Consider the following 72,089-nt stretch of genomic DNA (forward strand, 5'->3'; position numbering starts at 1 on the left):
TTCACCAGAGAGTGAACAAAAATAATTTTTAAAAAACTAATAAAAGACCTACAAGTTTAGGACAAATTGTACATAAGCCAGGCTACCTGAGTAGTAAGATAGACAATTGGAGTGCCAGTCACGATAGTGGTTTTATAGGCAAACTTGTCTGTTCAGTAAATTTCAGGGCATTCTGCGTCTAGGTAGAAAAGTTAGCAGTTGTTTGGAATACTGAGCATTGGGAGACACAATTTTTTTTTTCTACATATGGAGCATAAGGGAATGCTTACCCTTACGCATTTACGAGAGTATTGAAATTCCCAGTCCAGAGGCAGATGGCGCCTCTCTCAGTCAAGTATTTTCGTTCCGCGCTATCCGCTATGTGGTTACAACCTGGATAGTTCTTCTTGCAGTGCCCTCTAGGGAAATGGCAACAAAGTATTACAATGTGTCATACCTAACTGACAAGGCATCTAATGGGTCGTCATATGTCTGCGATAGTGAAAAGGATTAGACATAATTTACGTACAGGGCATAATAGGATGCTTACCCTTTCTTTTTTGAATGGTAGTAATTTCACTGCTTCAAATGCGTGTAAGTTCTTCTAGGGCAAGGATTAGGTTCCGCGCAATGCACTGTAACCGCCAATACGATTAAAGCCCAATGCCGCGAAGGTGTCTCTGGGGAAGTAACAGCAAAATTTCAATATATGCGCCTATTGTCACCACCATTTTGTTATGTCTAGCATTACACTGACTAAGCACAACCTTTACGTGCTTTTACTTTAAGATACTACTGTTTTTTATATAATGTGGGGTTGTGTAGCTCGTCGCAAAGGACAGCAAAAGAGCTTACAATCCTTTATAGGCATAACGATGTCTTTTGCAGACTAGTTAATCCATGCTATAAGTATGTGCTAGAAGTGTGTCTTAACAGATGGCAGATTATGCGAGGGCTGTATTCCTTTCGGAACACTCCGATGTTCTTACAAACATACTGGACATAGCTCGAAATACGTGCTGAAAATATAAACTAACGAGTACGATGCGCTTTGCTTTGGTACCTAGTATACCCTGATGCTTAGTGCGGGACGATGCGGCCAGTTTACAGGGCTTACCTGGTTGTAGCGGAGTGTCGGTCTAACTCGAACATCACCATGGGAAGGTTCAGCGAGACTCGTAATTTTAGCGCGGATTTTATATCTTATTCTGAACGATGATTGGCCTAAAGGATGGTCACAAGCGATCCCACGTGATCTAGGTACTAGGTACCAAAGCAAAGCGCATCGTACTCGTTAGTTTATATTTTCAGCACGTATTTCGAGCTATGTCCAGTATGTTTGTAAGAACATCGGAGTGTTCCGAAAGGAATACAGCCCTCGCATAATCTGCCATCTGTTAAGACACACTTCTAGCACATACTTATAGCATGGATTAACTAGTCTGCAAAAGACATCGTTATGCCTATAAAGGATTGTAAGCTCTTTTGCTGTCCTTTGCGATGAGCTACACAACCCCACATTATATAAAAAACAGTAGTACCTTAAAGTAAAAGCACGTAAAGGTTGTGCTTAGTCAGTGTAATGCTAGACATAACAAAATGGTGGTGACAATAGGCGCATATATTGAAATTTTGCTGTTACTTCTCCAGAGACACCTTCGCGGCATTGAGCTTTAATCGTATTGGCGGTTACAGTGCATTGCGCGGAACCTAATCCTTGCCCTAGAAGAACTTACACGCATTTGAAGCAGTGAAATTACTACCATTCAAAAAAGAAAGGGTAAGCATCCTATTATGCCCTGTACGTAAATTATGTCTAATCCTTTTCACTATCGCAGACATATGACGACCCATTAGATGCCTTGTCAGTTAGGTATGACACATTGTAATACTTTGTTGCCATTTCCCTAGAGGGCACTGCAAGAAGAACTATCCAGGTTGTAACCACATAGCGGATAGCGCGGAACGAAAATACTTGACTGAGAGAGGCGCCATCTGCCTCTGGACTGGGAATTTCAATACTCTCGTAAATGCGTAAGGGTAAGCATTCCCTTATGCTCCATATGTAGAAAAAAAAATTTGTGTCTCCCAATGCTCAGTATTCCAAACAACTGCTAACTTTTCTACCTAGACGCAGAATGCCCTGAAATTTACTGAACAGACAAGTTTGCCTATAAAACCACTATCGTGACTGGCACTCCAATTGTCTATCTTACTACTCAGGTAGCCTGGCTTATGTACAATTTGTCCTAAACTTGTAGGTCTTTTATTAGTTTTTTTAATATTATTTTTGTTCACTCTCTGGTGAAGGCGTACACTTTTGTAATCACTCTTAATGTTTGAACTACTTTCATACGTTGTGGCAACATGTTGGGTTTAAAATATGCTTGGATGATCCCAGATGTATTAACGGTGGATCTATCTAAGTGGTATGAAGTCGTAACGTAATGTTCTAAAAAAATGTTTCCTGCCTCATTCTAAAATTAACACATCTAATCCTCTACAGATAACCCCGTCTCATTTTATGGCTGTAAGCCCCTTCAGTTGGTGGCCCTGAAGAAGGTGTTTCCTCACCGAAACGCGCGTAGGCCTATCCTATCCATCTAGAGGAAAAGTCCCAAGAGACCCAGCACGATCAGAAAAAACTGTGCTTACTGCTGTCTCTTTTCCTCAAATTCTCTTTTTGGGGACCTTGCTAAACCTCTAAAGGCTTGTCACTATTTTAAGAGTATGAGTATGACTGATGTATGTTTGAGAGTATGAATTGTTTTGTGCTATATTAGTTACGGGGTTATGTACACTCAAATGTAAATGTTTTTGTTTTGTATATCACGAAATGAATATGTATGTATAGTGTCTATAAAATAATGGATAATGTTTTATAAATAGATCTCACTTAAATTGGAAAAAAGTGGAAAAAAATAAAAATGGTTACTAAATAATATCATTGTTTTGTTTAATTGTTCTCTTAATGTTGGCAGGTGAGAACTTGTTCAAGTCTCTGTTAAAATAATATAGGTCCTGAAAGAGTTTTCCCAGACTTTCTTTGGAAATGGGAAAGGAGCCTGGGGAGGGACCTCACATATGTAGAATAGAGAAGAGTCTTGGAATCCCCCAAGAAGATATCTTGCAACACACGACTGACGTACGTTCAGTTTAATTATGTACATATGACTTACTTGACACCACATAGGATCTTTGTTGCCTTTGTGGGTAAACCACGACGATGCCCCTTGGAAGACGTAGACTTCCTACATGTGACTTGGGAGTGTGGGATCACACAGATATTTTGGCGTGAAGTCCTCTCCCAGCTCAATAACACATTGGGGCGAGTGCTAAATCCCACTGCAGAAATTTGCTTGCTTGGGCTCTTCCCTAGACCTCCTAAAAGGTGGGCAATATGTTCATTGATCTGGCACTTGTACTGGCTAGAAGGCTCATAGCAATCACGTGGAAGGCTGCCATGGAGCCACAGGTTACCGTGTGGCGGAGGGAAGTGACCAACTGGGCTGAAGCAGAAGAGAGAGTGCTGCGTAGAGAGGAATTGAGGGGAGTGCGCCAGCTCCCCATAGCGGAACAAAGGAGAGATGTTTTGCATGGTTGGGAACATCCGAGCACCCCAGATAGCACTGAGGGCAGTGCTTTAAATGGGAAATTAGAAGTGCCGGTACTCACTAATTAGACTGGGTAGGTATTTAGGGGCGTGTCTGTGAGCCAGGAATTTAATAATAGGCCCATACCTAAGCATTAAAGCAAATGCTCTGATTGTCATGTAAAGCGCTTAAATGCCCATGGGCCAAATTCACGCAAAATCAAACTGACTCCTTACATAAGAGACATGGCACGCATCAGCTTCTATGTCATACGTGCAGAGACGAATTTTGGGCAGTTTGATATTGCGCGAATTTGGGCCATGGGCATTTACGATTTACATACAATCAGAACATCTGCATTAAAGCTTACTTTTTTAAGACCCCTAGTTAAGGAAGTTGTCCAGAACCACAGGATGATGAGCGGACGTCGGGATTCGACCCTCGTTCCACTCTCGGCACCTCTGACCATATCCTCATTCTTGTTGCGATGCCAATGAGAACCAGAGCCGCAACTAGAGTCAAATTTCAAGGGGGGGGGGCTAATTCTTTCAGCAATAAGCAGCAGAGATGCAGGGGCTATAAGAAGGGGTGAGAAACAACAAAGCTTTGTTAAAAAGCCATTGGTCTTTTAAAGACCTGTGAAGTACTCGGGTGCAGCTGTGTGCGCGCCGGTAAGCTGTCTCATCCCGGGCTGTCACACGACGGGCGAGGTGGGGTGGGATGTCTGAAGCCCTTTGTTTCCAATGGGCTTGCTTGACTGAGGAGAACCTAACACTGCAGGAGCACCCCAGCGCAGAAATACACAGGCTGTTGCCAGCCAGAGCAGCACCTCAACAGGCACCATCTGTTGCACGTACCCGTACTTCAGGGCCTGAGCCCTGCTGCTTTATGGAGTACCGGTACTCTCCTTGCCCGAAAATAAGTTCCGGTACTCAGAGGGAGAAAACTGAGAAGTGCCAGTACTCAGTACCGGTGAGTACCGGCCCATTTAAAGCACTGACTGAGAGAGAAGGGGATTCACCCCTCACAGCTTAACATCAAGTAGTGAATTGGTCATGCCGGAGAGCTATGGGTGATACGACCGGGGGTTCCAGTGGCCCTCCCCCCTCTGTAAACTGGGGAATGAAAATGGGTGTTGGCTGGGACTATGACCGAGGCGTGATTGGACGCATGCAGAAGCCCTGCGGTGGATGGGTTCTTGGTTTTCCTCCCTATCCCTCCCTTGCCCCCCCCCTCTTGCTTGTATCACTTGAGTTCCTCTGTGTTCTTCCCCCCCCCCTCCCCCTCCCCCATCTCGGCTGGTTATAGGACACTTACGTAGTCTTATTCAGGGACAGAGCCGCACTGGACCCTGGCAGGCAGATTGAAACTTTGCTTTTCGTTTTCACCCCTTTTTTGATAAGATTTATGTATATATAATGTTAAGATGGCACAGCGCCACCAACATAGGCATGAAACCCCCAGTGGCGAATACAATCATAACGTTTCCTGCAGCTATACGGGACTGGGGACAGTTATTGTAAAGTCTCTGCAATGATTGGACAATACAATGTTAATTGGTGGGAACGCCGCTTGTAATATCCCCATCTGAAGATGCCTCCGAGACATTGAGGGTTTCATGAATGTTCTGGATTCTGTGATACTCCCCATGTAAAAAACGATATGTGTGTTAGGAATGAGCAATAACTGTATGCCAACAACTGTTTAACAAAATGCCAATAAAACAAATGTATTTTTTTTTAAACTACATTATGGCTGATTGTATTGGAACTTCCTCACTCCATTTGTTGATTCAAGTTTTTTAGATTACTTTAGTCTTTGGTTTGAAGTTCATTTGAAATTGCACTCAAGTTTTGTGCTAAGGTTTCTGCCCGCTACATACTTATTTTGTTGTGAGGTAATCAGACAGTATGTTCAGAAAAGTTACCAGGGTCAGCTGGCCCTAATGGTCTATACCGTTGATAGATAACCCACACAGTTCTGAGTGCGGGATGGTTTTTTTTTTCCATTAACAATGCTTGCATACACTTCGCCCTCCACAAGACTGCCAAGCGTGATGCTTCCTCAAATGCAAGAGCTACTCGAGTCAACCTTGTCTAAGCTTAGCAAGATTCACCTAAGAAAAGCTTACAGGCGCATCCGCCGTCTTACCGGAAGAGATTGATCCGATTTAAGATGCTCAATTGACCACACCCGCTGATATAACTGAAGATATCCACTGGCAGAGGTCTCAAACAGGAAACTAGGAAAAATCTCCTCTCTTTGATGATTTCCTCCAAATAACAAGCGCATTGTCAAGGGTGGCCCCAGCCAAGATGGCCGCCACCCGAGGAAGCTGGGACATGATGCCCCTCATTAAACTTTGGGGGTGCCTAAAAGGCAAACAATCTGTAAAAACTAGCACAGCTCAGGATCAGTCAGGAATCAGCACTCCCACAGTCATGGGGCTGTAAGCGCAGTGGCAAGTCTATCCTAAAAATGACGCCAACAGCGGAGCCATAACTTCACCCTGGCATGCAACCAGTTCATCTTACCTCAGCATCATTTTGGGCATAAAGAGTTGGCCCTAGAGATGCAATAAGTCACCAGAGCTGTGAAAATACCTATGTGACCTGATAGAGAAAAGATTCAGAAAAACTTGCAGTGTTGGCTGACAATTAGATAACATGTTTAACAAAGGGCTGGAGTAGCATTGCTCTAAACCAGGGGTCTCCAACCTTTCCAATTGTAGGAACTACTTCTAATCATTGATAACCATGCTCAGCTACAGTATAAAATGAGGCTTTAATAGTGCTACACAAAGGCCAAGTAACAAACACTGTACATGGAGTACCCCAGTCCTGTGAGCCTACCCGAAAGCTGTATCAGAAAAAGTTTACAGTTGGAGTTCCAAAGGATCACGTTTGTCCTTTGTTTTTTTGTGTGGATTACTCTATGAGCTAAGACCTGAAAATCTTCCATTATCTGGCTTATTGCCCTGTGGCCCATTAGTTAATGTGAACAAACAAGCATAATCAGGAAGTTCTTTTCCAACGTATAAGTTGCATTCCTAACTAGGCCTATTTCCAAAGAATCCTTTTTGAGGCACAATCAAACGTTATAGCTCTCTACAAATAAACCTACCACTGGATTCTGCCCATCCCAAATGCTTACAAGGCATGCCTGTCAGTTATGAATGCACATAGATTAATGTATCTATATTTTGTTATTGATATAGAGTAAACCTGGGTAGAAAGCAAGAGAGTGGATAGAAAGAAAACAAGTAAAGGAGGCACAGAAAAAAGTAAACAGAGACAGCGTAAAACAATACGATCAAGGAGAAAGAAAAAAGAATTTAGGAAAAAAAGACAAGTGAGAAAAAAAAGGTTGAGAAATGAAACAGAGACAAAGAAGAAATTAAGAATCAAACACATGGAAAGGAGAGAATGGGAGAAAGAACAGGCAGGAGAGAACAAGAAAAAAGAGCAAGACAACTGAACAATTTGGAAAGGAGCAAAAGAAAGACGAAAAGAAAGGAAAATAGAAAAGAAAAGAAAAATAAATTAAAGAAAGCAGAGAAGGTAACTAGATAACTAAAGGGAAAGAAGACCGAGATACAAAAGAGAAATTAAGAGGGGAATTAAAAGAAATAAATTAGATTAAAAAAAGAGTAAGAAAGAAACAGGATAGAAAAAGAGATCAATTGGAAGAAGAAATAATAAAATTAATGTCTCCGAAAAAGCAAGAAAAAGTGAAGGATAGGGAAGAAAAAAGTAAACTTGAAGACAATACAGAATGAAAGCAAAATGTAGAGAAAGAAAGAAGGAGCTAGAAGAACACGAGAAAAGGAGAAAATCTCTATCTACTGTTTTGAGATGACAACCCTTGCATTTTGTCATGAGCAGTTGCCTTCGAGCATCCAGGTCGGTGATTTGAAAGACCAGCCTTCACATCCTTCTCGGATCTTTTCCCCCCTTTTGAACAACATGAATGAGCTGCCCCTGTGCATGCATACGTGGGTAGGCCTTATCTAAAGGGGTTATAGCTACGAATTTAGGTGCAGGTTCGTCAATAGACGGTAGCTTTGTTCAGCTATTTGTCTTCACCGAGCCTCCTTTCCCCGTGTTTGCTAGGCACTCCTTTGCAATGTCCAAAGCCCCCACTGACAAGAAAAATGGGACAAAATGTGTTAAGATGGGACAGAATAAGCAAAGGGAGAGGAAGACAGCAAATGTGTCCGTGAGCATTAGTGAAGAATAAAATACAATGACACAGATACTACCTATGCTTCAAAGTGATAGCTGGGAATAGTAACTTGAGACACAAGGTGGCAGCAGATAGCAACAACTGGAAGGCAAGTAAATAGCTGATCAACCAGTAAACCAATCTCCATAAACATTTTCAAGAAATAGCAATTTAGGATACATATTGTTTACAGGCTCTAGCCCTTATTATTAGTGGATCTGTGTTTTCTGACCCTGCGCAATCCCCTGTGTGCACAGTGGTTGGAATTCCTAGTTGTGCGGTACTTACCACGCCCAGTAATTATTGGGTGCGACTTTTCATTTAACATCGGCAGGTCAAGTCTGCTACAATCGAACAGGAAAAAACACAGGTCGATATTCACTCTAATATGCAGATTTTGGTGTGGAAGGCACCAACATCCACGTCATTCTAGAAAGAAAAACACAGATTAGGTGCTGTTTATAGCACTCAATAAATTCGGAAACTCAGAGCGTCCGAGTTTATCAAGTACCATAAATGCCACCTATTCCTCCGACCCACTCATAATCAGGGGTTAAGAGTTTTATACTGTAACATCTGAACATAAGACTGGGCAGAGAGAATGCCTTGAATGGCGCCTTAACTAGCACGCACCAGTTCAGCACAGTGTTTATTTTCCTCTTCTCTCGGAGACGTTGATCCGACTTGGTGACGGGTCTAAGTGGATGTGGGCAGCTCAAAATGGACAATTATTTCTGCTCAAAAGGATTTCCGAACTGAGGGTGATCGGCGATTTTTCAGCAACAGACTCAAACGCTGTAGGGTGCCACCGAATCAGCACTGCGCCGGCATTCAAACTGAGTGCGAAATCACCGAAATGCCAGAGCGGGGCACCAGGCAATGCTAGAACAGGAGCAGGGGGGGGGGGGGGGGGGGGGATGCTGCACAACCGCGCCCCTGCTGCAAGCCACACCTTGTGCTTGCATGTCCCAGTGCTTAATTTGTGCTGGTGGTTTCCGGTGCTCGGCACCGGCAATTAATTGTCAGCACCGGCTCTAGTGACAGCCCACCACATGGTAGTGTTGTCTTTTTTTATTTTGAGATGATCCCAGCAACCCTGTTTACAAAGTCAATATACACTGGAAGCGAATCAGGGCCGGCTTTAGCGCTGATGGCGCCCTGTGCAACAATCACATTTGGTGCCCCCACATCCAATGAGAACCTCTTCGGATTCTCTTCCTACCATCTGCAAAAATGCCCCTTATCTCTCCCATCATAAGATATTGCTAAACACAGCGCCCCCTGAGGTCACATCACCCCCCTCCACAGGTCAGCGCCCAGTGCGACCGCACCAGCCGCACTGCCCTAAAGCCGGCCCTGAAGCGAATCATACCAGCCTCTCAAGCCATTATTATAGCTTTGTGTGGCCGGAAATCGTCTTAAATGTAAAACATGTATGATGTCGATGTTTAGGTGTTATGTTGGTGCTGTCAGGGTATGGGTGGTGCAGGCAGCAGTAACTTTGCAAGAAGGGCCCTGGCACTTAATTTTTTTACAAATTAAGAACTGGCATGTCCGCAGCCAACCTTTCCACTCTCTAAAATGCCTGCTTCTGCAGCGGCAGCCTCCGCAATTGATAGACAAGAATCCCAAGTTGTTACTGATCTGGTGATGTGCCAAGAACAGCTGGCCCTGTATTCGGAGCTGCTGCCCAGGGCTTCCAGGCCGCGGAATATCTGGGCCCCATTGACCTGCTATTTGCTTGAGCATCCGCCAGAGGTTTCGAGCCCTGGAGGCGGGAGGGATGTTGCTGGGGGGGGGGGGGGGGAACGGGCCCTGTGCCGGTGAGTTAATACGCACGTGAAACTGGAATATGGGTGCGGGGTGGAGGTGCCTTCCTACCCACTGCTGACGAGCGTTGGAACTGCCTAGGAGCTGTGGAGATGGGGAAAGGCGATAGACTGTTTCCATGTAAAGGATAAGATCCGGGGAGGGCTGTGGAAGACATGGGTGTCCTGGTCAGCGATGGAGGTTGGTTTGTAAGCTCCCTTCAGTAAAGAGATACGGAGGAATGGAATGGGGTGTGCTTCCACAAGTGTAAATGTAAATGTAAATGCCAGTACAGTTTGTATACTCTGCAATATGATGGACATTGTAACTGTTAGTACAAAATTAATAAAAAGAGTTAAAAAATAAGAATCCCAAGTTGTTGAGTTGGTTTCTCTTATTACAAGGCCTAGATTTCACTGCAGACCCCAAAACTGGGATGCAGCATGGGATTGCAGATGGACTTTCCTGCCAGTTTTGCCGATCTGACCACCTGACTTTTCCAACAGTGAAGTAAGGTTCTGGGTAGTCAGATTTGGGAAGGGAGGGGCATCTCTTGGGATGGGAATGTCACATGCATGGTAAACAGGGCCGGACTGGCCGTAGCGGGCATCAGGCATTTCCCCGGTGGGCCTCTAGTGTGGGGGCCATTTTGTTTCAGGGCCGTTTTTGCAGCATAGCTGCTAAATCGGCCCCTGTAACAAAATCGTCCAAAACCGGCCCTGGCAAACAACTCAGCTGCACCCCCAACCCCCCGGGGGCCAGCCGAGCACTTTGCCAGGGCCGATTTTGGATCCCAGTCTGGCCCTGAGGGTAAACAGGCATGTACCCCTACCCGAATGAGCCAGCCGTATGAGACATTGGCGTCCTAATTTTCGTTGACCCTGCCAACACACTAATCTAGCATGTGCGCTGTGGCTTAGGCCTGTCCATGATAATGCCAAGGTCCACAACCTGATTTGTGACATAGAGAGGGGCATCAAGCTTGCCCCCCCTTGGCCAACATGGGACTACTGTTCTTGTCCTGGGTTGATCACTGAAAGCTGTGGTTGCAGCATTCCAGGTTTTGTGAATTATTAGTCTTGACCACGCTGTGCCTGGGAGGAGTATGATCTACTGACCCCACTCATCCCTCAGGCATTGTGCTGACATTTTGTGTGCATGCAGGAAAAATGTATGAAGGGTGAAGATGTAGCACAGATAAGGCAATCTAGATTCTGTGTATGGTGAGTGTGTGGGTGCTGGGACCAGTGGGGTCCATTTTGGAAAACCCCTAGTTTAGCATATCACAAGATGGAGGGTCGATAAAGCATACACCGATAGTGGACGTATATTGACTGTATTCCTATGACTGGAGGGTGAATACCCAAACACTCAACTGAGGAAGGATGGAGACAGGGCTATTCTTATAAATTCAATGAGGTAACGACCACATTGCAAAAAGTTGTGTCTGCATTTCTGCCAGTAAATTACATTTGGAATGGAAACACCCCAAATTGATTCTGGGACCTCAGGCAGTGGATCAAAATCTCTATGGAAAATGAGTATAAATGTGCAACCCAAACTCCCACTTTGTTCCACTTCCCAATTCTTCTTGCCCAAGGAAAGGGAGTGCTTGAGTATTCAAAGAGCTGCTTAAAAGCAGGGCGGGTGTCTGTATAACAGCCGATCCACCAGAGGTGAGGGTACTTCACCTGTAGTCTGTGTTGCATGCTGAAAAACCTGAGGGTCTGCCTAGTACCTATAAACTTGCCTGGCTGTCTGCCTGCTCAGAGACTGGAGGAGATTGCCTGGCCCTGCAGGATAATGGACTGTTTAAGAAAAGCCCAGCTGTCTTCCTTGAGTGAGATACTACCGGGAAGTAGCAGACTGCGATCAAGAACAATGCTTGAGATGAACTGTGTTATGAGGGATCCACCGGTCTCCCAATACAGTTCCCGTAGCATACAATGCAAATAAATTGAGCCTGAAAGCAACATTGTTCCATCTGGCACCCCTACAGCGTGCTGAATGACTGTTGCTGCCACTCAACAATGGTGAAAATGTTGGAGGAGCTGCGGTCGCCACTGAAGCGAATGCCCTGTTATCATCCCAGAGGCTGCATTTGCCGAAGATAAGCATCTGTCTCAAACTAGTCTGAAGACTGCAACTGCTGCAGAGAAGCACTTGTCTGATCCCAGCCCGACCCTGTGGGAAACTGGGTGTCTGTTGCAGTAACCCCCACTTTTGCTGGTTTGTGATGCAACTTTGACTGAGATGTTCAGGGTCCCTGCTAACCAGGTTCCCAGTACCAGTGTTCTTTCCCTAAAAAATATACCACAGTTGGCACAACTTCAGCCCCCACCTTGTAAGTCCCTAGTAAATGGTACACCTGGTACCTTGGGTACTGAAGAGGGTCCACTGGGGCTGCAGCCTGAATTGTGCCACCCCAGAGACCCCTCATCAAGGCAATGCAAACTGCCACTGCAGGCTGAGCGTCTTGGTACAAGAGAAAACCGAAAAGTCGACAAGGCACACAGCCCTGTGTGCCATGCCCTCACACACTGCATGAGGTATAGGCAAGTCACTCCTACTGCAGGCCTTACAGCCCTAAGGCATGGTGCACTATATCCCATGTGTAGACATATCTGCATGAGCAGATATGACCCTGCAATATCTGAGCCATTCTTAGATACTGTAAGTGCACAGGGAAGCCATAAAGAGTACAGGGGCCGGATACTTGTCATTATGAGTTTCCTAGCTCCACGATGGCTGCTCTGTAACCTAAGATGTTTGATACCAAACATCTTGTCTTAATAAATCCTCACTGATGTCACTGTGAGATTTATTAATAAACGCACACAGGAGACCCTTTAGAGGGTCCCCTGAAAACCAAGCACTGGTGTGGTCCCTGACTAGTCATAGCCAGCCTGCCACTACCAGACATGTGTCTGACCTCATGGTGTGACAGCCTGCGCTTTCAGAGGCCAGAAACAAAGGCTACTCAGGGTGAAGGTGCTTCACACTTCTTACCGGCCAGAATGGCCTTCCAGAGCGGAGAGCTTCAAAGGCGTTGCTTCCTTTGAAGTTCAGCCCAGGCTTCCCCAGATAGTGGGGGATGCCAACCCCTCCTGGACGGCTCCCCATTTGGCAGGAATACAGGCGGCAAAATTATTTAGATGAGGGGGAGGGTCCACAATCATCCAGCACTACCCCTAGGTCGGGGCAGATGAGGTAATCCCTCTCCTGAAAATCCTCCCGCATGGGATGGTGGAAGAACAACCTATCAGGGTTAGGGTAGAGCCCCATCTCACAGTAAGTGGTCACTTAGAGGGTGTAGGTAGGCACCCTAAAGGTAGGTAGCCCTTTGGCTACCACCTGTTTTCCCCTGTAACGCCCCTAAATTCAGTATTTAGTTGGCACCCTTAGACCTGGAACCCAGATTTGACGGACAAGAAGACCAGGACAAATAGGACTCGATGCCCGAGAACTGGTGCCAGCCCCTGACTGCCGCCTCAAGGACTTCGCAAATTGTGGCGTGATGGGTTGTCCGGGACCTGTGTCAACTTCAAGAGCCCCGGAGATTCTCACGCCTTCGCGAAACCACCAAGAACCTTCCTTGGAGTGAAGGTATCACTCCCCTGCACACTCCAAAACAACAATCCCGCTGAGTCCAATTTGTCGACGCGCTGCCTACGACAACTTTGGCACCACACTCATACCAAAAGAGGTACATCAACTCCAGAGGGTCTGGTCTGTCTCCTTGCCAAGATTGGAGACAGCAGGACCTACCGGAGCCGCACCGTACTAATTAATACCCGGGATACAAGACCCCCAACAGCAAACAGCAAGACAAAGAGTCCATGCCAGACTCCAACGATACCAGATGTAAGCACCCATTGAGGGATGTCTAGACCCCTAAGACCCACATCCTGAGTGGCCCAGCTGTCCCGAAATCGCCTCTCCAAGTTGCCTGCTCCTGACTGTGAGGACTTCTCGATGCACGACGCCTGGCCGAACTATCTGCTCTGCACCCGGCCCTACTGGCCTCGGTAATGACAAACCAGCTGTGCTCCTGTGGTCCTGCAACCCCTCCAACCTCCTCCCTCCACTGGGACCCACCGGACTTCCCTCTAAGTCCTACTATGCAGTGCCTTTCCAGGTGACCCCCTTTGTTGTAGTGCACCAGCTACCCACACCTTCAGCACCCTGCTTCTGGCTGAATCCGGGAGGCTCCCGAACTTCTATTGCTGGAACTTTGAACCTAATGACCTAAAACAAGAAGGTGAACTTCGTGAAAGCATTGACTGATTTAGTATATGCATTTTTCTGCTTTTCCCCATTGACTTCAATGGTGCGTAGTTGTGCACAAAATTGATATATTTTCCGAGCTCTTAAAAATAGTAACTCCTAAAGAACCTACTGTAGATTGAAGCTCTTGGTCTTAAAATATACATAAAACTCGATATTATTTTTATAAATTGGTCTCAGATTTATTCTTGTGTGTGTGTCTCATTTATTGCCTCTTTGATTACAACGAATGCTTAGCACTACTCTCTGATAAGCCTAACTGCTCGGCCACACCACCACAAAAAGAGCATTAATATTATCTTCCTTAACCTCTGTGTACCAGTAAGGGATCCATTTGACTTTCTGCATAGGGTACTTTGTTTTAGTACACTTTATAGAGAGTACACTTCTTACATTGGTGGTTCAGCGGTGCGATAGAAGACTTTGCATTTGCTGGAATCACTTTGTCAATAAGTGACACAAGTAAATCCAAGAATTGTTTTTAGTCCAGTTGTATTTTTCAATTGGTCTATTTTTTCTAACTTTCTAAAATTAACTGCTATTGCCTTGGCTAAGTCCCTGAAACTAAGTGGTTTGAAATATAAGTCTCGGGCCGAGCATGCCTGGCTCCAAGATGGCTGCAGAGTAGTGATGCTCTGTCGGCTCAGCCTATCATCCGGCATAATCCTAATGCCCAAAATCATAAATGATATCGGACTAGTCAGCTAAATATCCGACATACAAAAGAGTGGCCATTGGTGGAGAAAACACGACCGAAATAGGAGCCTTGGAGTCGGAATGGGATCAATGGAAAGGATCGGGCCTGGAGGAGCCCGTACGCCGTGGATGTGCTATGCTGCAAGAAGCGAGGCTGCGTACTTCACCTACTTACCGGAACACAACATCAACCGGGAGTCAATAGCGGAGTGGGCGGTGCCCAGACCTCACCATGTTTCTGCTGGCAGATCGGGGCCCAGGCACTGCGGGAGGGGGCTGATGACTGCAAGGAAGGAACTGTAAGGCCCAATGTGAGTGCTGCTGCGGAAGCAGAACTGGATCATCGGAGAGCAGCAGAGATGGGGAGGACCAGAGCGTGCGTCCTCATAGGTAATGGCGGTTGTGGTGCCATCTCGCATGGCCGAGAGGAGGTTTGGTCACTCAATACCGCCCCCACTGAGGTAGGTACCTGCCCCCAGGGTTCCTCGGGGGTAAAACTTCATCGGCAAGACACAGGCGGGCACGCTGCAGTTGTTAGTGCTCAGAGCATTTAGCACTGGGATCTTCCCGATTATACTGATTGTGGGCCTGGACTGGTCTGTGCAAGGGAGCTGTCTGAAATTTGGATCACTTTGACTGCTGGTGGCACCACTTTCCCGCTCGGAAATCTAGTGTGATATCGGGCTAAAGAGTCTTGGGGCCACCATATTGTATATATGAAGCTTCACATATTAAGATAATCGACTGAGAGGATGTCCCGGTTAATTATAAGTGCTGAGAGTGAGATTCACTCCAAAGACCTCCAAATTAAGTGTCTGGTGCCACTGACGTTCAACAAAGAGTGAGCAACATGGGAAAGACAGATAGATCCCAGGCTAAGCTACAGTTTAAGCCGCGCAAACCCCTAAATCCAGAGAGACCGACACAAATGCTCCGGAGTCTGGATCTGAGACCAATGACCCCTCAACGGATGGGGAACTGAAACAAATACTAGCAGCTATGCAACATAGCTTGACAAAAATAGATGGAAAAATTGACACCCTCTCTTTCCGAATGGACAGAATGACAGAGAGGCTGGACAAGCATACAGAAAGGCTAGACACTGTCGAAAGGAGGGTATCTTATGCTGAAGACATAATAACAATGGAGTCGGCACCCTACAAGCAAAAGCAGAAGATTTAGACGAGTGTTTCAGAGGAAACAACATAAGTATTGTGGGCATTGCGGAGTCGAACAACATAGACAACATGGAACAGTTCGTAGAGCGCATCCCTATCGACATGCTGGGTAGGGACACTTTCACTGAAAGTTGTGAAGTAGAGCACGCTCATCGCTCCCTGGCACCAAGGCCGGTACCGGGAGCTAGCCCAATTATAGCAAGACTCTTGCACTACAGGGATCGGGACGCTGCTCTACACAAGGCGCTAGACTTAAAAACGTTGAGATATGAAGAAACCGAGCTGTCTCCATACCCTGACTTCACACAACAGTTCCAGAAAGCCTGCCATCAGTTTGTTCCAGCTAAAAGAAAGTCATGAGAACTTAAAATGGAATACAGTATGATGTACCCTGCCAAACTACATGTTATGCCTAAGGGAAAGGCACACTTCTTTACCGACCCAAAGCAAGTATTTAATTTAATTAAAATATAATGAAGGAGCAGATAGCAGGAGAAGAAGCTTCCCTAGGACCGTCTCTATCGATGAAGAAGACACAATGGACATAAAAGAGCAGTGAAATGCCAATTGCGGCTTGTAACAAATCGGAGACCCTTCCCCTTTAGCAATGTGAAAACAGACCTGAGAGAATCATTACTTAGAGATAGGCTACAGCTCTTCGCGGCCCACAGTCCTTCATCCAAAATGGACACTCACTTAACTATGTGACTGGAGAACTGGAGGGGGATCCCCCACACTGAGCACTGGATATGAAATGCCGGTAAGACTATTCCAAATTGTACTTGGGCGGACCCCCCTGGAACTCTTGGCTGGTGGATCTGAGGTGATGTGGTATGTGCCCCCTTATTATTAGACTGAACCTGGCCCATTCCCAGCACTCCTAGCAGTGAAGGGATCAGGTCTCTGATGGCGGCCTACAATGATTACCTTACTGTAAGACTGGGCATATGTTTAGACTTATTTCATAAGAACGTGGCTGGATCAGTGGAGAAGTATTTTATTTGATTTATTTTAATAGTTCTTTATAGCTCAAACATGACCATTGAGGGTATCAGAGCACTTTACAGAATTACACTGTGCAGTGATAAAAGCAGGTATATTACATTCAATACAGATTCATTAACAGTCAAATGACATAGAGATTTCATTATTAATAACATATTGTCAGAGTTCAGGCTAGGACAGATACCATCCAGTGTTATGAAGCAGGGGGGTAAGCTCAGTACTGCGCAGAAGAGTGCGTTAGGTAGCCAGAGATAATTAATCCTGAGAGGGAACAAGGGAGATAAGAGTCATGTGATCTAGGGAAGAAAGTTGTATATTAGGAAATCTTTGGCTTCTTTCTTAAATGATATGACCAAGGGATTCATTCTGATTTCAGGAGGTTATGAGTTCCAGATTCGTGGAGCAATCCCAGAGAATGCACGGTTGTAGGTTTTCTTCTTGTGTAATCTCTGAGTTTTCAGAAGAAGGATGTTGGAGCTTCTGGATGCTCTGGAGCCGCCAGAGAGTTCATGTTTCTGGGCAAGATAGTTAGGGGTGTTTTGGTGAGGGCTTTAGGCGTCATGAAGGCAATTTTACTTGGATTATTGCTTTGTAGGGGAGCCAGTTGAGGGATTCGAGATCCGGGGTGATGTGCTGTATCTTTTTGAGCCAGTGATGAGTCTAGTGGCAGAGTTGAGCAAGGCCCTTAGAGGAGCAAGTTTGGATCTGGGTAGTCAAGATAGGGTTGTACTACCATAATCTAACCAGGAAATCACTAAGGCTTGTTCAGCATGTTTGATATCGTTTGGGGGGATGGAAAGGTTTTAATTTTCTTGAAATACTCATTTGGTGATTTGCTGCTTTGGTGGTTGATGTGTTTGTGCATGTTGAGATTCCTGTTAAGAGTAAAGCCCAGTGATTTTGCAGAGTCAAGGATTTGTGGAGTGCAGTTGAGGGCTGTAGGTTGTTTCAGCCACTCTTCATTGACCAGAGCCTGATTGGCGGAGGCGATTAGGAGAAGCTCAGATTTATGAGTATTTAATTCGAGGTGATTAGTTGTTAGCCAGTTTTGAGGTTCCATTAGTGTTGAGGGAGCTGATGTCATCTGGGGAGGTGACTTTTAGGTATAGTTGGGTATCGTCAGCGTACAGAACTTCTGTTAGGGGCTTCATGAATAGGTTGAAGAGGGTGGGTGATATTGATGATCCCAGTAGGACCCCTATTGTGATCAGTATGGACGAGGATAGAGATAGCTTAAGCTTGACTCTTTGAGATCTGTTAAGGAAGTAGGAGGAGAATTAGTTAAGGATTAGACCTGTAAGGCCCATGCGGAGTTCCAATAAGTCTAGGAGATTTGCGTGATTAACCGTACCAAAAGGGATAGGACGTTTTTCCACGGCTAGCTGTAGACCATTTCTCATGGTTTCTGCCATCTGCAGAAAGAAGGAGGCAAATTCCTCACAGTTTGGAAGCGAATTGGTTCCCACCAGTGACTGATTGGGACAAATGTAGTGATTTGTAAGATCAAGGACATCTGAGAGCTCTTCAAGGGAAGTCAAGATATTGTGGTTGAGAGAAGGCAGAGCATACCTTTCGATGTTGTGCATGTTCCTTTTCCAGATTTTGGGCTTGGATCGTTGTGCGGAGATGTTTATCAGGACTTCCGAGATGAGGAATGTGATGCAATGGTGGTCAGTCCAATCGCAGGGTAGGATAGATTCCATCTGAATTGAGTTGGGCTTTGCAATGATAAGATATAAGGTAGATCCTTTTTTGTGAGTGGGTTTGTCACAGAATTGAGTCAGGTTAAGGTCTGCAAGAAACGTTTTGAAACTGTTGATTGCTGGATCATTCGGGTCAATCCAATGTAGATTGAAGTCTCCAAGGAAGATCTGAGTGCAATTCTGATCAGCGTTTGTTCCAATGGTTTCCATGATTTGTTCAATAAAATTTAGGTTATCACCTGGAGGGTGGTATATCATGTGTCGTTTGCAAAGGGATTTGTTGTTGCTTGAGATATCAAGGCAAAGGTATTCACAGGTATATAAGATAGGAAATTGTGCGTGTCTGACAGATAGGTTGATGTTGTGTATGCAAGCGACGCCTCCACCTGGCATATGGGGCCTATCTAGCCTGGTTAGGGGAACTAGAATGTCCATGACAGGAGCAGAGGAGCCATTTGGACAGGTTTTTGTTAGGATTAGGAAGTCAAGAGCATGTGCAAGGATCAGGTCAGCAATATATCCAACATGTTTTGAGGCAGATCTGCAGTTGATTGGCATGCATTTCAATTGGGTTTTGTGGGTGGCAGGGTTAGAGTGTGTGAGGTTAATTCATCTGAGGTTATGCTTGTTGACAGCTCTATGGTTGAGTCTAGGAGCTCTGAGGGGGTTAGTTGTGAGAACCTGGATAGTTTCCTGACTATCCGAGTTCTGAGGGTGAGAGGAATTGTATGGTAGGAGTAGGGTTTAGAGAATATTGTAGGATAAAGGAGCTTTACAAATTTGAAGTCCTCAGACCACTCTATATCTTCAAGTTTGTTGAATGAATCTTTAATGTCCCCTATATATGATGGTAGATTTTGTGCAAAAGGTTTGAGATAAATGTCAATGTATTCTGACTCTTGAGCTTCTGTGAAACATCAACGGATTAAGCATTGAGTAAAATGAATTGAATATAAGAGTTAGAGTAAAAGGCTAAAGGAAATATACGAAGAAAAAAATATTAAGAGTAAAGTTAAGAAATATTTGAAATTGATTCATTGTACCCAAAACTTATGGTGTGGCAGTGCAGCCCGATGGTATCTGACAGTAGATTCCAATTGTGGTGATATAATTCTACAGCGCAAAGAAACGGAGCGTGAAGCGGGTTATTGCACGCCGTTAAAAGCACTATTGCAAAAGAAATGGTAAAAGAAAGGATTACAAACATGGATAATGAGGAGTGCATCTCTTTCCCTGAACTGTATCAGTATGATTCCTCCGTTTCAACCGAGATTGCACCCACGACTACACTGAGTATAATAAGAAGACATTAGGAAAATGAAGGAAGTATGCAATTACTGGAACGTTGTAGACGGCGAAAAAGGCAGAAGTCGGGTTCTCCTCCATATCGGATTATCAGCCTAAAAGCAATCTCTTATTTACACATATGAGTAATTTCTGTAAAAGAACAAACTGTTTTTTAGATATACAAGACAGGTACGGACTTGTTGAAAAGAAAGCGACCGCAGGTCTAACAAAGTGAGCATTACACACACAAATGGACTTTAATGATGGATTCTGGGAGTTGTAGGAATCAATATTCTGAATTGCGTGTAGACCTGGGTTACCGTTTGTGTTTAGTACCATAGCGCACAGGTGCAGTAAATCATTGTATGACGTATACTGGGGGTGTGAATATAAAAGAGAATGCTTTTGTAGAATCAAGGTTTAACTCGTATCAGCAGCGTTTCTATATGCTGAAAGGAAAGAAGGAAGGATCAGTTTTACACAAAACGGGGTGACTATCAAACCAGGTTAAGCGTCAACACAGTATATTATATACATGCTCGTGATATAAATTGATATACAGCACAACATATAGAGGGGGAGAATTGTGTGGTTACGTAACATGAAATTAATACGTTCAGCAAGCTTTAAATGATTGTAAAACATTGTGTAAATGGCTCGAATCTGTGGTTTAGGTTTGTAACTAATTAGACCTGTTCTGCAAAACGTAAATGAACGATTTGGTCATGAAAGCTAAACAATTTAATTTTTGTATATTATAGATGCCCCTGAAGAAGGGAATGAATTTCCCGAAATGCATTGGGTTATTATAATAAAGTCATGGTTTGTGGAACCCACTTTTGACTCTTGAGCTTCTGTGAAACATCAACGGATTAAGCATTGAGTAAAATGAATTGAATATAAGAGTTAGAGTAAAAGGCTAAAGGAAATATACGAAGAAAAAAATATTAAGAGTAAAGTTAAGAAATATTTGAAATTGATTCATTGGACCCAAAACTTATGGTGTGGCAGTGCAGCCCGATGGTATCTGACAGTAGATTCCAATTGTGGTAATGTATTCTGAGACTCATTCTGTTGGTGAACCAGTTCCTGAGATTATTGGCCCACCAGGCAGGAAGGCCCCTTGTTTGTGTATTTTAGGGAGTGAGTACATACATGGCACCCTCAGTAGTGAATTGTACATGTATTTGAATTCGATGTCAGAGATTAAACAGCAGTCACGCCGATAGGCTAGTCTAAGTTCAATCCCCCTTGATATTACCTTAAGTGGGTTATTGGGCAGCTTAATATATATGCCAGTCCATCAGAAAGTTTTCTATTTCCTTTGCTTAGCCTGGGATTTTCATGATTACTATATCACCCCCATTGTCTGCCTCCTTAATGATAACATTGGAGGCATGGGATATTGTACCAAGGGCTTTGCATTCGTCCCTTGTCAAGTTATCGTTGTTGACTCTATCCTTTATAAAGTTTGCCCTCCAATGTGTGTAAATCTTTTGTTACTGCCCTTTTAAAAATGAAGTACTTAGATGCGAGTTACTCACATCACTATTGGTGCTTGAAATTTCTGATTCACTAACTGAAGTAGAAGCAGCTGTAATGTTGTTTTTTTCGCTCCTATTGTCGGGTCGTGTTTGTACATTGTCAAATTGTTTGACAAATGTAAAAACCCTACCATTGCGGTAGTTGCTGTCATCTTTTCTATGTTTTCTCTCCTTCTTGTCCTTAATGTAAAGTTGATGAATGTTGAAACGTCCCTCAAAATCTTATAATTTTTCTCTGTAGCTTCAGGTAAATTTAAACTCTTTACTTCTTCCTCAAGTTTGGCAATGGATTGAAGAAGTGTGTCCCTTTTCCTCTCTGCATGTTTAAAGAGGATATTCATCATACCAATTGAGGTAGAGAAAATGAGATGTTCCCAATTTGATTGAGATCCATGTAGCTTTTAAGAATAGATAGATCCCACCAGCTAGACAATCCATGCTTTTTTACCCATTCAAGTTAAATGAACTTCTGTCTAAGACCTTCCTGTGTAGTACTAGGTGTGGTCACATTGGTTCTACCTGATGTGCTTGTAATAATTTCTCGTAGCAATTTGTCCCTGTCATCATCAAAAAGTGACATGTTGTAAGTGATATTGATATAAAGTATTAACAAAGTTGAATTCCACAACTTCAATAACAAAGGAGTGCTGATAACCACAGCATATGAAATATACAAAGAGGTAGTAATGAAATAAACAATTGCACCTCCCAATAGATACAATTTTGTGGGTAAGTATAGTATGGAAAATAAGTCATATGTTTGGTGCTAAAATAGGAATCCAGGCTCCCTACTACAGAGGGAGTCAGAGGCACTGATCCAATGATCCAGTGCACAAAATCAGATACAAGTAACTACCAAAGCACTTGTAGAGAAGTCCAGTGAGACATGTATCAAGTCCATAAGTGTAAGGATGCCAGTAGATTGAGTCCAAGTTGCTTTATTGTGTTAACATGGAGTATTCAGCACAAAGTGAACGTCAATACACAGCCACAGCCGACACGTGTTTTGTCACACAAGGGACTTCTTCATGGCTGTATACAACACAACGTCAGATACATAACTATACATATAAATATAAATATGACAGGGACAAGAAAGAACTACGTTGAGTGTAAATAGTAAGGAAGGTGTATCCCGAAAGCAATCTCTAAGTAGAGTGCAAAGAAAAGAGGAGACACCCAAGAGGGATATGGTGAAAATAAACAAGATAAGATTGTGCTTCTTTGTTGGACAAAACATGACCATGTAGAAAAGTAGTGACAGTTCAAGTCAAGTCAAAATAACTTTATTTCGGTTGCGAGAACCATAAAAATATTAACAACATCACTAGATAAAATACAATACATCAAAAAACCACACAAAAATCTAAAACTAATCATAAAATTCCAGCTATATCATGTCATTCTTTTCATAAAAAGTCAGTTTAGGAGCAAACTGTTATCCTAATGGTCTTCATACAATTTTACTCATAGCGAGGTGAAAAGTAAACTTAATCATATCATAAACAACCTATTAGCAAGGGTAAGGATAAGGAAATGAAGACATGTAGCAAAAGATCCTAGTTAAAGAGCTTGAGCGTGTGATGTCAAGATGATTTGTTATTCCAATGTAGTCTCTGGCACAGAGGGCATTCCACAGCTGGGAATATCATATGTTCCTAAAAAAATATAAGAAATGGTTATAGACACCATATGAGAGAAAAATAAGTATGGCAAAACTAAAGTAGTAGTATAAGAACCCGCCATAATAGCTATCCAGTTGGTGAATGTGTTATGTGTAATCACTGGAAACAGTAAGGCCGGAGGTAACCTGAATGAATGTAAAGACTGGAATTAAAAAGTTGAGTGAAACAGTCATAAACTATTATTGCAAATAAAGTGAGGCAACCAAAAGATTTTGTGAACTACCTGAGCACAGTCAATAACGAAAACAATTCTAACATCTAAGTCACCTTGATTAACAAAAAGGCCTGGACCACAGATCTCCTGTGACGTCAACTAAGTAAATACTAAAATAGGTAGCAAAAACTTATCTTCAGGATAAATTAACCCAAAACAGTAAAAACTCCTTATATGACTAAGTAGTGTCTACTAATACCCACCTAAAAAATGACTATGATGTGATACAAGTGACACACCAGGAAATTGGAATGCATCACGAAAAGTAAGTAAATATTATCTAGTATAGGTCAAACACATCAACTAAGTGTAAATGCAGAAGAATAAAAGGTTAGACAAAGTTGTAGTTAGTTTACCAAGATAGCACATAACATGTTAACCCATATTTATAGTGAATTAGACATATGTGCATATCATTAGTACCAGATATGCTTAACATAAGTAGCCACAAACTGAGGGTCACATCTGGTAGGACCATAGTAAAGTGGGCCTTAAGTTCAAGAAAAAGCTGAATTTCAAAAACAGGAAGTGTAGTGAAACTTGGTAATATCTTTTCAAGGTAGGATACCAATACGCTCCTATAACACAAAAACCACGCTGTTAGAGATAGGTAGTTATTTCTCGTCTATGCAGAGGATAATGTCCATTTAAGGAAAAATTTGAGAACAAGCTAATACTTTCATACAAAGGTTCGAGAGTATTCAAAAAGGGATCTTTTAAAAGAGCACATAATATGTAATATGGTAAAGTTGCCGTTAAGAAAGAGGGTTGTGGAACACGAGTCCAATGTGTTTCCATAAATACAAATGTCTAAACTAGCAGCACAACGTAGACTGACAGACCAAACCACACATGACTCAAACAGCACGTTACCTTGTCAGAACGGAGACTTGGTAAGCTCCTGAAACCAAAATGCAAAATACATCGTTATGGACCAATTGTAAACTTATTGTCTCAGAAGTAAAAAGTGAGAGTACAATTTGTGAAATGAGCATCCTACCTGAGTTAGCGTAAACCGCCCGGCATGTATGGAGTTCAAAGTGATGGAACTGGAATGGATCCAAATGCCGGTCTAAATACTCCCCAAGTATGCAGATGGAAAGAGGACTGATACGAGTCCTCAGTGCCATTCATATGAAAATGGTGTAGCCATCTTTCAGGGATCCAAAATGTTTAAAAAGCCAAAGAGACATACGGCGAGACTTTGATTGGAAATGACTGATGCAAAACATCAATAACAATCGTTTGCAAATAATGCACCTTTTTTTAGAAGACCTGGCATGTTGAAAAGTAATGGGAAGATTAAACATCTGTTTTGAAACGATTAATGTCGAACTGCCAGAAATTCACTTGTAAGCGTATCATGCTGAGCAAATCCAATTCAGCGAGACAAAGTGTATTGATGAAACCCTCTAGGTGTGCCTTCAATCCAGAGGTAAACACAGAGCTAACATTTATGGCCATCTTGGATTTTTTGTTCATAACGGTGCTCCAATGCCAATATGGTACCCGAATATTATGGGCAGGCTAGCCTGGACAAACAAAATAAAGAAAGATTTGAGGAACCGTGTGATTTCTGTGCGGTCTAATACACATACACGATGTCTACAAGAAAAATGTAAGTATGGCAAACTAGTTTAATCCTTATTGAACACTAAAGTATCATCTGGAGAAAATAAGGAGTGTCAAAATATGAAAAAAAGGGAGATAAGATCAAATAATATGTGCCTCATATTTATACACATCATACCTTTCAAGACATAACCCAAACTAAAGACAGATAGTGAAAACATTGCAGACAAGGTCACCACATGGAAATGTGGCCACGAGTAGTGTGTACAGAAAAGAATGTTGACATACAGCAAGGCTGAGAAACATAGCCAAATGACATTATTGTGTATCTATATTGCCCAATATGCATCCTTATGCATGGGGTATGTTGTATTACATCCAAAGGTTGTTATTTGAACACATATAAGGCACAACAATTATGTACTACAAACATAGCACACTGTTGTTAATATGAAAGTGCACACAAATTACTAATCAACAAACATAGCACAGTTTTGCTAGTCTGAAATGTAATGACATAACAGTGTTGCACATCCATATTACCCTGTACACATATTTATGTATGCGGTATGTTGTATTATATCTGCAGGGCTTTTTATGTTAGAACACATGTATAAAGCACAAATTACAATACGTTAAAACATCATACAAAATTGGTAGATATAACACAATGTTAGTCGATGCAAAAACAAAAATAAGCTATTCAGTTAGAAATACGTGGAGTTCCACATCCCCATTTAGTCCTGTCTCCACTGCTCATAATTTGAGTATCCATTTTATTTCAGATTTTCTTAGAGCCAGTTTTCTAACCCCACATCTGGGGTCACATTGCATATGAGAAATGCCATGGAATATAATGTTGATTATTTCTGAACCAGAGTGTGCCACATTGTAATGTGCGTCCAGGGGATAGCTAGAATTGTTATTTTTAATTGCCCTGATGTGTTCCTGTGTATTTTCTTTTAACTGTCTGATCATACTGCCTATGTGAATTTGTTTGCATTGGCAGATGATGCAGTAAACAATAAATGTAGTATTTCACTTCATAAATAGTTGTATATAGTATTTCTTGGGACTATTGTATTGAAACTCCATCTTTTTGTCTACGGTAAATTAGAAAATATTACATCTAGTATATTTGAAAAAAAACTTTGTGTTTGACCGGTAACCAGGACAATAATTCAGTGGACATAGTAGCTGGAGTAAAGCTGGGGCATAGCTTGTTCCTCAGGGTAGTACCTCTGCTATGTGTAATTTAAGGTATAGTGGAGATGTATTTGTTCAAAGTAGCATCTTGACCCAATAAATGCCAATGTTTCTTGAGAATTGTATATACACTATGGCTCTGTGAACTGTATTTGATAATCAGAGAAAGGCGTTTATAATTTGTTCTTTATTGAGAACTATTAGTGAGTAGAGAATTTTGTGATTGATGATTTTATTCCTAGCTCTGGACAGTACCTGTTCTTTGTTGAAATCGATACTCCAGTCATTTCACCAAGAAGAATGGCATTTATCTGTGAATTAGGATATGCACTACTTTCATGTAAGATTGAGTTGGAAGCAGTTGCTTTTCTATACAGGCTAGAGGCGATCCTAGTATCTTCTGTAGAAAGACTGACATCTAGGAACTCAATTTGTCTGTGATTGACCTGATGGGTGAATTTAAGGTTATAGGCATTATCATTAAGGTGATTAAGCAAGGTAGTAAGCAACTTGGAACTGCCAGTCCAAATCATGAAGATGTCGTCTAAATTTCTTCCCCAGTAAGGGATGTGTTCAGTACATTTCAGTGGACTATGAGACCACAGGTAATCCCTTACGTAGATGTTAGCATATAAAGGAGAACATTTGGAACTCAAGGCCACCCCTTGGGCTTGTTGATGCCAGTGGCCATTACGAACAAAGACGTTGTTGTCAAGGGTCAACCTGGTGAGGTCTAGGAACATTTGTGTATGTTTGACTAATATGCTGCATCTCTAACAGATAGAGTCCAGGCTAAGGCCTGGTGACCTTTCTCTAGTGGGATGCGCGTGCATGTGTAGAGTGAGTTGACATCAAGTGTGACAAATTTGAAGTCCTCAGACCACGCTATATCTAAAAAATTGTTGAATAAATCTGTAGTGTCCTGCGTATATGACGGTAGATTTGTACAAAAGGTTGGAGATACATATCAATATATTCTGAGATCCGTTCTTTCGGTGAACCAATTCCTGAGATTATTGGCCTACCAGGCGGAAAGGCCCCTTGTTTCTGTATTTAGGTAGTGTGTAAGTACAAGGCGCCATTGGTGTTTAATTGCACATGTATTTGAATTCGATGTCAGTGATTAAATAGAGGTCACGCCAATGGGCTAGTCTAAGTTCTATCCTCCTTGTTATATCCTTAAGTTACTGAGCAACTTGATATATGTCAGCCCATCAGAGAGTTGTCTGTCTATTTCCTTTGTATTGACTGGACTTTGTATGATTACTATATCAACCTCTGTCAGCTTCCCTAATGATAACATTTGAGGTATGGGATAATGTAGCAAGGGCTTTGCATTCTTCAGCTTGTCAAGTTATCGTTGTTGACTCTGTATCCCTTATAGAGTTTACCCTCCAGTGTGTGTAAATCTTTTGTTACTGCCCTGTCAAAAATGTCAATACATTTTTGGGCTGGTAAAGCCAGAACAAAACTAGACTTCAGTTTCAAGCCACTGTTCAATTTCAAATTAATTGCAATATCTAAATCAGACAGCAGGTAATGTACACTCAAAGTCTCACCATACTTATTTGTTTGTTAAACGTCTCATTATAGATGTTGTTAGAAATGGGAATCTCTCGATGGCAGAGCTAGGTACCTTTGTCCAAATAGGGACCCTTGCTTCTAGTCAGGGTAAGGGGGATACACTTCTAAAATAACCCCTGCTCACCCCCTTGGTAGCTTGGCACGAGCAGACAGGCTTATCTCAGAGGCAGTGTATAAAGCATTTGTTAACATATACAGTAATACAGTGAAAACACTACAAATGAACACCACACCAGTTTAGAAAAAAATAGTAATCTTTATCTAAACCAAAACAAGACCAAACAACAAAAATCCACAATACAGTAATAAAGACATAACTTTCAGATGGTAGAAATTGTTCATCAAATTTCTTTATTCGGTTTCATGTTGCATAAAACCATAAAAGCACAATATAAAAACCAGTATAAAAAAGGTGTGATATGATAAGTGCAATCTCAGGAACAAACCTGTACAAATTCATTCATGATTACGATTCGTCATATGTGTACAAGTTGCATCTAAAGTTCCAAACGCCAATTATATTAAGAGAAAACTAATAGAAACAGTGCACGAAAGTCAGTGGCTAGATCCACTACCTATAAGCTATACAAGTACATGAAACCACAAATAGTAATAAGTAGCGAGCCAGCTAATCACAACTCGCCCTAAGTTTGATAGCAGATTTAAAATAACTTAAAATGTAAAATACAGTATTACCCGACAGCATCTGGAGAAATATAAATGCAGGCCGAGCTTGTTTAAAGTTGGCCTGTTTCAGGATAGGAATTAAATACGTTTTTCTCGGGGTGTCATAAAAAGGACAGAACATGGTAAAATGTAGCATTTCCTGTAGAGATGTTCCATCGCAGCCGCAGGGCGGGAAAGATTGCCCTCTGGTTGTGCCCTTTGGATAAGTGAGAAGTAAATACAACAGATCAAACCAAAACGGGTCAGCAGGAATCTATCATAGGAGTTACTAAACCCAAGTAAATACGGCTCAGCCATCTCTGTGGACCTTAATATAACAAAGTGGCGAACGTTTGCCTCCATGAGCTCCCTCTCCTCCCTTAATAAAGTCTGGTGCGTTCTAAACGCCAACTTCAGGAGGGGTATGTCAACCTTTCGGATTCCCTCAGGGTTAGAAAAGAGGTCTCCTCTGCCCAGATTCGTTAAGCTTCCTTTGATGTAATTCAGCCATGGTATCCTTAGTACTTGATCCAGGGCCAGGCAATCTTTAAGGATTTCCTTATTCAATGAGTTCCCCACCTTGACCCATGTTTTTAACCAAAGTGACATCGGGCGAAAGGCTATCTGGTCTGTAATATAGGGCATTCCTAGCTCTTCATGGGCAATAAATAGAAATAGTTCAGTTCAAAGCAAATTGCAGATGCCACACTTTTCATACAAAGTACCTTGGATGCGTCATGCAAACAAACAAAACGGTCCGCAAGGGAAGGTGATGCATTTGTTCCTTACACTCAGGGAAGGTGATAGGTCAGTTCCTTGCTCCAGGGAAGGTGATGCGTCGGTTCCTTACTGCTGCGCAGGGGAGCTGATGCGTCGGTTCCTTAACGGAGAGGAGGTGATGCATCGGTTTCTTACTGCATGGGGAAGTGATGCGTCGGTTTCTTACTGCGTCCCCCATCGATGTGACAGACTTGGCGCCGCGATGCGATGATCTGGGACGATGCATGGATTCTTGCAGCCACACAGCAGGGCTTGCGTCGGAATCGGTGCGGTGATCTCGGACTGCGGAGATCATTGCACTCGATGTTGTGTGCGGCGATTTCTCGAACCGCTGCAGGCGCTGCGACTGTTTTTCGGTGATGCATCAAAAACAGGTACGGATGCATCACGTGTCTCGGTGTTGCACTGATTTTCCAGCTCTCAGCGGAAAACCGTCTCTAGAGGTCCAAAATAACAGCAGGCACCTCTTTGCAGGTCAGAACTCCCAGCAAGGAAGTTCAGGTGAGCTGGTGGTGAAGTCTTTGTGTCCCTGAGACTTCAGAACAGGAGGCAAGCTCGGTTTCAAGCCCTTGAGGATCTTCCTCAAGCAGGGGACACAGCAAACAGCAAAGTCCTTTCTCCTTTCCTTGGCAGCAAGTAGCCACTGCATGCCAACCCCAGACAGCAAACAGCACAGGGGCAGTATTCCTCCTCAGCTTCTCCAACTCTTCTCTTTGAAAAAGGCTCCTCTTGATTCCCAGAAGTGATCTAAAAGTCTGGGTTCTGGCCCCTCTCTTTATACAGTAAAATCCTTTGTTCTCTGGTGGCAGAGAAGCCATGTGCTCAGTCAAAATCAGTTCTGTCCTCTCTGGTGCAGCTTCCTGGCAGGAGGTGGAAACAGCATTGTGGAAGGCAGACCAGGCCCATTTAGGTGAAAGGAATCTCCTCCCCCTACTCTAAATGCAGCCCAGGTCTATTCAGCCCAGCCCTGACTCATCAGACTCTCTGGAGCCACTGCTCCTCCTCAGCCCCTGTCATTCCAGAGCCAGACATACAATACACAAACCTAGCATAGGCGCACTGGATACTTTCTAAAAGTGGTATTTTCAAACACAGAATGTAAACATCATCCTCACTAAAAGATGTAGTTTAACATTCTGAGTGAGAAATTTAAACTTTATTTTCCTACCTTTTTCCCAGGGGTAGTTATGTTTATAAGATGTTATAAGCAAACTCCCCATTCTGTCCATTGGGAACAGGTAGCCTTGCAATAGTGAAAAACAAATTGGCAGTAATTTACTATCAGGACATGCCACACACATTAGGGCATGTCCTACCTTTTACATACATTGCACCCTGCCCACAGGGTCTCCTTGGGCCTACCTTAGGGATGACTAACATGTAAGAAAAGGGATGGTTAGAGCCTGGCAAGTGGGTATACTTGCCAAGTCGACATGGCAGTACTAGACTGCACACAGGCTCTGCAATGGCAGGCCAGAGTGACATCTACAGGCTGCTTATGTGGGTGGCACAATCAGTGTTGCAGCCCACTAACAGCATTTGATTTACACTGCAGGCACAAACAGTGCACTGTTCTAGGGACTGACTAGTAAATCAAATCAACCAATCATGGAAACACCAATCCATAACCACAATTTACAAAGGGAGCACTGGCTCTTTGGCACTGAACAGCAGTGGCAAAGTGCCCAAAGCATCTAGACCAGAAAAATGGAGTCTAACACACAGCAAAAATACAGGAGGCAAAGGTAAAAATGCAGGGGAGACCCACGCCAATGGTGCAAGGTCTAACAGACGTCTATGGGGCGTTTTCAAACTTTTTGATCCCTGAAAGATGGCTACACCATTTTCATACGATTGGTACTTAGTACTCGTACAAGGCCGCTTTCCATCCGCATACTCGGGGGCGGGGGCGGTAGTATTTAGGCCGGCATTAGAATCCATTCCGGTTCAGTCACTTTGGACTCCATACATGCCGGGCGGTTCATGCTAACTCAGGTAGCATGCTCATTTCACAAATGTATGCTCACTTTTTACTTCTGAGAAAGGATAATTTACAATCAGACCATAACGATGTATTTTGCATTTTGTTTTCAGGAGCTTACCAAGTCTCCGTTATGACAAGGTAATATGTGCTGTTTAAATTGTGTGTTATTTGATCTGTCAGCCTACGTTGCGGTTCTGTTTTAGCCATTCATATTTTTGGGACCACATTGGACTCATGCGTTCCACAACTCTCTTTCTCACCCGCAACTTTACCATGTTACATATTGTGTGTTCTTTTAAAAGATCCCTTCTTGAATACTCTCAAGCCTTTTTTTGAATGTATTAGCATGTTCTCTAATTATTCCTTAAATAGACATTATCCTCAGCATAGATGAGAAATAATTACTTATCTCCAACAGCGTAGTTTTCATGTTACAGGAGTGTACTGGTCTCCTACCTTCATAAGAGATTACCAGGTCTCCCTACACTTCGTGTTTTTAATATTTGGTTTTTGTTTGAACTTATTGCCCGATTTACTTTGGCCCCACAAGGTTAGAGCCTCCATTTGTGGCTACTTATGTTAAACATATCTGGTACTTATGATATGCCCACAAATCTTATATAGATCATCACTATAAAAATCAGTTTACATGTTATGTGCTATCTTGGTCAACTAACTATGACTTTGTCTAATCTTTTATTCTTTGCATATACACTTAGGTGATGTGTCTCACCTATACTAGAATATATTTACTTGTTATGTTATGTTATGTTATGTTAAAAAGACTTTTAAAGCGCACGTTCACCAACGGTTTCTTGGCGCTTGAGCAGAGACGAGTTAGAACAATCACAGTGAAGGACAGACAATTAATTGTAGGCCAAGGTAAAGAGCCATGTTTTGAGGGATTTCCTAAATTTAGAGTAAGAGGAGGTAAGGCGCAGTTCGGGAGGGAGGGAATTCCAGAACTGTGGAGCCAAGGTAGAAAATCGTAGACCGCCATGTTTTTTCCTTCTGAAAGGGCAGGGGGTCAAGAGGTTCATATTAGAGGAGCGAAGCTCTCGAGAGGGGACGTATTGCTGGAGTTTGGTGGCGATTAAGACTGGTCCATGAGCTGAAAGGGCTTGATGGATCATACAGCCAAGTTTGAAGAGACAGCGTTGAGAGACAGGGAGCCAGTGGAGGCTTTTAAGTAGCGGTTTGACGTGGTGGGATTTAGGCTGGCCATAGACAAGCCTAGCTGCTTGGTTCTGTACTAATTGTAGGCGGCGGGATTGGTAGGCCGGAATGCCGGAGTACAAGGAGTTAGCGTAATCGATGCGAGATATGACAAAGGCAAGGATCACTTGGATGAGCGCCTCTGTAGAGAGAAATCTGCTAATTTTACGAATTCTTCTTAGATGGTAGAAGCAAGCGGAAACCACAGAATTTATCTGAGCCTTCATGGTAAGCTCACTGCTAATAATGATCCCAAGACTCTTGACGGAGCTAACTGGAGAGAGGGGACAACCTAATGGTTTGGGTCAGAAGTTGGAGTTCCAAGGATTGGCAGAAGCCCCGGTGAGAACTAGCTCAGTTTTATCAGGATTGAGCTGGAGCTGATTTAAGTTCATCCAGTTACTGATAAAATTCATAGTGGATTGAAAGTTTTCCATTGAGGAGGGAGAAGAGTCAATGGTGAAGACTAGCTGGAGGTCATCGGCACAGTTAAAAGTGACGACTTCTCTCTTGCGGAGGGCAAAGATCAGGGGAAAGATGTACAGGTTGAAGAGTAGAGGGGAGAGGGAGGAGCCCTGCGGGACTCCACAGGACAATCTTCTCTTCTCCAAGGTGAAGTTAGCAAGGCGAACTGCTTGATAGCGGTCGTTAAGGAAAGAGGAGATCCACTTCAGAGGGAGCCCCCGGATCCCGGCACTATCAACCCGATCGACCAGTAAATCATGGTCGACGGTGTCGAAAGCCGCAGACAAATCCAGGAGCACAAGGGCCTGTGAGATGTTGTGGTCTGCCCCCTTCCTAAGTTCATCGAGGACTGCCAGGATAATAGACTCGGTTGAGTGTTTGGGTCTGAGCGATATAGGACGGAAGTTGCTGAGTGTTAGGGGGTCAGGGCCGTTTTTTTTTAGGATAGGCACGACTTCTGCACTCTTGAAGAGGTTGGGGACAATGCCCTCCGTGAGGATCTGTTGAGAAGCGATAGGGGGGTTCGGGGAAGTGAAGGAAGGCTTCCCGAGTGATGTAAGGGGGATAGCTGTCCGTAGGGGAGCCGGAGCGAACCTGAGTGAGAAGGGAGAAAAAGATCTCCTGAGTGATAGGTGATATTAGGTCTAGGCAATGGGGATTCTGATAGAGGCAGTCAGAATCTAGAGGTAGGGTAACCTTGGGAATGCTGGCTTTGATGATATTGATTTTATCAGTGAAATAAGAGTTAAGAGAATCGCATAGGAGCTGAGAGGGGATGGGTTTAGCGGTGACGCGGTCAGGTTTGACAAGTTCATCCACGATGGAGAAAATGTCTTTAGCTTTGTTCGTGGAAGCGAGGATTTTTGACGAGAAATATTCAGATTTGGCTAGGAGGATGGCGTTTTTATAGTCTTTCAGAGCCATAGTGAAGGTTTCCTTTTTCAAAGGGCAGTAATCTAGTCTCCACTTCCGTTCAAGTTGGCGTAGGGCTAATTTTTTGTCTCTTTAGGTCAATAGTAAACCAACGTTGAGCGTCGTGGGACCTCATGTTTCTGATCTTCTTCAGTGGGGCTAGCTTGTCCCTAGCCGAGGCTAGCCAGGCATTGATGTTTTCCGCTTGAGTGTGCGGGGAAACAATGCAGTCAGTAAGCATGAGGTTATGGAGCATAGGGGAGGCTAGAGTGGTACACAGTGCTGTGGGGTCGATCCGGCTCCAGTTTCTGACCTTGGCGGTGTCAGAGGAAGGGATTGTGGCAGGGGGGGTAAAAGGAATAGAACAGGAAATAGAGTGGTGGTCGGACCAAGTGCAGGGGAGAATTTGGAGGTCGACTACCCCAAGATTGGATGTCCAAACCTGATCACGGGTGTGTCCTTTTATATGTGTAGCCACCTTGATGTGCTGGGAGTAGTTCATACCAGTTAATAGTTCAGTGAATTCAGCCGAGCATGGGCTTTCCCGCACATCGTGGGGCCAATAGTTAAAGTCGCCGATAATCAACACTCTGGCGTGATTTATGACCAAGTCCGCTATCAAGTTACCAAATGACTGCGAGAAAGTGGGCATACAGAGAGGGGGCCTATAGAAAAGCGCACAGATAAAAGAGTAGTAGTTGGAATCGAACTTAAGAAGAAGACTATCAACGAAGGGTATGGTCGATGCAGTCAAGGAGGTGAATTTGTGTGACTGCGATATTATAGCTGCAACTCCACCCCCTGCTTTTTTCCCCAGCCTGTTGGACTGGAGAATGTAGTAGTTATCAGGGTTAGCTGCCAAGATGTCAGGGCTGGAGTCGTCTGTGAGCCAGGTTTCTGACAGGAGAAGCATGTCAGGTTTGATGGTATCTAAAAGACAGAAGATCTCTAATTCATGTTTGACCATCGAACGTGTGTTAAGGTAGTAGATGGACAATTTCTCCAGTCCTGAGCAAATAGGGGGTGTTGAGGTTTTATAATTAAAGTTGAAGCCAAGATGGGGAGTTGTAGGCTTTTGTGCAGGAGGGTTAGTGGGTAATTTAGTGACAGGGTCCTTATATGCGAGAATCCCCAGTTTGTCTAATGTGTTAGTGGTGCCAGGGTCAATGGCCCATGAACCCTGGAGGGAATATAACTCTGAAGCAGGGTAACAGGTGGTGTGGGCATAGTGTGTGGCCCCTGGCCCCGGCCGGCCGTGGATGGGCGCAGACGGGCTTGCCTTAGGCGCGCCAGCGGCGCGTCCGCTGCGCGACGGGGGAGACACGTGGCAGATATGGGCTGAGAGCGCGGAGCTGATCGCGGCACTCCGCCCCCAACAGCCACAGGAAACAGACTATCTGCCTGCACCCTCTTACCGAGACTTAATTAATTATTTAGCCACTGTGATTCTCAGCACGCATCCGCTGCGCGACCAGGGAGCCTTGTGGCAAATATAGGCTGAGAGCGTGGCACTGAACGCGGCGCTCCGCCCTCAACAGCCACAGGATACAGACTATCTGCCTGCACCCTCCACATCAATCGGGGAGCCCCGTGGTGGACCGAGGTGCAGGCGGCAAGTAAATTCAAGGTAAACACAGTATTTTCAATGATAAAAGCAGTAAAGTGCAAATAAGCAATTTTAAAAGGAAGTACAAGCGGTGTGCAGGTAATTAATGCTGGGCCTCTCACCGAGACTTAATTAATTATTTAGCCGCTGTGATTCTCAGCACGCGTCCGCTGCGCGACTAGGGAGGCTTGTGGCAAATATAGGCTGAGAGCGCGGCGCTGATCGCGGCGCTCCGCCCTCAACAGCCACAGGAAACAGACTATCTGCCTACACCCTCCACATCAATCGGGGAGCCCCGTGGTGGACCGAGGTGCAGGCGGCAAGTAAAATCAAGGTAAACACAGTATTTTCAATGATAAAAGCAGTAAAGTGCAAATAAGCAATTTTAAAAGGAAGTACAAGCGGTGTGCAGGTAATTAATGCTGGGCCTCTCACCGAGACTTAATTAGTTACTTAGCCGCTGTGATTCTCAGCACGCGTCCGCGTACTTTTCGTGATATATTCCAATTTCCTGGTGTGTCACTCAACTTTTTAATTTCAATCTTTACGTTCATCCAGATTACTTCCGGCCTCACTGTTCCCAGTGAATACACATGATACATTCACCAAATAGATAGCTACTATGGTGGTACTTATCCTACCATGCTAGTTTCAACATACTTATTTTTCTCTCATATGGTGTCTATCACCATTTCATATACTTTTTTAGGAACATATGATGTTCCCAGTTGTGGTATGACCTTATATCATCTTGACATCACGCGCTCAGGATCTTTTGCTACATGTCTTCATCTCCCTATCCTTATCCTTACCAATAGGTATGTTTATGTTAATATGTTTACTTTTCACCTCATTATGGTCATGGTGTAACTGTCACTACTTTTCTACATGGTCATGTTTGGTCCAACACAGAAGCACAATCTTTTCTTGTTTATTCTCACCATATCCCACTTGGGTGTCTCCTCTTTTCTTTGTACACGACTTCAGGAACTCTTTAGTGATACATCTTCCCTACTCATTACTCTTTAATTAGTTCTTTATTATTCCTGTCGCATTTATATTTATAGTTATGTATCTGATGTTGTGTTGTATACTTTAAGAAGTCATGCGTGTGACGAAACCCGTGTTGGCTGTGCATTGTATCGACGTTTACTTTCTGCTGAATACTTCATGTTAACACTATAAAGAGAATTGGACTCAATCTACTGGCAGCCTAACATTATTGGACTTAATACATGCCTCATTGGAATTTCCTGTGAAGGCTTTCGCATCTGTTTGTACAAGATGAAACATATTGATGGTACCTCATTCTCCATACAAGTAGCAACATTATGGAATTCCCTCCCAGAGAGATGAACAGCTGAAATGATCTGCTAGGTTTCAAAACTGTGACCATGAGAACAAACACAAATTCCTGCAATGTACGTAATAATTCACTGAGCCTTGATACCCAGCTAGTCCCGCCCCCCCCCCCCCCTCAAGAAATATAGGACCAGAGGAGCTATGTACTGGTGGGAACCGGCTAGGATCAGCAGATTACCATGTATGTGACTGCCTTTCAATAAAATAGACTTAAACCTTAAAGAAAACCAGGCTGTTTTAAAAAGAAATGTTTGCTTATTTTTTCCTTTGAGAGTTTGCAGTCGTAATGTGGGTCACTGCCTACTCACAAATTAATGTTTTTAACATTCACAAAGAGAATGGGGTGTCTAGGGGGCCCCTTCCCTTTTGTGAATGGGTTACCACCCCAACTAGGGTTTGGTAACTTTTCTATAGTTTACCACTGTTGTTTCAGTCCTAAACCATTGATACTTATGGACAGGAATGAATATTTTGAAGGGACTCCTACAACAGACCCCTTCCATATACGCGATTCCTTATTCATCTCTAACCCCATTGATGAGTCGGTAAAGATTTACTGACTTCTAAATGTGTTAGTACATTGCAAACAGCAGTTTTTAAGTTGCAAACTTCAGATCGTAGAGTTTGTGACCTAAAAACTCCACAACCACATGTTCAATGATTTCTCACTCTACTTCATTCTACTTTGGCAATAAACACTGCTACACAATCACAGCAACTCAATAAGTACAATCCACAACTCGTCATGCATGACACCAAGACAGTATTCAGACAGGCCAGACTCACAACTCACATTGAAACAAACATAGTAATGATATAAAGCTAATGTACCCTATCACTCATTTTTTTTCACCCCATTACATTCTTAAGCGCAGTGAAAGATGACATGACAAGCACACTCACCTGGTCATCATGCATCATGACAACAAACCACTTCTCGCAAAGGCAACATTGAATTACAACAGCCTTCAAATCAGTGTAGCATGCTACCTGTTCTCTAATGCACTGTGGTGCCTTGCCAGGGGTATGAAATGCTATTTAAATCCAACTATATTATACAACACATAAATGTCCATATCCCTGTTTATTATTCATGTCAGGCTTTATCAAATAATTAACGGGTAGTGATTATACATAGTATAATATTCTTTTACGATGACCAGAATATTTTCTCTTATCAAGAGAGGGACAAAAGGACATACGCGCTGAGTTTAACTGTATAATCAGCTATCAGAATCTTATATAATGGTTCTTCTTAACCACTATTTTAAATTGAGGCGACAAACCACTGGAGGGCAGTCTTACAGTACATTACAAACAGGGCATTTTTCTAATTTTTACGAAGCAATGGAGGTTTCTTTCGGTCAATGTCCTTGGTAAGTTGCCATTGTGGATATGTATTCGCCCACGAGCCACAAAACAAGTATTTTTTGTGCCAACAGGCATTTTGGGAAAACTTCACTTTCTAGTCCATTTATGAAGCAAACAGCAAGTACTATTCTCTTGCAGCATAGTGCTGGATATGTGTGCAAGTAGCCATTCACTTTCATATTAAGAAACAGATTTGGTCATTAATCATCATGATAACGCAGGAGTTAGAACCTGGGTCACACACTGCAACAAAAATAGACGATTGCCATGGAGATAAAGAGGTGGCTAAGTGCCTGATTATGGTTTGCTTGTTAAATTCTGACCCCTGTTTACACATGGGTCGGAATAGTGTAAGTTTGGTTCTATTAACGCATCTGATAATTTTCGAATGTATTAAATAACTACACATTTGTTAAATTTTGGAGGGCCAAACAAGCTGAAATTTAACAGGGAAAACCATACTGTATTTAAATAATCATGCAGATTTTGGAGCATCAAATTCCTAAATCCACATGTTGCTCACCAGAAACTCATAATAGGAGCTATTTATCGCACCTGATAAATAACAAACCCCGCTGTATTGTTATTGAGCTAGGGGGATAATTAGCACATATACTTGAAATTAGGCCTTAAATGTAGAGGTGGGCAAGCCAACTAGTTAACAGGGAGAGCCAAGCCAAGGGTGTGCCTTAGCTCTAAGAGCCCGTGCACGAGCCGAGCCATTAAAATATTTGATGTGTAAATTATGCAACAAACATTATGTAAAAACGTGTGTTTCTTGTACAGAAGCAGTTCACCTTAGTAATTCAGATTATATCCCTGCATTAAGAGGTATTTATTAAAAGTGATACATTTAGAAACATTTCTGCTGCTTGCCCGGACGACAATGCCGCTAGTGAACTAAGAGCCATGTTGTCAAATATACCCTATATGTTGCCTAGATTATTATACATGGAGCAACATAATAGTCCATACAATCAAACACATGATGTTTTTGAAAAGCGCACATCATGAACTCATATATTTGAAGCTGTTGTATACGAAAAAAAATATATATATGGCTAGGTGAAATAAATGATTTGCATGGGATCACACAATTTGGTCACACAAGAATGCCTAGATAGATCCCAGAATCTGATTTCACATTGTACAATTCAGCCACTAGGTGGGTATCTCTTTCTCTCTCCATTTTTACGTCAAGTGATAATGCTATATAGCTAATCCTTGGCACATGAGGTTAGAACGTAGGTGGCAGGCAGGGGGCCACATCAAAGCACGGCTTTTTTGGGGCCTGAGGTTGCCAGAGGACTTTGTGCTGAACCAGTGATCTGGCTGCAGCCTAGCTTGAGCTTTCAGTGTCTTGCCACATCTAGGTAAATCAGTGCAGTGAAACTGAACTTGTTTGTTCGGAGTTAAAAGTGCAAGCCTCAGATTCAGGGACTGTACTATCACTCAAGTCGTTATTGTAGTGCCAGCCCTCTCATAAAGGTGCAAACTCCCCCTCGAGCATATAGTTCTTGCCATGCCAAGAGGCTTCTGCAGCCTCCATGTCTGCTATGTACAAGTGATATTATCGTTTTATTTTTCATTTTAAATAGCGTATGTTGATGTTTTACAGTGGCATCGCAGGGGGCCCTAATGCAGTCGAGGAAACTGAGGCCACATGCTCTTCCTTCAGTATCGAAAGGCATCAGTATATGCAGTTCAGATAGCCCCTCATATTCCTGGACCCATGCTTTGCAAGTAGGGTACTAGCACGTTTGTGCAAGTCTTCTCACAATTTGAATTGTGCCAGCCATGTGGTGTGTGCTTGAAAAATATTTTTGGGGCTCAGCACAGGTGTATCTGTCCGACCTGTGATAGTGGCGCCTAATGGGGCCCATCCAGAATCCAATGGAAAAGGATCCTTATCCTTGGGGAGATTTTTTGTCCCTTCTCTTGCATCACTTCTATAAAAACATTAAATACTCCAAGATCCAGTGCTGCCAAGTTTCCCAGGTCCATGCATGATGGTTTGCTCTAGTACAGTTTTTTTTTCTTTGAATTCTGGAACTTGTAGTCCTGGTTTTATAATTGAATAAACTAGACTACAAATACCAGAATTCAAAGAAAAAACTGAACTGGAACAGCTCATGATGCATGGACCTGAGAAAATTGGCAGGCCTGCAAACTCTGGACTGGGGCAACCGAAAATCACCATATAGTTAAAGACAGGTAGCGCTCTTGTATTCCAAAGGGAGACTTTTCGCCAACAGGGTCTTTGAGCATCTCCATACATGGGTTCCCTGTCCGAAATGCTCAGAACCGTAGCCATGCTTCCAGTCTCCAGCGACGTCATCACTGCTGTCATGTGCTTGCATCAAACACGGCAGAAACAACGGGCTCTTGGTTGGACAAAACTCGTCCTGATGTCAAAGTGCTAAGTTTTGCCCCCCAAGTGGCACAGACGCCTTGATCCCAGGTAAAAACGCCATGGCCCTATTCACACCAATGTATTTTCTGATAACTATGGACTATGCAGAAAGGGAAGCTCTCTGCGGAATAACCGGATACATCCAAAGGCCGGAGCTGCGTCAGGTTCTTTCAGTTCCTTCATCTGCTGAACAGCACCTCGTGAATGCGTGGGAGTGTCTCTTAATGCGTTACTGAATTTGACCTTCAACTCGGGCACCTGCTTTATAATAAAGCAGGTGCCCGAGTTGAAGCTCAAATTCAGTAACGCATTAGATCAGCACAAAATCTCCGCGATCACGTGAAATTTCGCGTGATCGTGGAGATTTTTTGCCGTTTTGCAATATTTTGCGAAAGGCACTTTCGCAAATTTCGCCCAGCCTTACTGCAGACTTCGTGGGACACGCCGAATCCAGCTCCTGGTCGTCGTCGATGCCTCCTGGACCTCGTGTCTGAAGAGTCAAGACACCCGTGGATCACCTGAAATCACCCGACGACTGTGGGCATCCATCTTCCTTGCCCCGGGTCACTGCCAAGTGAATTTGAACACTGTCCCCTCTGCTTTCAGGTCTTCCTTCTTCTGAATCCAGGCTTGGATTCCACTGGACACTTCTCCTGTCTTCACAAGCAGCAAGTCTCCTTTGGCTCCCATTGAAAATGACGCCGCGACCCGACACCAAAAGACACCTATGCACCCGGCTTCCCTGGATGAGGTAACTCCAGCACTACGGTGCTCCTGTGGGTGTTGGCTCTAGAACTACTTACCCTGTAAGTGACTTGCTTGTAGACTCTCCCGAAGTATCCTAAAACTCTAAATTTCCAATCGCGACTTGCTCCATTGAAGTCAATTGGGATCCGCAGCTGTGTTCTCACACTGCATGCGTCTCCCGTGGGTCCTTTACTTACCTGCCTTGGGTGGATTAGTGAGGCCCCAGCGCTTCTGAAGGCCCTATGCCTTGTCCCTTCTCAAGTCGTTATTCTTAAGTCTCTTTTTTAGTATATGGTCTGGTACGCCCCTAGGGCCCCAGCCATATTTGTGCTTAACTTGTTGTGAAATGTTGATTTGTTCATATGTACCTGACTTCTAATCTCATAAAGAGATTGGTAGAGTGTGTCTAGTAATAAATACATATATATTTTATATATATATATATATATACCTGTGGGGTGTCCTTTCATTTAGTAATTCAAGAGATTATAAGGTAAAACAAGCTGTTTTACATTCCTCTAAAGACTTAGCCTGAAGGCTGCTCTCCACAGCTACCACTAGGATAGCTTTCTTTAAAAGGTTGTCTTAAACCTACTACCATAAGAGTCGAATTGTACTGGTGCAAGATGGCCACTTTAACTAGTGACCAGCATATACCAGGCCAACTTCTCACATATACCCTACAATTTATTGTCCTTTGTATATAAAAGTGTTCTGTGTGTTTTACTCATTGGGCCTGCTCTCTTAAAACATCGAGACTGGAATTTGAATTATCGAGATCCTTTGCTATGGCTTATGCTCCTGTGCTTCATTGGGGCTATTGGATGTATTGGATGCTTCACTCCATTGTTCCATGAAGGGGCACTGGCGGGAATTGCTGAATTAAGAACTTTTTATGAGTAATAGGATTTACAGTTTATTTGTGATGAATCTTAATTATGCTTTGCAAGTCTATGAAATGTCCCATGAGAGTCGTCTGGGTTGATCTTTTGGCCAGGTAAAGCTGGCCCGGAGGGGCCGTGGTTTGAGCGTTCATGGCAGCGGCCGATTAGGAGAGAAGCTCCTGTGCAGTTTGACCAAAGGGCCAGTTATTCCCCCCGCGGTGCCCCGCATCCCTCCCTGTAATATGGTTGAGTAGGGGAAGTAAGGCTGTTCCCCAGATTGCGGCAGGGCCCCCTCTGGAGTCAGCGGGGGCAGTGTGCCCAGCCGGGGCCGACTCTGGGGTAGAACCCAACATGGCGGCGGCTGCCCCAGGCTAGAGTTGAGAAGGAGCTCACCTGGCGCGGACACACGGAGGTCGTGGGTGCCCATTGAGGAGCACATCGGGTGGTGTGGTGGGGGAGCAGGGGCCCCCTCCCCCTGCAGTGGAGGGCTGTGAGGGAGTGGAGCAGAGGTAAGGAGAGGCCTGCAGGGCCCAAGTGATTCACCCTGTGAGGCCGATGGCATGGTAGTTGACATCAGAAGCCTGCCTGTGGTGCAGTGGGGAGTGGTGAGGCCATCCGGAGCCACCCCCGTGATTTAACGTATAGACAGTGTGGACCTGGTAGAGGAGTGGAGAGGCTGCACCAGAGCTGCTGCACTACCTGCAGGAGTGCTGGAGCCAGTGTGTTGTTGGTGGGCTGGAAGTGAGCTGGAGATCGAAGAGCAGCGCTATAGGACTGGATAGCGGCCTGGGGGTACCCCCCTCCTCCCTAGCGGGTGCAGGAACCCAGGGGGGTGCTTGCAGGTGAACAGTGGGCCCCTGTCTTCCCAGAGGTGCAATGGGAGTGACTGGGAGTGTTGCGTTGCTCGTGCCATGAGGTTCAGCCTCACAGAACCTCGAAAACTACAGTGAGGCAGCTGCTCCCTGGGGTAGCAGCCCCATAGAGTTACCAGGGGAGGTGCCTGTGCCAGTACAGGGTCAGACAGACAGAGCTGTGATCAGTGGCTTGGTGAGGTGTGGCCTGGAGATGGTGAGGCCTAAAGCGATGTTGCAGAGTTGCCTTGGGGAACTGGAACAGAGCGCGGGGCTGACACGGGCCCCAGTGGCAACAAGACAGAGCTGGCCTTGCGTGCGCACACAGCAATAATACTGGCTGCACTGCGAGAGACGAAAACTGACCTGGAGGTCAAAATTGACTCCGTAGTGCAGAATGTGGGACTCTTAAGGGCGGAGTACCCTAAGTTGGCTGATAGGGTGTGGGAGATGGAGTCCGCAATCACCCAGTTGATGCCCGCATTGTCTGTTGAGAAAGTGCAATAGGAAAAGACAGTGGTGGCCCTCAAAACTAAGCTGGATGATAAGAAGGGGCAATCGCGCTGCAACAACATGCAGCTGGTGTGGGTCTCAAAGAAGGTGGAGGGTCCCTGCGTGGTTGTCTACAGCGGTGCTGGGGGAAACAATCCAAATGGTTTACTGTGGAACGGGCCCACAGGGTCCCCAGACGTCCTCCACTAACGGGCACGATTGCCACGCTGGCAATCGTGGCCTGGCTTTCGAATTTCCGGGACAGGGACAACATCCTACAGGTGACTCGGACATATGGGTCATGGCAACTGGAGGGAGCGAACGTGAATATCTTCCCTGACTACACGATGATGGTGCAACAACAATACTTTCTGGGGGTCAAGAGGCTCCTGAAAATTCAGTATGTCCTTTTCTTTCCAGGCGTGAGTCCGGATTGTGTACCAAAGAGCATCCTATTTTGTCATGGCAGTGGGAGAGGCATGGGCTTGGCTGGTGGCTAGGGGCCACCCCAGGGCTGAAGTGGGCGAGGGTGCCCAGCCGAGTGGTTGGCAGGAACCCAATATGTGCCATAGTGTGCACGTATGCCTGCCTTTGGCCCCATTGAAGGTCCAGGCAGAACTGTAATGGGTCAAGGTGGTGCAGCATTTAATTAGAGCTAGGTCCTGGAAGTGGTCAATCGGTGAAAGGCTCTGGCGAGGACTCCAATACATCTGAGGGTGGTTCGCTGTCCCGAAGGGTTCGCCGAGTGGGCTGCCACTTCCTGTTGTGATGCCAATGACAGTGGACGAGATTATTTGAGTGGGGGCTGCTATATATGTTCTACCTTAGAGGTCGCTGGGCTTGCCAATATGGAAGGGAGTGGGCGGGTGGGCTCATGGAGGCACAATTTTAAAACCGCAGGTTGATACTAGTCACAAGGTGCCTTTTGCCATTGTAGCGTGCTTTAAGTGTTGAATGTTACAGATACATATGCATTTGGGAAGCAGGTGGTTCCAAGCCTGCAGTCTGAGTGTGTAGGGAAGGTTGTTGGGTGGCAGAGGAACAGCATGTTACCCACAACAAGGGTCACCCCGACCAGGGCCTGGTTATGACGGGGATTATCCTGGTGACAGGTATGGCGAAGCCCCTGGTTCTCGTATGCAGAGGGGTCTCTCTCTAAAAATATTGCCTTGGAATGTCAATGGTCTCGGAAGCAAGTGGATAAGGGGTAAAATGCTTTGGTAATGGGCCAGACATGACTCCGATGTGATGTTGATGCAGGTGATGCACTCGGTGGGGAATAATTGTGGCATCCTAAACAGGGGGCGGTACAGGCTCTTGGCCCTTGCTGGCTTCTCCAGGGGCTCATGTGCACAGGTCACTGCTGCTGCAGGTGTTCTGTACTTGGGTGGTCCCCCAAGTGTGCTTTGTGACAGTAGAAGGTAGCTGGAATTGTATTGGGTTGGCATTAGCCTACTGGTATTTCCTGCCAGGCTTGCAGGGATAAGGGCTGGTGAAGCTCAGGAGTGGGTAACACATGCTTAGGATGCCCTGTTGCTGGTGGGGGGACTCTTAACTTGATAGTCAGGGGAGACTTGGAGTGGCTGACTTGCTGGTGTTCCAGTGTAGTGAAGACACTTTCCTTGGAGATTTCTTAGCCATGACCGGCCTGGCGAACTTGTGGAGGGTTCATAATCCAGAAATGGATTGTGCAAAGGTTGGTCGCACACTGCTCGTCACACCAGCAAGTTGCCCCAAGGAACTGTGGTAAATGTAGTGGCGACGGCGAGTACGCCTATGCCACGATGTATAAAGAACAGTATGTGTTGCGTTAGCCATCCCTGGACACGTGTTTCGAGGTAGTTGCCTCTCGTCAGCAGGGAGCAGGTCAGTGTAAGGGGTGCCGCGTGGACTGCCAAAATGTAATTAAAACAGGTCAAGTACCTCTCATGGCGCGCAGGTGCAGATCCAAGGCTCGTCAGCCCGTTGGCTCAAGGGAGCCGTAATAAATTGTGCAAAGGTTGGTCGCACACTGCTCGTCACACCAGCAAGTTGCCCCAAGGAACTGTGGTAAATGTAGTGGCGACGGCGAGTACGCCTATGCCACGATGTATAAAGAACAGTATGTGTTGCGTTAGCCATCCCTGGACACGTGTTTCGAGGTAGTTGCCTCTCGTCAGCAGGGAGCAGGTCAGTGTAAGGGGTGCCGCGTGGACTGCCAAAATGTAATTAAAACAGGTCAAGTACCTCTCATGGCGCGCAGGTGCAGATCCAAGGCTCGTCAGCCCGTTGGCTCAAGGGAGCCGTAATAAATTGTGCAAAGGTTGGTCGCACACTGCTCGTCACACCAGCAAGTTGCCCCAAGGAACTGTGGTAAATGTAGTGGCGACGGCGAGTACGCCTATGCCACGATGTATAAAGAACAGTATGTGTTGCGTTAGCCATCCCTGGACACGTGTTTCGAGGTAGTTGCCTCTCGTCAGCAGGGAGCAGGTCAGTGTAAGGGGTGCCGCGTGGACTGCCAAAATGTAATTAAAACAGGTCAAGTACCTCTCATGGCGCGCAGGTGCAGATCCAAGGCTCGTCAGCCCGTTGGCTCAAGGGAGCCGTAATAAATTGTGCAAAGGTTGGTCGCACACTGCTCGTCACACCAGCAAGTTGCCCCAAGGAACTGTGGTAAATGTAGTGGCGACGGCGAGTACGCCTATGCCACGATGTATAAAGAACAGTATGTGTTGCGTTAGCCATCCCTGGACACGTGTTTCGAGGTAGTTGCCTCTCGTCAGCAGGGAGCAGGTCAGTGTAAGGGGTGCCACGTGGACTGCCAAAATGTAATTAAAACAGGTCAAGTACCTCTCATGGCGCGCAGGTGCAGATCCAAGGCTCGTCAGCCCGTTGGCTCAAGGGAGCCGTAATAAATTGTGCAAAGGTTGGTCGCACACTGCTCGTCACACCAGCAAGTTGCCCCAAGGAACTGTGGTAAATGTAGTGGCGACGGCGAGTACGCCTATGCCACGATGTATAAAGAACAGTATGTGTTGCGTTAGCCATCCCTGGACACGTGTTTCGAGGTAGTTGCCTCTCGTCAGCAGGGAGCAGGTCAGTGTAAGGGGTGCCGCGTGGACTGCCAAAATGTAATTAAAACAGGTCAAGTACCTCTCATGGCGCGCAGGTGCAGATCCAAGGCTCGTCAGCCCGTTGGCTCAAGGGAGCCGTAATAAATTGTGCAAAGGTTGGTCGCACACTGCTCGTCACACCAGCAAGTTGCCCCAAGGAACTGTGGTAAATGTAGTGGCGACGGCGAGTACGCCTATGCCACGATGTATAAAGAACAGTATGTGTTGCGTTAGCCATCCCTGGACACGTGTTTCGAGGTAGTTGCCTCTCGTCAGCAGGGAGCAGGTCAGTGTAAGGGGTGCCGCGTGGACTGCCAAAATGTAATTAAAACAGGTCAAGTACCTCTCATGGCGCGCAGGTGCAGATCCAAGGCTCGTCAGCCCGTTGGCTCAAGGGAGCCGTAATAAATTGTGCAAAGGTTGGTCGCACACTGCTCGTCACACCAGCAAGTTGCCCCAAGGAACTGTGGTAAATGTAGTGGCGACGGCGAGTACGCCTATGCCACGATGTATAAAGAACAGTATGTGTTGCGTTAGCCATCCCTGGACACGTGTTTCGAGGTAGTTGCCTCTCGTCAGCAGGGAGCAAGTCAGTGTAAGGGGTGCCGCGTGGACTGCCAAAATGTAATTAAAACAGGTCAAGTACCTCTCATGGCGCGCAGGTGCAGATCCAAGGCTCGTCAGCCCGTTGGCTCAAGGGAGCCGTAATAAATTGTGCAAAGGTTGGTCGCACACTGCTCGTCACACCAGCAAGTTGCCCCAAGGAACTGTGGTAAATGTAGTGGCGACGGCGAGTACGCCTATGCCACGATGTATAAAGAACAGTATGTGTTGCGTTAGCCATCCCTGGACACGTGTTTCGAGGTAGTTGCCTCTCGTCAGCAGGGAGCAGGTCAGTGTAAGGGGTGCCGCGTGGACTGCCAAAATGTAATTAAAACAGGTCAAGTACCTCTCATGGCGCGCAGGTGCAGATCCAAGGCTCGTCAGCCCGTTGGCTCAAGGGAGCCGTAATAAATTGTGCAAAGGTTGGTCGCACACTGCTCGTCACACCAGCAAGTTGCCCCAAGGAACTGTGGTAAATGTAGTGGCAACGGCGAGTACGCCTATGCCACGATGTATAAAGAACAGTATGTGTTGCGTTAGCCATCCCTGGACACGTGTTTCGAGGTAGTTGCCTCTCGTCAGCAGGGAGCAGGTCAGTGTAAGGGGTGCCGCGTGGACTGCCAAAATGTAATTAAAACAGGTCAAGTACCTCTCATGGCGCGCAGGTGCAGATCCAAGGCTCGTCAGCCCGTTGGCTCAAGGGAGCCGTAATAAATTGTGCAAAGGTTGGTCGCACACTGCTCGTCACACCAGCAAGTTGCCCCAAGGAACTGTGGTAAATGTAGTGGCGACGGCGAGTACGCCTATGCCACGATGTATAAAGAACAGTATGTGTTGCGTTAGCCATCCCTGGACACGTGTTTCGAGGTAGTTGCCTCTCGTCAGCAGGGAGCAGGTCAGTGTAAGGGGTGCCGCGTGGACTGCCAAAATGTAATTAAAACAGGTCAAGTACCTCTCATGGCGCGCAGGTGCAGATCCAAGGCTCGTCAGCCCGTTGGCTCAAGGGAGCCGTAATAAATTGTGCAAAGGTTGGTCGCACACTGCTCGTCACACCAGCAAGTTGCCCCAAGGAACTGTGGTAAATGTAGTGGCGACGGCGAGTACGCCTATGCCACGATGTATAAAGAACAGTATGTGTTGCGTTAGCCATCCCTGGACACGTGTTTCGAGGTAGTTGCCTCTCGTCAGCAGGGAGCAGGTCAGTGTAAGGGGTGCCGCGTGGACTGCCAAAATGTAATTAAAACAGGTCAAGTACCTCTCATGGCGCGCAGGTGCAGATCCAAGGCTCGTCAGCCCGTTGGCTCAAGGGAGCCGTAATAAATTGTGCAAAGGTTGGTCGCACACTGCTCGTCACACCAGCAAGTTGCCCCAAGGAACTGTGGTAAATGTAGTGGCGACGGCGAGTACGCCTATGCCACGATGTATAAAGAACAGTATGTGTTGCGTTAGCCATCCCTGGACACGTGTTTCGAGGTAGTTGCCTCTCGTCAGCAGGGAGCAGGTCAGTGTAAGGGGTGCCGCGTGGACTGCCAAAATGTAATTAAAACAGGTCAAGTACCTCTCATGGCGCGCAGGTGCAGATCCAAGGCTCGTCAGCCCGTTGGCTCAAGGGAGCCGTAATAAATTGTGCAAAGGTTGGACGCACACTGCTCGTCACACCAGCAAGTTGCCCCAAGGAACTGTGGTAAATGTAGTGGCGACGGCGAGTACGCCTATGCCACGATGTATAAAGAACAGTATGTGTTGCGTTAGCCATCCCTGGACACGTGTTTCGAGGTAGTTGCCTCTCGTCAGCAGGGAGCAGGTCAGTGTAAGGGGTGCCGCGTGGACTGCCAAAATGTAATTAAAACAGGTCAAGTACCTCTCATGGCGCGCAGGTGCAGATCCAAGGCTCGTCAGCCCGTTGGCTCAAGGGAGCCGTAATAAATTGTGCAAAGGTTGGTCGCACACTGCTCGTCACACCAGCAAGTTGCCCCAAGGAACTGTGGTAAATGTAGTGGCGACGGCGAGTACGCCTATGCCACGATGTATAAAGAACAGTATGTGTTGCGTTAGCCATCCCTGGACACGTGTTTCGAGGTAGTTGCCTCTCGTCAGCAGGGAGCAGGTCAGTGTAAGGGGTGCCGCGTGGACTGCCAAAATGTAATTAAAACAGGTCAAGTACCTCTCATGGCGCGCAGGTGCAGATCCAAGGCTCGTCAGCCCGTTGGCTCAAGGGAGCCGTAATAAATTGTGCAAAGGTTGGTCGCACACTGCTCGTCACACCAGCAAGTTGCCCCAAGGAACTGTGGTAAATGTAGTGGCGACGGCGAGTACGCCTATGCCACGATGTATAAAGAACAGTATGTGTTGCGTTAGCCATCCCTGGACACGTGTTTCGAGGTAGTTGCCTCTCGTCAGCAGGGAGCAGGTCAGTGTAAGGGGTGCCGCGTGGACTGCCAAAATGTAATTAAAACAGGTCAAGTACCTCTCATGGCGCGCAGGTGCAGATCCAAGGCTCGTCAGCCCGTTGGCTCAAGGGAGCCGTAATAAATTGTGCAAAGGTTGGTCGCACACTGCTCGTCACACCAGCAAGTTGCCCCAAGAAACTGTGGTAAATGTAGTGGCGACGGCGAGTACGCCTATGCCACGATGTATAAAGAACAGTATGTGTTGCGTTAGCCATCCCTGGACACGTGTTTCGAGGTAGTTGCCTCTCGTCAGCAGGGAGCAGGTCAGTGTAAGGGGTGCCGCGTGGACTGCCAAAATGTAATTAAAACAGGTCAAGTACCTCTCATGGCGCGCAGGTGCAGATCCAAGGCTCGTCAGCCCGTTGGCTCAAGGGAGCCGTAATAAATTGTGCAAAGGTTGGTCGCACACTGCTCGTCACACCAGCAAGTTGCCCCAAGGAACTGTGGTAAATGTAGTGGCGACGGCGAGTACGCCTATGCCACGATGTATAAAGAACAGTATGTGTTGCGTTAGCCATCCCTGGACACGTGTTTCGAGGTAGTTGCCTCTCGTCAGCAGGGAGCAGGTCAGTGTAAGGGGTGCCGCGTGGACTGCCAAAATGTAATTAAAACAGGTCAAGTACCTCTCATGGCGCGCAGGTGCAGATCCAAGGCTCGTCAGCCCGTTGGCTCAAGGGAGCCGTAATAAATTGTGCAAAGGTTGGTCGCACACTGCTCGTCACACCAGCAAGTTGCCCCAAGGAACTGTGGTAAATGTAGTGGCGACGGCGAGTACGCCTATGCCACGATGTATAAAGAACAGTATGTGTTGCGTTAGCCATCCCTGGACACGTGTTTCGAGGTAGTTGCCTCTCGTCAGCAGGGAGCAAGTCAGTGTAAGGGGTGCCGCGTGGACTGCCAAAATGTAATTAAAACAGGTCAAGTACCTCTCATGGCGCGCAGGTGCAGATCCAAGGCTCGTCAGCCCGTTGGCTCAAGGGAGCCGTAATAAATTGTGCAAAGGTTGGTCGCACACTGCTCGTCACACCAGCAAGTTGCCCCAAGGAACTGTGGTAAATGTAGTGGCGACGGCGAGTACGCCTATGCCACGATGTATAAAGAACAGTATGTGTTGCGTTAGCCATCCCTGGACACGTGTTTCGAGGTAGTTGCCTCTCGTCAGCAGGGAGCAGGTCAGTGTAAGGGGTGCCGCGTGGACTGCACAAATGTAATTAAAACAGGTCAAGTACCTCTCATGGCGCGCAGGTGCAGATCCAAGGCTCGTCAGCCCGTTGGCTCAAGGGAGCCGTAATAAATTGTGCAAAGGTTGGTCGCACACTGCTCGTCACACCAGCAAGTTGCCCCAAGGAACTGTGGTAAATGTAGTGGCAACGGCGAGTACGCCTATGCCACGATGTATAAAGAACAGTATGTGTTGCGTTAGCCATCCCTGGACACGTGTTTCGAGGTAGTTGCCTCTCGTCAGCAGGGAGCAGGTCAGTGTAAGGGGTGCCGCGTGGACTGCCAAAATGTAATTAAAACAGGTCAAGTACCTCTCATGGCGCGCAGGTGCAGATCCAAGGCTCGTCAGCCCGTTGGCTCAAGGGAGCCGTAATAAATTGTGCAAAGGTTGGTCGCACACTGCTCGTCACACCAGCAAGTTGCCCCAAGGAACTGTGGTAAATGTAGTGGCGACGGCGAGTACGCCTATGCCACGATGTATAAAGAACAGTATGTGTTGCGTTAGCCATCCCTGGACACGTGTTTCGAGGTAGTTGCCTCTCGTCAGCAGGGAGCAGGTCAGTGTAAGGGGTGCCGCGTGGACTGCCAAAATGTAATTAAAACAGGTCAAGTACCTCTCATGGCGCGCAGGTGCAGATCCAAGGCTCGTCAGCCCGTTGGCTCAAGGGAGCCGTAATAAATTGTGCAAAGGTTGGTCGCACACTGCTCGTCACACCAGCAAGTTGCCCCAAGGAACTGTGGTAAATGTAGTGGCGACGGCGAGTACGCCTATGCCACGATGTATAAAGAACAGTATGTGTTGCGTTAGCCATCCCTGGACACGTGTTTCGAGGTAGTTGCCTCTCGTCAGCAGGGAGCAGGTCAGTGTAAGGGGTGCCGCGTGGACTGCCAAAATGTAATTAAAACAGGTCAAGTACCTCTCATGGCGCGCAGGTGCAGATCCAAGGCTCGTCAGCCCGTTGGCTCAAGGGAGCCGTAATAAATTGTGCAAAGGTTGGTCGCACACTGCTCGTCACACCAGCAAGTTGCCCCAAGGAACTGTGGTAAATGTAGTGGCGACGGCGAGTACGCCTATGCCACGATGTATAAAGAACAGTATGTGTTGCGTTAGCCATCCCTGGACACGTGTTTCGAGGTAGTTGCCTCTCGTCAGCAGGGAGCAGGTCAGTGTAAGGGGTGCCGCGTGGACTGCCAAAATGTAATTAAAACAGGTCAAGTACCTCTCATGGCGCGCAGGTGCAGATCCAAGGCTCGTCAGCCCGTTGGCTCAAGGGAGCCGTAATAAATTGTGCAAAGGTTGGTCGCACACTGCTCGTCACACCAGCAAGTTGCCCCAAGGAACTGTGGTAAATGTAGTGGCGACGGCGAGTACGCCTATGCCACGATGTATAAAGAACAGTATGTGTTGCGTTAGCCATCCCTGGACACGTGTTTCGAGGTAGTTGCCTCTCGTCAGCAGGGAGCAGGTCAGTGTAAGGGGTGCCGCGTGGACTGCCAAAATGTAATTAAAACAGGTCAAGTACCTCTCATGGCGCGCAGGTGCAGATCCAAGGCTCGTCAGCCCGTTGGCTCAAGGGAGCCGTAATAAATTGTGCAAAGGTTGGTCGCACACTGCTCGTCACACCAGCAAGTTGCCCCAAGGAACTGTGGTAAATGTAGTGGCGACGGCGAGTACGCCTATGCCACGATGTATAAAGAACAGTATGTGTTGCGTTAGCCATCCCTGGACACGTGTTTCGAGGTAGTTGCCTCTCGTCAGCAGGGAGCAGGTCAGTGTAAGGGGTGCCGCGTGGACTGCCAAAATGTAATTAAAACAGGTCAAGTACCTCTCATGGCGCGCAGGTGCAGATCCAAGGCTCGTCAGCCCGTTGGCTCAAGGGAGCCGTAACAAATTGTGCAAAGGTTGGTCGCACACTGCTCGTCACACCAGCAAGTTGCCCCAAGGAACTGTGGTAAATGTAGTGGCGACGGCGAGTACGCCTATGCCACGATGTATAAAGAACAGTATGTGTTGCGTTAGCCATCCCTGGACACGTGTTTCGAGGTAGTTGCCTCTCGTCAGCAGGGAGCAGGTCAGTGTAAGGGGTGCCGCGTGGACTGCCAAAATGTAATTAAAACAGGTCAAGTACCTCTCATGGCGCGCAGGTGCAGATCCAAGGCTCGTCAGCCCGTTGGCTCAAGGGAGCCGTAATAAATTGTGCAAAGGTTGGTCGCACACTGCTCGTCACACCAGCAAGTTGCCCCAAGGAACTGTGGTAAATGTAGTGGCGACGGCGAGTACGCCTATGCCACGATGTATAAAGAACAGTATGTGTTGCGTTAGCCATCCCTGGACACGTGTTTCGAGGTAGTTGCCTCTCGTCAGCAGGGAGCAGGTCAGTGTAAGGGGTGCCGCGTGGACTGCCAAAATGTAATTAAAACAGGTCAAGTACCTCTCATGGCGCGCAGGTGCAGATCCAAGGCTCGTCAGCCCGTTGGCTCAAGGGAGCCGTAATAAATTGTGCAAAGGTTGGTCGCACACTGCTCGTCACACCAGCAAGTTGCCCCAAGGAACTGTGGTAAATGTAGTGGCGACGGCGAGTACGCCTATGCCACGATGTATAAAGAACAGTATGTGTTGCGTTAGCCATCCCTGGACACGTGTTTCGAGGTAGTTGCCTCTCGTCAGCAGGGAGCAGGTCAGTGTAAGGGGTGCCGCGTGGACTGCCAAAATGTAATTAAAACAGGTCAAGTACCTCTCATGGCGCGCAGGTGCAGATCCAAGGCTCGTCAGCCCGTTGGCTCAAGGGAGCCGTAATAAATTGTGCAAAGGTTGGTCGCACACTGCTCGTCACACCAGCAAGTTGCCCCAAGGAACTGTGGTAAATGTAGTGGCGACGGCGAGTACGCCTATGCCACGATGTATAAAGAACAGTATGTGTTGCGTTAGCCATCCCTGGACACGTGTTTCGAGGTAGTTGCCTCTCGTCAGCAGGGAGCAGGTCAGTGTAAGGGGTGCCGCGTGGACTGCCAAAATGTAATTAAAACAGGTCAAGTACCTCTCATGGCGCGCAGGTGCAGATCCAAGGCTCGTCAGCCCGTTGGCTCAAGGGAGCCGTAATAAATTGTGCAAAGGTTGGTCGCACACTGCTCGTCACACCAGCAAGTTGCCCCAAGGAACTGTGGTAAATGTAGTGGCGACGGCGAGTACGCCTATGCCACGATGTATAAAGAACAGTATGTGTTGCGTTAGCCATCCCTGGACACGTGTTTCGAGGTAGTTGCCTCTCGTCAGCAGGGAGCAGGTCAGTGTAAGGGGTGCCGCGTGGACTGCCAAAATGTAATTAAAACAGGTCAAGTACCTCTCATGGCGCGCAGGTGCAGATCCAAGGCTCGTCAGCCCGTTGGCTCAAGGGAGCCGTAATAAATTGTGCAAAGGTTGGTCGCACACTGCTCGTCACACCAGCAAGTTGCCCCAAGGAACTGTGGTAAATGTAGTGGCGACGGCGAGTACGCCTATGCCACGATGTATAAAGAACAGTATGTGTTGCGTTAGCCATCCCTGGACATGTGTTTCGAGGTAGTTGCCTCTCGTCAGCAGGGAGCAGGTCAGTGTAAGGGGTGCCGCGTGGACTGCCAAAATGTAATTAAAACAGGTCAAGTACCTCTCATGGCGCGCAGGTGCAGATCCAAGGCTCGTCAGCCCGTTGGCTCAAGGGAGCCGTAATAAATTGTGCAAAGGTTGGTCGCACACTGCTCGTCACACCAGCAAGTTGCCCCAAGGAACTGTGGTAAATGTAGTGGCGACGGCGAGTACGCCTATGCCACGATGTATAAAGAACAGTATGTGTTGCGTTAGCCATCCCTGGACACGTGTTTCGAGGTAGTTGCCTCTCGTCAGCAGGGAGCAGGTCAGTGTAAGGGGTGCCGCGTGGACTGCCAAAATGTAATTAAAACAGGTCAAGTACCTCTCATGGCGCGCAGGTGCAGATCCAAGGCTCGTCAGCCCGTTGGCTCAAGGGAGCCGTAATAAATTGTGCAAAGGTTGGTCGCACACTGCTCGTCACACCAGCAAGTTGCCCCAAGGAACTGTGGTAAATGTAGTGGCGACGGCGAGTACGCCTATGCCACGATGTATAAAGAACAGTATGTGTTGCGTTAGCCATCCCTGGACACGTGTTTCGAGGTAGTTGCCTCTCGTCAGCAGGGAGCAGGTCAGTGTAAGGGGTGCCGCGTGGACTGCCAAAATGTAATTAAAACAGGTCGAAACACGTGTCCAGGGATGGCACACGCCACGCATACTTGCACGCACTCTTGAGCATAGGTGTATCCGCCGACGCTGACCTTCAGGGACCATTTTCATTGGGGGAACACGACTGGTAGGTGTAGCAGTGTGCGACCAATCTGATGTAACTTTATATTCAGGCTCCCTTGAGCCGGTGGAGTCGACGGACTCATGGTTACGCACCTGCGCGCTAAGAGAGGTACTAGACCTGATTATGTTTTTAGCAGCTTACACAGCAACCCCACTCTCATTTTCCTACTCCCTGCTGACGAGAGGCAACTACCTCGAAACACGTGTCCAGGGATGGCACACGCCACGCATACTTGCACGCACTCTTGAGCATAGGTGTATCCGCCGACGCTGACCTTCAGGGACCATTTTCATTGGGGGAACACGACTGGTAGGTGTAGCAGTGTGCGACCAATCTGATGTAACTTCATAATCCAGAAATGGGTCAATACTCCTTTGCTTCTAATTCTGTGCGGTCCATGTCTAGACTGGATTACCTTCTTGTCCTGCATCATATGGTGGGAACCTTTGGAGACACGACGACTTGTCCAGGGGTATATCAGACCATGCCCCCGTGGTGACAATGCTCCAGACTAAATTGCCTGGACCTGAGCAGGGTTGGAGGTTGGACCCCTGAGAGTTGACAGATAACACCATGTGGGCCCTGATTCAACAGGCCACTGACCACTATATTAAGGAGAATATGGGCTCTGTATGCTCCGGCACAATAGTTTGGGAAGCATATAAAGCTGTTCTGCAGGGTGATATACTAGCCCATATCACAGGGAAAAAGCAGGAGGGGGAGAGAGAGGGAGTGCCGAGAGTTTAAGGCAAGGTTGGTGCAGGCCGAGTATGTGCCCTACCCTATCATGAGTGGGCCCAGGGCCTGGAGATATTGTGGGAGCAATATCGAAGCCTAGCCCACCAGGAGACACAGCAAATTTTTAGAACTAAACAGGCTAAGCTACACAAAATAGGGAACAAGGCTGCACAGCTGTTGGCCTGGCTGGCCCGGAAGGAGGAGGGTCAGAGATGTATTCACTGGGTGGGGGGCCCACAGGCATTTGCAGAGCACTTTAGTGGGGTGTATAGTTTGTGAGCGATCCTCCTGTTCCCCACCTTCAAGAAGAAGTCCCTAGAGGGTAGAGTGGGAACTAACGATTGAGGAGATCTCGGAGGCGGTATCCCAGCTTCGGAACTGCAGGGCCCCAGGCCCGTATGGGTTCCTGGCTGAGTTTTTTAAAGGGGTAATTTCCCTCATAGTGGTCCCCATGAGAGCGATATTTGAGGAAGCATCACGGAGTGGCATTCTTCCTAGAGATCTGAGGAAGGCGGAAATCATCAGGAAGGGAAACCAAGGGACAATTGTGCCTCTTACAGGACGACCTCCCTAGTGAACATGGAAACAAAAATCCTGGTTGAGGTGCTGGCTTCGAAGCTCAAGAGAGTGATAGATGTGATAATAGCCCCAGATCAGTTTGGGTTTATGACGTACCAAGCAACCAGGCACAATCTGTGATGCTTGTTTGGATGACCAAAAAGGTAAGCCCCCGATCCTGCTGTCATTGGATGCCAAAAAGTCATTTGACTCTGTGGAGTGAACATACTAAATGGCAGTGTTGCAGAAAATGGGTTTTGGACCCAAGTTCCTGCATTAGGTTGGGTTGCTGTATCGGGATCCAGTGGTCCGGATTTGCGTTAATGAGGCGAGGTCAAGGGAATGTAGGCTGGGGAGGTGCACCAGATGGGGGTGTCCCCTCTCGCCATTCTTGTTCACACTCGCCATTGAGCCTCTGGTGACTGGGATTCGTGGCGATGTGCAGGTCAGGGGCCTGTAGTAGGACCCAGACTGGGAGGACATGATCTCACTTTATGCAGATCATGTTCTCTTCCACTTAGCGGACACAAAACGCTCGGTACCTCGTATTCTGGACATTCTTGAGGGATTTGGTACCTATGCTGGGATACACATCAACTGAAACAAGTCAATAGCTTTCCCACTGACCAAGGGGTACCCACTTAGGGGAGATAATGGGGGGGGGCGAGGTTAGAGTCCACTGCGATGGGAGTGGGCGGAATTTAAATACCTGGGTATTTACATCACCAAGCAGCCAGATGTCTTTTTTCAGTATAACCTGGAGAATATCCTGCTGGACTAGAGGAGGGGGTGTCCCATTAGCAGAATCTCTCCCCATCTCTGAGATGGGCCAGGCGGCCTTCTATAAGATGATTTTCCTCCCGTAGGTTTTGTATGTTTTGCACAATTCATTTTTTTAAGGTCCCGGACAAATTCTTTGAAGAGATTCAGGCGACGATTAGGCAGCTGCTTTGAAACAGGGGCCCACCAAGGATTACCTTGTCTGTAGTGAGGAGGACGCCAGAGGATGATGGGGTGGCCCTCCCAAATCTTACGTTATATTATCGGACAAACCAATTGCACGTCTTCAATGATTGGGTGTACCCAATGCAGTAGCTCTCACCAAAATGGAAGCTCTTGATTTAGTGTGATTTCAGTGTTTACATTGGTATTCATTTACTATTAAAATGTAGTATTCATTTAGTATGCATGAAGACTATGTAGTATGCACACATGCCGAAATTTGCAAATGAGGACATATTAGTTCTACTCAATACCCTGCAAATATGTGATGAACACTTCAATTGATTGCTAAAAGAAGACCAGTAGTATTCCAGAAGAATAGTATTTGAAACTTAGTAGTATTCTGATAGAGTTTATTTGCAGCTCTTGTGCTATTTCAAGAGCAAAATGAAGGCTAGTCTTATTGATTGTGACCACTGTTTGAAGACTAGTGGTATTCTTTGTGGGCAATATCTAATTACTAACGGCAATGATTGTGAAGACTCAAGTAAGACTAGAATTGAAAGTGAATGTTAATTGAACACTAGTCACATTCACTGTGAGTAATAGTAATTTAATTGATCGGATTGCTTGCACAGGGGCTTCTCTTAAGGATGCCTTTTGGGCCTTTCAGACCAAATTTTATTTGTTACATGTTTTAGGAGTCAATGATTATAATCTGCCTGTTACAAACTCATTAGTCATTCATTCAGCAAGCATTTTATAACTGTAGTATGTGTATGATGTGTCTGTTTTCAGAAGGATCAATTATGCAAAATTGAATTAGTCACCAGATAAAAACCTAATTGTTCAAATTCCTCCTGTGTTGATTTTCCACCAGGCTCTATTAATGTTATAACTTGGAAAAACAATTTGCTAAACACATTGTACAAGGTTTTTATGGCATCAACTTGCACAATTTTCTTAAGAAAATGCAGGTGGACACAAGTGTGTGAGATGATATTTTATTGATAGTAAACCACATGATTAATAAAAATGTCTACATCGCACGTTTGAATGAAGTAATAGTCTATCACATTATCAGAATAGATTTTAAAAAATGTGACAAATATTACCAGTCAATCTCATGCATCTGAACCTCTAGATATATTGCTATCTAAATCAACAATGTTTATAAGCACGTTAGTAGTAATAATGTCTGCATCACGCATTTGAATGGAGTAATAGTCTATTAAATTATCAGAATAGTTTAAAAAAATATGGCAAATATTACCAGTCCATCTCATGCATCTGAACCTGTAGATATATTGCTATCTAAATCAACAACGCTTATAAAGGTTGATTTTGTGAAACTTTTCGTCTTGCGTTAGTGCACTTGTTGTTAAAGATTCATTGGTCACTATTTGGGACATTCCAGTTGTGCTCTTTGCAAAGAGCCCAAACAAATTCTGTAAAATAAATACAAAAGTGGGTATATTAAATATATATATTAACAGGTGGGAACAGTCAGGTCTTTTGATTTCTGTCATAAGCATATCTTCAGTCAGTGTCCTCCCAGTTCCATTTATCACCTGCACCCCACTGACTTCAAATACTAAAGCAACACCTTTGTTTTCCCCTCATTCCCCCTCAGTGGTGGGGTTTTCGTGGAGTACACACAGGACTTGCCTTTGGAAAGCATCCTTTTAATACTTTCCATGAATAAAAAAAGAAGAAATACACCAAGGTTATCTAACTACTTCAACATATAAAATACATCCAAACATACCTCTGCAAGCAGAAACTCTCTCGTCATCCAAGCCTCTATCCTTTGAATACTTTCTTTGACCTGTTCATTTGCTGTTTGCCAATTCCTGATCGTTGAATACCATAGATATGACTTGATTTAGTAGAAGTGCTCCAGGATCACTTGAAGATGGTGCTCTTCCAAATAAAGTATAAAGTTGGCCAGCATCTACCAAGATATTGTATCGAAGAGGATTTTTTGGGTCCTTAATGAGTTGTATCAGTCAGCCTTGCCTAGATTCTAAAAATGCACTGTCCATCTCTTCAACGGAGGTTGTTTCTTCCTGCATTGAAAGAATGGAGATGGATATTAGAGCTACAAATACATGAAATTGTCCTTGATAAGAAATTAACAGCAATAACACAAGTCTTCTCAGTAGGGTGCAACAACTCTTGTTTAATGCCCTAAGTAAAGTTTCCAAAAACTATCATGAGATAGAGTGACAGAGAGAAAGAAGGAGAGAACGATAGAGACAGAAATATGTAGCGAGATATAGAGAGATAGAGAAATAAAGTGCTAGAGAGTTAGAAAGACAGAGTTAGAGAGAGAGAGTTAGACATAGAGAGATATGCAACACCACCATGCACATATTAATTTTAAGAAACTGATAGCACGTTTTTTGTATGTGTGAATATGAACCTATACTTATATCAGGGATGACTGTGTAAAGTGTTCCTATATTGCCATTCTGAGTTTCAGGTGACATCATACACCATGAGGCAAAGGCTGAGTGGTTTACAAATATCAGCTATAGTGTTTATAGTCTGTTGCAGCTCCATGGTCTTCTGATCTGCAATGGAGATGTGAACATGCTAATATTTTAAAATAGAATACTTCACTTCACAGTTTGCTTCTGCATATAAATCTGCTAAAGCATTATCCAGGAGGATAAAAAATATGGTTCACTCTAATGGGCGGTGGAATGAAATGGGGATTAGAATGTTTTAAGTGCATGGAGACAACAAAGTAAAAAAATACACTGGATATTACTTTTGAAACATTTGGCGTATATAATTTTGAATTCAGAACAGCAACTTTAAGCATGCAATGCAAATAACTGATCAATTATCAAACAACAAACTCACATTAGTTTCTGAAAGGATATTCAGGAGACCTCTAATAGCCTTTGTCACCACTGGGAGATCTTTTAGGTCAATCCCGAGTATTGTAAAAAAAGCAACTATATGTATATTTAAATGTATATTGCTTTTATTTTATGAATCATTTGATAGTGTAAGTTGGCATATATGCAAAAGAAGACTTTAAGCTTACCAGCTATCAGATCAGCATGATTTATATTTGTTTGCACATTTGGTTTCTTTGTGATCTTTTTTATTGTACATGTTAGGTCTTGCCTCCCTGTGGACAGACTGTTCATAATGGTTGTCAAAATCATCTTCATTAGATTGGCAATTGCAGAGACTTTCCCTTTTATTATCTTCTTCACCCTTGGATATATAAATAGATGTATTGATGGTTGCAATTAGTGATTCTTGCATTTGCTGTGGCCTGTATTCAGAATTAATTTGTTGTGCCAGCACAGATTGAAGTTGGTTCTCTGGATGCACAGATGATTGATAGGATGTATTACTTTGTGATGGTTGGAGGGAATGTGAATTAACCATGGGCTGATCTTTTTGCTTATGATAGGTGGGTTCTGATCTACTATATTGTGTTGTTTCTCCATTGAATCCTGGCACATATCCTGAAGGGGAGACAGATGTCATAGAGGCTGAGGCATTCAATAAATCATTGTTGTTTGACGGTATAGTAGGTGACAACATGGTGCAATGTAATTCTGTCAGATTGTATTCTGCACATTGAGAATCTATATTGAGTAAGTCCCTTGCTTAATCATGTGTACTTCCTGACTGGTGGATGGTTTGTTGAGTGAAGACTGTTAGACGCCAGAGCACAAGTAGTTGTATCTGTGTGTTTCCCAATATTAACTACTGGCTGTCTACTGTAATCTTGTCTTTCTATAGTTGACGTTTGTAGGCCTGGGTTGCTTAAAATTTGATGCTGTTTGTGTTTTCGATTAGTGGTCACATGATTGAATAAAGGCATTTGGGTTGCTGCTGGAATAGAAGTAAAGCTAGTGCACTCTGCTAGTTGCCTATGATTCAGATTTGTTGTTAGAGGGCTAGAAAGTAGTGTTCCTGAAGGTGTAGTGCTGGATGATGGGCAAATAGATTGTCCAGTGTTAAAGTTTTCTGTGATAGAATTTTTAGTTTGGATTGGAGTTTTCGGTGATGGTCCAGGGTAGTTTGTTGCCACAGAAGTATGTACGATATAACTCTCTTGCAATTGAAAGTCATATCCAGAATATTCCTCACACATTCTTTGCAATGTTGGATCTACAATTTTTGTATTTGTATTACTTTTTTGGTTGTATTTTTCTTTATTTATGTCTCAACAACTTTTTTGTTTTTAATGCCATCCTTTTGTTGCTGCTTAATGCTTCTCGTGAATTGCTGCTTTTTCCTTTTGGTCGCAGGTTTTGAATTTTCCATTTCTTATTTATCCATCTTTGATTTCTTCATTTGTAAAGCATTGAAACCATTTTTGGCTTTCTGACTTCCTATAACTGGCATATTTTCTTTAACCTCTTTTAATCGACTGGCAGCTGGAAGGTTTTTCAATTAAGAGAGTTTTTTTGTCTCAATGTTACCCATATTTACCAATTCTTGCCCAAATCCTTTGCTACAGTCATATTGTTGTTTTTGATAAACACATCCATACTCTTTTTCACAGCTGCACATTGTGTCTTGTCTGTAATTAACATAAAAAATACAAACATTTCATTTTTAAAATGTTTTTATTTGCAAACGACTTGCGATACAGAACTTATTTATAGGACCTATTGTTCATTTTACACTGGGTTCTACAAAATCTAACTAGTTTCAATAACAAGTAAATTTAAACAATAATAACTATGGACCTCATTTAGACTTTGGCAAACGAGTACTCCGTCATAAACATGACAGATCTTCTCCACCTTATTGCAAGTGGATCACATCCTAATGCATTTGTAATAAGGTGGATGGGTAATTCATCATGTTTTTGATGGAGTACTCATCCCGAAAACTGTAAATCAGGTCACATATTTGTAAAGTATTGCATTACATTATTAATTTAATTTGTTGTCATTTTCTATTGAGCTGTGGGCGGGCATGTAACACCTCAGAAAGAAGTTTATGGACATAGATGTATGGTTGTCAGAACTGGTTTCACAAACAGACGCCAATAGGCTTATGAGAGAATGTGGTCAGAGTAGAATATCTGCCACTAGTATTTTTGGAGTCAGTGGAATAAGCCAAGGGAATATAGGGATGGAAAATGCAGTATGGAGGCCTGCATGGGGGAACATGAGGAGAAAAGATTTCATTTAATGTAACTTAAATAGCAGATCTTTTAAGCAAAGGAAAAGTTGATTTACCATAAGATGAGATGACTTTTGAAAACAAAGTAGAGCCAAAGTGCAAAAGGGAGCATTGCATCTGTAAAATTCATTCTGACTGTACATCAAAAAGAAAGGTACTGGATATCATCAGGGGCAGACTGGTGTTTCCATGTACAGATTGTGTAATGGCTGAACCGTGGTTCAGCAGTAACTGAGCCTAGCTATTAGTATTGATCTGCATTTCAGCAATATTCAAAAGCAAACTTAACTCACAAGGGGGGTGTCAAACATACATATTGAACACACTTACATGTAACACAGCGTCCTACATGACTAGTGACAGCCGGGCAGTTATACTTTCTGTGTGAAGGCCAGAGAGCGAAGATTAGTCAGATTTCTGAGATAAACAAAACAGAAAAACAGGCTGACCGTGCAGGTCAGTCTGAATGGGCACTCGAAGCATAATACCCTGGAGTGCTACAGGGAGACTATAATGACATACACAAATAACGGAGGGAAGGTGGTGGGGTGGGGTCAGGGGCAGCAAGCTGACCACACAGCTGACCACACAGGGCAAGTTGGAATAATAAATCTTTATAATTAGAAAAAGATTATTATAATATTTTATTGATAAATACATGTAAATAAGTACACATATATATACATAGTGTGACATATAGAAAATGGAGAGGCGCGGCAAGGCAGTGAAGAATATTGAGAAAATAATTAGCAGATTTCACTCAATGTAATCTTTCAAAACATAACACAGCAATGCTTTGCAGTTTGACTGTTTGAAGTTTTTGCCACATATTGGAACCATGTGTATACTTTTAACAAAAGTATAATTTGCAAACTGAAGTTAAAAACACATGCTAGAAATAATTTTCTGAGGTTTTTATTTTAGCACAAAATTGTTCATGGCTTAAGAATCTTTTTATATCATTGGCGTAATGGCAGGAGCAGTAGGGAAAAAAAATGTCTAAAAAAATGAGGTCCATACCACAAACATTTAATATTGGTAAGTGATTTAGAAGGTTTCTATGGGTGTATGTGTGCCTTTGAATGGTACAACTCAGTCCAGCATTGGTGAAACATGAGGACATAGAGTAATCCCACAGACAGATTTGTGTATTGTTGCATTCCTGAAAGCTGGGTGAGACGCAAACTGGAGATGGAAGAGTTAAGCTTAACCTGTACACTTCCAAGGGTGTGCTTTGATTTAGCGACAGGTCACCAGAGAGAGACCTGGGCACATCGTAGGAAGGAGATGAGACTAATAAGAGAATCATAAAAAGCAGGGCTCTCTAGCCCAACCTTTTGATGCACATATCATAGTGCCTGACATCCAGTTATGAACGCTAGTCACTCCCTTTGGCCTGTGAGAGACTCAGTGCCTGCTGAGTATGGCTGTGTGCGACTGACTCACATGGACTTACCTGCAGTTGTTGTGAGGCCCCGTAGATGGGGTACACTCAGGACCTAAAGATGCTTCACCTTACCGGAGGAGATAAAACTGATTTTGGGCCCAAGCGAACTTGATGCTAAATTAGCGCAGTTGCACTTGAACACTATTGATTTTGCATTACAGTCAAAGTGAACTCTTGAGACTAGGACTACCAGTGGGGTAAACCCTAAGTCTGGGCGGTAAACTTTGCTCTGCTCACGGAGTTTGCGGATGTTACGCAGAGCTCGCGGAGTTCAGAAAAAAGTTTTTTCCCTCGCTCACGTTCATCAACGTCAAGTTGGTGAGCACAAGCGAGGGAAATCCACCTCCTGGCGATATTTTTCCTTGTTTGTGATCGTCAACATCAAGTTGGCAAGCGCGAGCGTGAACAATCAACCTCCCGGTGAGATTTCTCAACACAGGCGGTCAGATTTCTTATTGCGAGTGGTCGCGTATGCTCGCGACCGTTCGCGCTGAGAAACCGTCCGTTCGCATTGAGAAACCTGCCGCTCGAGTAAAAATCTACTTGAGCGGCAGAAAGAAATCAGCGTCCGCTAGCGCTGTGCATGGTGCTGTTCGCGATGATTGCACAGTGCGGACAAGCACCTGGCACTGAAAATCACTGTGAATGGCATTTTTCTAAAGAAAGTCCGCCGCTTGCGTAGCTCTGCGTAGTGGATGTTACCAATTGTTAATGGAGATGACCACTATTGCTAAGGGAGGGGTACTGGGACAGGGAATGTCCAAATAAACACTGGAGTCCTAGGGTATTCTGTAACCAGAAAGACAACATTTGGAATGTTGAAACAGAAGGCTTATACCAGTGTTTATAAGCCTGAATGGGAGCTCCTAACATTCAGTAAAAATTTGAACATTAAAATGTTGGGCGCTCCACAGAAGAAAATGAAGTATCTCTGTTTTTCTCTTTTTAATTTAGAACATTCTATCCTCAGTGGGTGGAATGTTCTATTAGCCTTATTATCCTTTTTTCTACGATAAATACTGTGTGTTAAAAGCCCTCTCCCTTATTATAGAACTCTGGTTCAGGACCATTAACAAGCAGCATAACCCCCAGCAACATGCTATACTGTATTTAAGCAATATAAGGGAATTATAATATAAATGTACTAAAAATAGAATAACTATATTTATTAGTCCTGATTAACAAGTTGATTTGATTCGCAGCATTATCTTAAAAATTAAATGATTGCAAAATTGATCTGAGCTCTTAAAGTTACACAACGTTGTTGTTTAAAAAAAAAATTGAGCTTGAAGTTATACAAACGTTGATCTCACCTCTTGTTCGACATATTAATTTTGATCTTCAGCACAGTTTGGAAGATATACTTTTATAAACGTGTTTCATTATTTTATAGGAACCAATGGAAACAACAAAAGTGATTACACCAACTTTAGCTATTCCAAAAAAAAAAATCATACTTTCCAATGCAATTGGTGGTAAACCAGATGTACAGGAGGAATGAAGTCAATCAAAAAAGACAGGTAAAAACATTTTTAATGACACAATCATATCACAACCGTACAAAATAGTTTAACTGTTAATTGTGCATGTTCTAGTGTAATTGCTCCCAGTGATAACACATTGACATGCTCTCTCTCTGCTCCCTAACAGATTTGGCTACTACAGAAAGCTTCCACACAAAGGCATCTACGAAAACCTTTATTCTCCACAGGTTACATGTTAAAGAAAGTGGATTTGACACAAATGATTTGCATCATAACAGCTCTCTCTGTGCTTTCAATGCTTTTTCACCAAATAGACATACATTTTCCTTCACGGCAAGTGTGAGAGTTTAAATGATTACACATCTATGGGAAAGATCAAGGCAGAACTATATTATCACATGCCACCCTGTTCCCTCATCAGATAGCTTTATTCTCTTAACTGACATCTCCATGGATGGTGTGTTCATAAGTGAATGGATTTTCTGAACTGCACAATACTTCTTTTAGAGAAGCTTAATGCACTGATTTCTAATAGACTTCAATGCATGTTTTCTTCTGTTTAATGCACAGGTCCTAAAGAGTTAGAAACTGCAGTAGTCTCACCCTTTACTATGGAACATACTCCAACTTATGATTTTGATGAAGAGGCTTATAAGGAATTACAAACATCTGAGCATCAGACTGAATATGCAGATGAAAGAAAAAATAATTTTGACTCAGAGGATAATAAAATAGGTTTTGAAGCTCAAGACTTTACTGAGAATATTGTAAACAATAAAACTATTTTAAATGAGGGCAAAAATAATATTTCTGAAAATCACGAAATCCAAAAAGACAATTGTGTATTTAAAGGTTTACGACACACTGTGCAAGCTGTCCTACTGCTTATCATTTGCTTTGCGGTTAGATTTAGAATTTCTGAAGAGGCACTAGGGGCACTACTGGACTTAATCTGCTGCATTTTACCAGTGCCTAATAAAATGATTAACTCGTTATTCAAGCTTAAGATGTTTATAAACAAATACATCACTAGTCCTAAGATAAGAAACTACTATTCCTCTTGCTATGAAAGCATCATCAATAATACAAAGATTTGTAGTAACACCCACTGTCTAAAGGATCTTACAGAGCCTGGTGCTGTTGCTATTTTTGTCCAACATTCCATAATTGAACAGTTAAATACTATGTTCAAGAGGAGAGATTTTACGGAGGAAGTGTGAACACACACCCTGTCATACACTACAAACAGAATGGAAACTCAGTAATAGTTGATGTTTTTGATGGAATTGGATAAAAAAACCTGTTTGATAAGGGGATATTAAGTATGAATAAATATTTATTTTGTTCTGAACACTGATGGAGTGAACATTGATGTATGAAACCTGTGTATTTGATGATTAATGAGCTCTCCATAACAAAAACCAAAGCAAAAGAAAACATGCTGGTCTATAGAATTTAGATTGGGCAAAGAAAGCCATATATGTGGACATATCTACATCCTTTAAATGAGGAATTGAGTCAGTTGGAAAATGGAGTTATGTTCACGGATCACACAGGCTCTGATTTTGTATGTCGTGCTGCACTACTTTCATGCACTTGTGATCTACCAGCTCGGTGTTTGGTGACCAACAGTAAGCAGTTCAATGGGAAATGTTGCTGTTGATACTGTTTACAGCCAGGTGTGACTTCAACATCGGGAATGTGGCATTGTCATGTTTTTCCTTACAGAGATGATTATCCTAAAGGACCACAACGAACAACAGAAAATTTGAAGAATTATATAAATAAAACATTAGCTAAAATACAACAGGGTGAACATGATTATTCAGTTCATGGTGTGAAAGGCCCTTTCCGGTTTCTATCCCTTTCCCTTTTCCCATGTATTAAGGGATTTTGTTTAGATTATATGCATGGGGTCTGCGCTGGTGTAATAAAATTAATGCTTACATTATGGTTCGGGATGCAATATGAGAAGTCATGCTTTTCAGCACATTCCTACAGAGACCTTGTTAGCAAGAGATTACAGGCTATAAAGCCCCTACTTAACATATCAAGACCTCCTCATAGCCCTGAAGATGTCCATTTATGGAAATCCTCTGAATACAGAAACTTTTTGCCCTTCTGGAGAATTCCAGTACTAGCTGATGTATTACCCAATCAGTTATTTATACATTTTTGCCTCTCGCAAAAGGAATATATTTACTTGATAAAGAGAGTCTAACATTTTCAGATATCGACCGAGCAGAGACTTGCTTGCTCACCTTTGTCAAATTGCTTGGAGACCTGTATGATCTGAGGTTCATGACCATGAATATTCATCAGTTAGTGCATCTTTCAGACTGTGTATGCCATAATGGCCCACTCTTTTCAAATAACTGTTTTCATTTTGAAGGCCTAAATGGCTACATAGTGTCCCACATCTCTGGAACACAATTGTCGAAATGCAATTCTAAATACTGTGACATTAATTCAGATGACACCATTACTAAAAGCAACCTGTAATATTGATGGCGAGATAGAAAATGCAATCAATAGACTTATGGATCCATCGATACGTGTGGAAAGAATGGAGATAATGGAAGGGTGCTTTCAAATGGGGAAGGGAATACAGAAGTTTTAACAAATGATGAGTTCCTGGCAGCTCAAAAATGAGTATCTGTATGCTTTGAAAGGAAAGTAGCATCATATGATAAAATTAGCTTAAGAAAGGGTTATTGCTATGTGTATGCAGCAAACTACAACAAACTAGTCAGATGGGACCAAGTACAATAACATATTTAGAAAATTCTGAGATGCAGTTTGGAAAAGTGTTGACCTTTACCCAGGTCTAAGACATAAACAGAAAAACTCACAATTTGGCACTATTATATCCGATGCCTTGTATAAACACATATTCCAGTGACTGCAATGTCCAGCCAGTTAATCCAAGTTGGAAGCAGATAATAGCAGGGTATATTTCAGAAATAGTAGGAATTTGCTGCTTTGTTTGTACTGCAAAATACTCATTTGTATGTGAATTCCCAAATCACTATGAGAGAGATTAGTGGATGCTGTTGTATTAGCAGTACCACAACATAATATAGGAGTCACTTCTGCTCAAAGTGGATTTAACTACATTGTCTGGTTTGTAACACAGTATGTGGTCACCCAAATATTTGCAATTGTTTTATTGAAAGTCATTTCAATGTAATTCATTCTAAAAAATAATGCTCTTCATTTAAGTAATCACTATTCCCCATCCTTGCAATTGTATGGTCTTGATTTGGATTGCTCTTGTGATACCCTTCACCAAAATCTACATGCCCAGATCTTTATAGGGTCTATTCCATAGTTACATTTTGGCAGGTTTGAAAACTGATCTGGGGGTTATGTCTTATTCCACCCTGTAATTACTAGGAAATGTTAAATACACATCACTTTTAACTGCAACCATCTCCTCCCCTGTAAACAAGTAATTGTCATGGCACCCGTGTGTTTACTTTTACAAAATGTTTTTATAAGTACATTTTAAATGAGGTGTAAAAGCTTGATTTTACCACCTCTATTCTTAGGAAATTCACACTGTTGGGTGCAATTGTCAAATTCAGATATATTCTTAGTTAAATTATATTTCTGCTAACCATTTAATTTAAAAAGTTTTCATTGACAAATGAAGATGGGATTCTATGCATGTATGCATCTTAGTCATTGTATGTGGGTATGGTCACTGTGTGCTAAACCCATGTATACTTTTACTTTATTGTAAACTTTGGATCTCACTGTTGAAGATAAACCAATTAGTCATATGAACAAATGGTCATAAGTGCTGGAATATCACTGAAAATTAATTCATACTAATATAACATACATCTTTTTAATATTTCAGTAGCAAACACCTAATAAATAATAAGGTTCATATTCCAATCTGCTATGAATCGGTAGCACTTGAATAGAATGTTATTAGTAGTCTGGTTATATTCATTAAAGTCCAGTAGTATTCAAATTGTTATAATCTTTATATGTTCTGCATTGTAAATAAAGACTTAGCAAAAAAGTATTTGCTTAGTATTCTGTTAGTGTTCAAGAAGTATCACTCACATATAAGTAGTCTTCATACACTAGCCTTTCTAAAAAGAATACTACTGAATACTAAAATTGGCATAAAATAGGCTTCAAATGCTATACAAAGACAGGTTAACCACTAAATGTAGTATTCAACGTCGGTAAGGATCCATCCTTATTTGCAGACAGGAGGGCTCTAGATCCAGGGGGTTACCTTGCCTGGCTTTATGGGATGGGCATATAGGCTTCTTTGCCAGACCCAACGGCCCAAGTGCATAGAATCTGTGGGAAGCAATTAGGGCTATGGGATGGAGGGGATGAGTGATGCTGGAGACCGTCTCTGGGATTTGATAATGGTAGCTTGCCTGCAATTGGAGGGCCACAGGAAATGAGATATACTGGGTAATCCAAAATGGGGAACATCTGGGGAGAAGGAAGGATGATCCCATTAAAGGAGCTGCAAGCCCAATATGAATTGATGGAGGGACAGTATCTCCGCTATCAGCCGAACGAGCATATACTGCAGGGATATGGGGACCTTCTTCAGGAGGTGGCAGATTAAGTCCCTCTAGAGTAAAGGGTGTTGGGAGCTCCTTTTCACAAGCATGCTGTCTCTCAAATATTCCCGCTGCCGCATACCCAGCCCCCACTGACTGCCTTACACAGTAAATGAAAAACTGACCTGGGAATGATGGAGGATGACGCCTGGGGAGAGGCCTGTAGGTACCCATGGGAAGTAACTATTTGGGCGGACTATCGGCTGGTGCAGTTGAAGCTGTTTCATAGGACTTACTACATGAGGTCCCACCTCTTCCTTATGGAGAGGGTGGATACTGATCCCTGTCAAAGGGGTTTCGGAGACAAAAGGGGACCCTGCTCCACACATTGTGGGACTGCCTGAAGTTGCGGAGTTACTGGTAGGCAAAGCGGAGGAGGGTCTCTTCAGTGCTGGGTTGCCCCCTTGCTCTTAACCCGCAGCTGGTGATGCTGGGAACCTGGGGGAAACAGACGTTGAATAGATATCAGCTCTTGTTCTGCAATGTGGCATGGATGGTGGCCAGAAGAGACACTGTTCGGTACTCGGTGGGCTGAGCAGTCCCATGGTGGCAGAATGAGTTTTGAATGTGCACTGGTTCATGAGGGCAGAAAGGGTAGGGAACCATGTCAGGGGTTGCCCGCATAAATTTGAAAAAGTGTGGGCCCTGTGGCCGGGGTCCGAGAATGGCTTGGAGGCATGAGGAGGTCTAAATGGAGTAAAAGGAAAGCTCCCTTGGTGACACAAGCAGCTTGGGGGAATGCCTAGAATGGAAGATGGTTATGAGACTTTCTGGGTAAGAACAGCTTGTAGGGGTGGCTGTGGGGTGTCGTGTTTTGCCAGGTGGTGGAATAGGTTGTGTGGGTAAGGTACGGCAGTTAATGGGTTAATAATATTAGTATTCTGCATATTTGTAGCACACAAAGATACACTCCAAAGGAGTCTCTTGGCACTATAAAAAGAATCATCTGACTAACTGTGATGTTTATTTCAGCGAGCAACTGGGTTAGCCGGAAAAAGCCAGTGTTTCTGGGATTTCCTGAACTTGATCAGAGAATGTGTATTGCAGATCTCAAACTGGAGTTTAGTTCATAAATGCACACATTGGACAAAGAAGGCTGTCACTCAATTTTTAGTGCTCCGAATGTTCGCTGCAATTCTCAGCCTTCAATGTGTTTCATTAAAATTGCCATATAAATGTGTCATACATGCAGCTCGATTGGGGTCCTTTTCTTGTGCAAACTACAGGAGTTCACCATGGTATGTTTGAGTCATGCATTTGTAAAAGAGAGCTACCAACTGTTACCTGAAAGGGTAGTGGGCATTTCTTACTGGTGGCTGTTAAATGATGCATAGGGGATGTGTATATTTTTGTCACTCATTGGACTGCATTTGGTACTAAGGTGCACTTGACAATCTGATCTGTTGGTGTTGTAAGGGGTTCCGGGCTGGGACTGCCAAGTTTTCACAGATGCTGTTGGTAGGCACCCAGCCACCCAGTGCTTAATTTGAGGTGGTGGTTTCCGGTGCTCAGTTCCGGAGCTTAATTATCAGCACTGGCACTTATGACAGCCTGCCACATGGTGTTGCTGTCTGTCTAATTTAGAGATGAGCACAACAGTTATTTATTAATTAAATATTCATTAAAAATGACTAATGCCTGCCCCCCAAGCATTCCTATAACTTTAGGGGTGTGGAAAAGTCTGAATTGTCACATTGTAGGAGTGTGATGGTTAATAATTGTGTTGGTACTGTCACTGGCAGCACTGACAGGGCAATGGATGGGACAAGGTGCAGTGGCATCCTGACGAGGGCCCTGGCCCTTATATTCTGATAAGTTAAGCACTTTAACCATTTTGTCCTTTGCATCTGTCCTGCCACCTATTCCACAGCACTTCAATCATATGGAAGGTATTCCAAACTGCAGTGATAGTGCTTTGTGTCCTCTCCCATATTGGCTCTTAATTGCTTCTTCGCGCCCATGTAAATTGGACTTGAACAGGTTTTTTTTGCACTGGACACATTATACATTCACATTACAAACAAGCGCCTCATTTGAAAACTTTTCTTTCCTCTTTCTCTGACTCTTTCCTTGTTCGGGATTGCCCTGGATATATAGAGCTCAAGTACTGCACCT

The sequence above is a fragment of the Triturus cristatus genome, chromosome 9 (assembly GCF_964204655.1).
Source record: "Triturus cristatus chromosome 9, aTriCri1.1, whole genome shotgun sequence".
NCBI classification, from domain to species: Eukaryota; Metazoa; Chordata; class Amphibia; order Caudata; family Salamandridae; genus Triturus; species Triturus cristatus.